This window comes from Rhinoraja longicauda, chromosome 12 (assembly GCF_053455715.1).
Source record: "Rhinoraja longicauda isolate Sanriku21f chromosome 12, sRhiLon1.1, whole genome shotgun sequence".
In the NCBI taxonomy this organism is placed as follows: Eukaryota; Metazoa; Chordata; class Chondrichthyes; order Rajiformes; family Arhynchobatidae; genus Rhinoraja; species Rhinoraja longicauda.
In genome coordinates, this window is record NC_135964.1 from 25,692,154 (window position 1) to 25,764,242 (window position 72,089).

Consider the following 72,089-nt stretch of genomic DNA (forward strand, 5'->3'; position numbering starts at 1 on the left):
CTAACAGGCCTTCTAACAGGCCTCCTCTTCAACCGCTAATGCTCCATAGAAAACAATCCGTTTGGCCAATCTCTCATAGCTAATACCCTCTGATCCAGGCATCTTTCTGTTAAACCTCTTCTGCACCCTCTCCAAAGCGTCCACATCCTTCCTGCAATGGGACGGCCAGAACTGTATGCAATACTCCAAATGCGGCCTCACCAAAGTCCTATAAAGCTGCAATGTAACTTCCTGACTCCCGTACCCAATGCCCCACCTGATGGAAAGGCAATTTTATTTTCAGTGCTTGGTGTTATTAGATCCATGCAGCTTAATATGGCAAGACTGGCATTAAATTAACCGTACAGCATATGTGATGCCAAACCACCCAATTTATTGAGTCAAGCTAACAAATCGCACTTCCTACTTATGATCAAAATTTGGAAGCTACTCAGTACATGTAACATCAGATATAAAGATCCCTTGCCAACAATGTTGCAACATATACAGCTGAGAAATAAAAATGATTAATTGGAACTGGCAGCTTCTCTATTCTCATTTCTTAGCTTTATTTATTGTGAGATCACAAGCAAAATTGAATTGTGCAATGGAACCAGAAATGGCTGAAAAGCTCTAAAAAAATTATTCTCAGAAATGTTTAACCATTTCCTACAATCTCTCCACAGTTATTTCAACATGCACATGCATCATAGTCATGAGGATGCACGGCATAGGCTGATATGGAACAAAACACTTGTGCGACTGGGATCTAGCCCGAGTCACACAAAGAGTCCTCTCATCATTGCACTGGGAAAGCTTAGGCAGACTGGCAATAGCTCTTCCTGTTACTGACATAATAACAAATTAGTCAGACTCAATTGCATAAGATTATTGCCTGAATTAACATTCAGAAACAAAGAGGGTGCAATCATACATAAGGGATATTGCTGCCCCATTCACGTGGCCTGTGGCTTCCTCAATGCATAACCACAAATATACGCCCAATCTAAAATGCCATATTGGATGGTTTATGTAAGTACTGATAAATGAAAGACGAATGATGCGATAAGAGAAACGTATGCTTGGCATTATAACTTTAGTCATCTGGATAGTCAATTTTAGAGCTATAGGGAGAGGTTGGGAAGGCTAGGACTTTATTCCTCTGAGTGCAGGAGGACCAGGGGTGATCTTATAGAGGTGTATGTTCATGAGGATAATAGATAGAGTAGATGCACCTAGAATAGATTAGTCTTTTACCCAGGATAGGAGAATCAAGAACCAGAGGACGTAGGTTTAAGGTTTAAGGTGAGGGGGGAAAGATTTAATAGGAACCCGAGGGGCACCTTTTTCACACAGAGGGTGGTGGGTAAATAGAATGACCTGCCAGAGAAGTAAGTTGAGGCAGGTTCTATAATAACATTTAAAAATCATTTGGACAGGTACATGGATAAGATTGTGGGCCAAACGCAGGTGGAACTAGTGTAGAAGAGGCATCTTGGTTGGCATGGGCAAGTTGGGCTGAAGGACCTGTTTCCATACTGTAAGACACTATGACTCTATTTCATGAGAGAATTTTAGTTTTTCTGTTTCATTACCTCACTTTTGTCGTCGTCTAACATGTTGACAGAATTGGTCACCCGATGCGTTACAGAGTGCATCGTGTCGCCGTTTCCGGGGATCACCACGAGGAGGCTTCTGCCTGAAGCCGACAAAGGTTGAACATCTGTACAAGCTGACTGGCATCGACGAACCATCTCGAAGACGTGATCGGGCAGCTGCAGCAGAATGTTTCAATGCGGACACAAACCCCCGTCACCCCCACAATCACCAACATGCCAAGAAATGCTTGAAGAGTCGGAACAGCTTCATGGAACTGAGCCAACCGTGCCAGGTACCAAAACCAAACAACAGATGGCACCAGGACACCACCTGCCTTATACTACCTGTAAAGCCCTAAACCGCCTCCGCACTGGAGCGGGACGTTGTGAACTCAACCTGAAGAAGTGGGGCTTCTCTGACAAATGCAACTGTGGAGAGGTACGGACAATGACACACCTACTGACTTGCAGCGGAGAGGCATGCACTGTGGATGATCTCCGCAGAGGCACAGATGTGGCACTGGCTGTGGCAGAGCGATGGCAGAACGTCGCCTGACACACGAGCGAAGCGAATTACCTCACTTGGCTTTGGTGATTAATTTATAGGACTGGGATGAAAGAGCAACGGAATAACAAAGCCAATGAACCCTTGGGAGAAATGGGAAAAATTACTCAACAGGAGAATATGAGCCATATTTACAAGCTACATTTATGTTTTCTTAGATTAATGCCAAAGACCTTGGAACAGCCATTCTTGCAACTTCTATACAAAATAATTGGAGCTGATCAGTTTTGTGCTCAAAAGCAGGGCAGAGGCTAGACAAAATTAACAGCATAATAAAAACATTGGCGTCACATTACATATGCACGATACAAATTCTTCCATTGATTTAATCCACACAAATGCAACTCATATTAGAAATAGGCATAAGGTGGAATTGAAGAGCCAGGTTGTAACCCTAAGCAGCATTTTCATCCTTATCAGTAATAGAGTCATGGAGTATAACAGCACAGAAAAAGACCCTTTGGCCCAACTCACCCATGCCGACCAAGATGCCCCATCTATGCTTGTCCCAATTGCCTGCTTTTAGCCCATATCCCTCCAAACCTTTCCTATCCATGTACCTGTCCAAGTAGCAGTCCTCTGGCAGTTCGTTCTACATACCCACCCACCCTTTGAGTGAAAAAGTTGTCCCTCTGGTTCTTATTCAATCTTTCCCCTCTCACCCTAAACCGTTGTTCTCTGGTTCTTGATACCCTTACTCTGGGTAGAAGACACTATGCATTCACCCCATGTATTCCCCCTCATGATTTTATCCACCTCTTTAAGATAACCCCTCAGCCTCCTGCTCTGAGGATATTGATTATTACCCTAATGTGAAATCTGAATGAATGCCTGCGCACAACCTATTTTAGTAATTCACTGAGGTAATCCCTGGTGGGGAGGTGGGTGTGGGAACATAGTACTGAGCATAGACAAAGATCCTTGAATTACTCATGGATGACAGACCTAGGGAACGAAGCTGAGGGTGTTTGGTTGTAGAGAGAACAAGTTGGCAAACAACAACTACTCTGTTCATTGAGTTTTCTGGCAACAAGGCAGGTATTTGTGAGGGCTCACTCAGATTCCAATGTCATATAATCATGTTCCATTCTGAATGCACAACTCCCTGGCTGTGACTGAAAGAAAGAGAGAGCACAGTGTAGTTTAGTTTAGAGAAATAGCATGGAAACAGGCCCTTTTATCCTTTACATCTAAGGCTGTTGCAACATCACAGTTGACCCACAATTTGAGTCATAGTTACACAGGTGGAAACAGGCCCTTCGGCCCAACTTGCCGATGCCGACCAACATGCCCCATCTACACTAGTCCCACATGCATACATTTGGCCCATATCCCTCTAAACCTATACTATCCATGTACCTATCTAAATGCTTCTTAAATGTTGTGATAGTACTTGCCTCAACTACCTCCACCAGCAGCTTGTTGCATACGCTCACCACTCTTTGTGTAAAAATAGTTACCCATCAGGTTCCCATTAAATCTTTACACCCTCACCTTATACCTATATCCAAATCGAAAAATCAATCGGGAATATCAAAAATCTAAAACTAAAATCTCTGACAACTTACCAGGTTACCAGTGTTATTTGTACAAAACTCTGTTTTTAACTAAAACAAAATTGTATAATCAAGTAATTTTAACTGTTTTGAAAATAAATGCTGTGATTGATTGATTGAAAGATACAGCATCGAACTAGGCCCTTCGGATCCACCAAGTCCACACCAACCTTTGTGCACTGAGTCTTTTACCCAGAGGTAGTTGAGACAGAAATTATAACATTTAAAATACATTTGAACAGGTACATGGTTAGGAAAGGTTTAGAGGGAAAGGGTGCCAAACACGGGCAGGTGATGCTAGTGTAGATGGGGCACCTTATTCAGTATGCGTAAGCTGGGCCAAAGGGCCTGTTTCCATGCTGTATGCCTCTAAGACTCTATTACCATCGAACACCTGTTCACACTAGGGCCAATTTATAGAGACCAATTAGCTTACAAACCCACCCATCTTTGGGATGTGGGAGGAAACCAGAGCACATGGAAGAAACCCATGCAGTCACAAGGTGAACGTGCAAACTCCACACACATTCATCACCCGAGGTCAGGATCGAACCCATGTCTGGTGATGTAAGACAGTAACTCTACCAGTGTGCCACTGAAGTGCATAGTGCAGTTCATCCCTGGAATGAAGGCCCTTATCCATTGTTGTCTGAAGATATTTGAGGAGGAGCAGTCGGTTGAATCCAGAATCGCAATGTCCCTCTACGAGCACGGACTGGTTTTGTAGAGAATCTATTTCCCACTCTGTGTGCTCTTTTCTAACACATTGAATTTTAGTTCATTCATCAAGATGTATCTCCTTTATGCATCAGTCAAGATTCTGTCTTTGCAACCTGCTGTGCTAATTGCTGTTTGGAGATTTCTGGAGATACTATTATGAACTTTGTGTAAAGAATGTTCTGGCCTTCAATTTGCAGCAAGAATTTCTTATAATTCCAATTCTTTGTCATGTTCGGGGCAACAGGTCCGTTAAATAAGAAAAATGGATCATGTGTAAATTTGTTTTTTCTATCTTTTCATTTCCACTGAATTGTGAACTGTTCCTAATTAAGTAATTTATTGAAAGGTCACGCCATTTATATTATTCTAAGAATCAATTTGTATTTTTATGGCATCTTTAATGACTTCAGGGAACTCCTTAGAGCGTTACAGGCAATAAAATACAATTAAATCTTGCAGATGTTTTTTTAATCAGGGAGATGTGACAGTCAATGTACAAACTGCAAGGTCTCAACATGGATAAATGTTCAGAGGATTCATATTTTCAGAATAATACCATGGAACTTTTCACATTGACTGAAAGGGTAGGCAGGGTTCTAGTTTAAAGTTTCAACTACTTCACGTAGAAAATGATGGGTATATAGAACAAGTTGTCAGGGGAGTTAGTTGAGGTGGGTGATATCACAACATTTAAAGAATACTTGGACAGGTACATGGATATTAAAGATCTGGAGGGATAGGGACCAAATGGGGGCAGGTGGGACTATTTATAGATAGGGCATCCTGGTTGGCATGCACAAGTTGAGCCGAAGGGCCTGTTTCCATGTTGTATTGCTCTATGACTACAATTGAAAATGCAGGACTCGGTAAACACCCAGCCTCAATTAAGCAATGAATCTTAAAATGATTGCCTTCAAACTCATGGGCAAGACCACTGTCATTGAGTGAAGACTAACAGAATTGAACCATCCCATGAACGAGGTCTTGGGCTATTATCTGCCTGATTGGAGACCCTTGGACAATCTTTCATCAGACTTTACTGGACTTTATCTTGCACTAAACGTTATTTTCTTTATCATGTATCTGTACACTGTGGATGGCTCAATTGTAATCATGTGTTGTCTTTGCACTGACTGGTTAGCACTCAACAAACGTTTTTCACTGTACCTCGGTATACGTGACAATAAACTAAACTAAACAATATGGGGTTGGTTAAATTCAAGGCAGGGGCACAGTATCGAAGATACTAGAGGAGCAAGATGAACCACTCCGTCGAAATCGCGTGAACTGAAGTATAGTACACAAAGGAGCGGAACGTCCGCCATTTTAGTAGGCAAAACCCACCGTTCGCTATGTCTCTCGCAGTGTAATCAATGTTGTGGGGAACAGTATGTGTGATGATACCATCAAAATGCAGAAAATATCTCGTCTATCAACACATTTTTTTGTTACCTTTATTTTTTAATGTTTTCCCCCTGCTTAATTTCTCTGATTTTATTATTTCTTACTGTTTCTGCCCATTTCCCTCCCATCCATCCTTCCTTCCCATCCCCCTCTTTTGTGCAGTTTCCCTTGTATTGCTCAAACACACACTCTGCACAAATTTAATTTATTACTAGACCAAGTGGACTCATTGGGCCCAAACCTCTCATGCATTGGTGCAGCACCCTCTCCCTCTCCCCCCCCCCCCCCCCCCCCCACATCCCTCGCCCCTCCCTCGCCCCTCCCTCCCTAGGAGATAGATTTAAACTTAAAAATGTGAATAACTTAAAAAATATTACACCGATTTCAAAGGGTCGACGGTGAGTAAGGTGGGACTAAAATTGTCGCGCTATTGTGTACCGTTTTGGCTGGAATTCAGGAACAAACAAACAAAAGTTTTAATGTGTATATATATATATACATATATGTGTGTGTGTATGTGTATGTATATACATACACACACAGACACACACATATATCTCTAGTTTCTTTCTTGTGATTTCCTCTAATTATTTGTTTCGCAACCTTTTTCTCTCTCTCTCTCTCTCTCTCTCTCTCTCTCTTTTTTTCTTTTTTTCTTTTTTTCTTTTTTTCTTTTTTTCTTTTTTTCTTTTTTTCTCTTTCTCTCATATATATATATATACTGATGTTGGGGGGGGGGGCAAAGGAAGGATATAGGTGGAGACAGGAAGATAGAGGGAGAACCCTTCCCAGTTCTCCCTCTATCTTCCTGTCTCCACCTATATCCTTCCTTTGTCCCACCCCCCCCCGACATCAGTCTGAAGAAGGGTCTCGACCCGAAACGTCACCCATTCCTTCTCTCCCGAGATGCTGCCTGACCTGCTGAGTTACTCCAGCATTTTGTGAATAAATACCTTCGATTTGTACCAGCATCTGCAGTTATTTTCTTACACGACAGACAGACAGACAGACAGACAGACAGACAGACAGACAGACAGACAGACAGACAGACAGACAGACAGACAGACAGACAGACAGACAGACAGACAGACAGACAGACAGACAGACAGACAGACAGACAGACAGACAGACAGACAGACAGACAGACAGACAGACAGACAGACAGACAGACAGACAGACAGACAGACAGACAGACAGACAGACAGACAGACAGACAGACAGACAGACAGACAGACAGACAGACAGACAGACAGACAGACAGACAGACAGACAGACAGACAGACAGACAGACAGACAGACAGACAGACAGACAGACAGACAGACAGACAGACAGACAGACAGACAGACAGACAGACAGACAGACAGACAGACAGACAGACAGACAGACAGACAGACAGACAGACAGACAGACAGACAGACAGACAGACAGACAGACAGACAGACAGACAGACAGACAGACAGACAGACAGACAGACAGACAGACAGACAGACAGACAGACAGACAGACAGACAGACAGACAGACAGACAGACAGACAGACAGACAGACAGACAGACAGACAGACAGACAGACAGACAGACAGACAGACAGACAGACAGACAGACAGACAGACAGACAGACAGACAGACAGACAGACAGACAGACAGACAGACAGACAGACAGACAGACAGACAGACAGACAGACAGACAGACAGACAGACAGACAGACAGACAGACAGACAGACAGACAGACAGACAGACAGACAGACAGACAGACAGACAGACAGACAGACAGACAGACAGACAGACAGACAGACAGACAGACAGACAGACAGACAGACAGACAGACAGACAGACAGACAGACAGACAGACAGACAGACAGACAGACAGACAGACAGACAGACAGACAGACAGACAGACAGACAGACAGACAGACAGACAGACAGACAGACAGACAGACAGACAGACAGACAGACAGACAGACAGACAGACAGACAGACAGACAGACAGACAGACAGACAGACAGACAGACAGACAGACAGACAGACAGACAGACAGACAGACAGACAGACAGACAGACAGACAGACAGACAGACAGACAGACAGACAGACAGACAGACAGACAGACAGACAGACAGACAGACAGACAGACAGACAGACAGACAGACAGACAGACAGACAGACAGACAGACAGACAGACAGACAGACAGACAGACAGACAGACAGACAGACAGACAGACAGACAGACAGACAGACAGACAGACAGACAGACAGACAGACAGACAGACAGACAGAAGCACATGGTTCTCCCTATCATGATCACTGTTCTCTCTCATACATTTCTTTAGGGCCTACCCAAGCTAACTATAAACACATGTCAAGATATTTTTTCATTCTATATTTGTGCAATAAAATGTAATGCGTACATACCTACACTGATACAGAGGTGCTAGCTTTAGACATGAATAATGTACATTACTACCATAGTTTAATTTTGAATTTAACATATAATTGAGGGGGTCGGTGCAATATAGTGATAACCCTCACTTTTGTGAAAAATTAGTTACATGCATTAACACGATCCTTACCCACTACCCAACAACCTGTAAAAAAATCATATTTACATTCAACTGATAAGTTGGTCAAATAACAGAGGCACCTTGTTTTTGTTGTGATTTATGGATTTTTCAAATGTGAATATCTCATAACGACACATTTGTGGGTTAGCAGTATATTGCACCAACCGCCATCAATTTTACATCATTCCAAAATGACCTTCATAAACAAGGATAACATTTTTTATTTCTGTCATTCATGGTAAGATTTACATCATTTTGTGTGCGAGATATCAGTTCCACAGTTCTCCATATTGTTTCTCTTTTGAGATCACACCTTCCCTCGTCAACAATAGACCCACAAGGTACCGGCTTGCCTGAGGTCATTTGTGGCTGGCCCTGATTGGTCCTGGTCTTTCCTTACCTCCAGCTCTTTACCTCACCCCAACCCCCCCCCTCCCACCCCCTACTTTCAGTCTGAAGAAGGATCCTGACCTGAAACGTCACCCATCCTTTTTCTCCAGAGATGCTGCCTGACCCGCGGAGTTACTCCAGCACTTTCTGTCTATCCAGGCAATGATTAACTTCACTCACTACTTCTCTCCTGTGCTCCTGTGGAATTTCTGCTCTGAGCTAAATCGTTTCTGGTGCAGGGATAGTTGGATCTGAGAAATTAAGTAAATGAGGAAGTGTTGAATGCTTGAGGAAATGAGGAAGCGTTAAATGAATACTTTTCTGTCCTTTTCTACCAAACAAGTGTCCATCTTAAGCATTATAATGGAAGCCTCTTTTCGCGAAACACTAACATTTTAAGACATTTTTCTGGGAATCAGAACAAGCATTAAAGAATTAGGTGGGGTGGGAAGGGAAGTGGGTGGAGTTGCCCTTTAGTTACACACGAGTTCAACGTGCAGATTTAGCAGAGTTGAGTTCATTTAAGTAGTGAGAATGTGTTGTGTTTGTTTCATCATACAACACTTTCCCACCTTTTAAAACTATCTCCCAAAATTTAAACTACAGCCTTACTTGATGTTTCAGTTCATTATTTGTCACCTTTTATGTTTAGGTTTATTATTGTCACGTGTACTGAGATACAGTAAAAAGCTTTGTTTTACATGCTATCCAAATTGAGCAGATAGTGGAGCAGTGGAGCAATGGAGCAGTGGTAGAGTTGCTGCCTCACAGCGCCAGAGACAATCCTGACTACGGGTGCTGTCTGTACAGAGATTGTACATTCTCCTTGTGATCGCGTGGCTTTCCTCCAGGTGCTCCGGTTTCCTCCCACATTCCAAAGACGTACAGCTTTGTAAGTTAATTGGCTTCTGTAAATTGTTCCTAATGCGTTGGTTAGAACTAGTGTACGGGTGATAGCTGGCTGGCGCAGACTCGGTGGGCCATAGGGCCTGGTTCCAAGCCAAATCTCTAAACTAAACTAAACTAACCTTCAGAATATTTAAAAAGCAAATTTCAGAATTCTCCATTCATGTTTTCTTTATTTTAGTTGCAGTTAATCTATTTTTGGGGTCCCTTAAATAGGTGGTAATATAAATACACTAGGAGTAGTTGACTTCGGCCAAACTTTACCCTTCAATTTCTGGTTAGTCTAGGCTTCTCATGTTTCCTTAAAATTATAGCTTTTTGATGTTTGGATATGTATTTCAGTCTCAAAATTGTATAATTCATGAAAACAGGATTTGTAATGAGAACAGAAATTGGAGATAGATCAACAGTGATTCACAAATTAATAGCTGGTTATAAATGGAATGAAACATTGCTGTGCAGAGTTGGATAAGAAGAAATTGTATATTTATCTATATAAATAATACAATTAAACTTAAGGACGTGGATGTAGAAGATACAGAAATAGTTTGAGACTAGATTTCCGGGGAGTATTATTTAATGCCTGGGGAGTGTTATTGAACAGCTAGACTTTTGGGTAGGCAGATTGGTGAGGAAGGCATATTAGAAGGCAGTGACAGGATTGGTCAAAGTCAGCATGGATTTCTGAAGGGGAAATCAAGCTTGACTAATCTTCTGGAATTTTGGGGGGGATGTAACAAGTAGAATGGATAAGGGAGAGCCAGTGATGTGGTATATCAGGACTTTTAAAAAGCCTTTGACAAGGTCACACACAAGAGATTAGTGTGCAAAATTAGAGCACATGATATTGGGGGTAGGGTATTGACATAGATAGAGAACTGGTTGGCAGAAGAGTAGGAATTAACGGGTCCTTTTCAGAATGGCAGGCAATGACCAGTGGGGTGCCGCAAGGCTCGGTGCTGGGACCCCAGTTATTTACAAGATATATTAACGATTTAGGTGAGGGAATTAAATGTGACATCTCCAAGTTTGCGGATGGCACAAAGCTGGGTGGCAGTGTGAGCTTCGATGAGGATGCTATGAGGCTGCAGGGTGACTGGATAGGTTGGGTGAGTGGGCAGATGCATGGCAGATGCAGTATAATGTGGATAAATGTGAGGGTATTCACTTTGGTGGCTAGAACAGGAAGGCAGATTATTATCTGAATGGTGTCAGATTAGGAAAAGGGGAGGTTCAACGAGACCTGGGTGTGCTTGTACATCAGTCACTGAAAGTAAGCATGCAGGTACAGCAGGCAGTGAAGAAAGCTAATGGCATGTTGGACTTCATTGCGAGAGGATTTGAGTTTAGAAGCAAGGAGGTCCTACTGCAGTTGTACAGGGCCCTGATGAGACCACACCTAGAGTACTGCGTACAGTTTTGGTCTCCTAATTTGAGGAAGAACACTCTTGCTATTGAGGGAGTGCAGTGTAGGTTCAACAAGCTAATTCCCGGGAGGGCAGGACTGACATATGATGAAAGAATGGATTGGCTGTGCTTATATTCACTGGAATTAAGAAGGATGAGAGGGGATCTTATAGAAACATATAAAATTCTTAAGGGATTGTACAGGCTAGATGCAGGAAAAATGTTCCCGACATTGGGGGAGTCCAGAACCAGGACAGTGGAGGCCAATTCATTGGATGTTTTCAAGAGTTAGATTTGCTCTTAGGGCTAAAGGTATCAAGGGATATGGGGGAAAAGCCAGAATGGGGTACTGGTTTTAGATGATCAGCCATGATCATATTGAATGGCGGTGCTGGCTCGAAGGGCCGAATGGACTACTCCTGCACCTATTTTTCCACGTTTCTATGATCTGATTGCATTTATCAGCCAAGGCATTGAGTACAAGACTAGGGCCGTCATGTTACAGTTGTAGAAATTGTTGATTAGGCTGTACATGGAGTACTGTTCAGAATTCTACTCATAGAACATAGAACATAAAACAGTACAGAACATGAACGGGCCCTTCAGCCCACTATGTGCCAAACTTGATGCCAGCTGAACTGACTTAATCTGCCTGCAAGTGATCCACATCCCTCCATTCCCTGCAAATCCATGTGCCTATCCAAAAACTTCTTAAATGCCATTGTCGTATTTGCCTCCACCACCACCAGCAGCACTTTCCAGGCACCCACCACCCTCTGTGTAAAAAAAACTTGCCCCACACATCTCCATTATCCCCCCTCTCAGCTTGTAGCCACGCCCTCGAGTCTTTTATGTTTGCACCCTGGGATAAAGGTTCTGACTGTCTACCCTATCAATGCCTCTCATCATTTTATGCACTTCTATCACATCTCCCCTGAACCTCCGATGTTCCAGATAAATCACCCTATGGGAAGGATGTGATTAAGCTAGAGAAGGTGCAGAAAATATGCACAGGAAGTTGCCTTGTGTGAAGGGCATTCACCAACAGGGAGTGGTTTGTGTATGGAAGAGGCTGCCAGAGGAAGTGGCAGAGACAAGTACAATTATGACATTTCGACAGAGACATGATTTGGAGGGATATGGGTCAGGCGCGGGCAGGTGGGACCTGCTCGGTTAAGTAAATTAGTTTATACCGACAAGTCCTCAATACAGTAGAATTGAACCAGACAGTACTCTGACTTATGGACAAAAGAAATATAAAAAAGTATTGATGGTAGGCACAAATTGCTGGAGTAACTCAGCGAGACAGGCAGCATTTCCGGAGAGAAGGAATGGGTGATGTTTCGGGAGACCCGAAACATCACCCATTCCTTCTAACCAGAGATGCTGCCTGTCCCGCTGAGTTACTCCAGCATTTTGAGTACCTTTGATTTAAACCAGCATCTGCAGTTCTTTCCTACACAAAGAATTCATGGTTATCTTTTACATATTTTGTTGCAAACAACTTCAGTATATTTAGTAGAAATCAAACTTTAGAACTACCAATAATTATTTCCAGGAATATACTGTGTCATTTCTTTGCATTGGTTTCAAAGAAATTATGAATATTAGATTCATCTTGCCAAAGTTTGCACTTCATTGGCACAATGAGTGCAACAATGCAATAAATATTTTGACAATTAATACGGCATTTTATGTTTTAACAATGGGGTATGGGGGGGGGGGGGGGGGTGTAATCTAGTTGGTGAATGGAATGACATTGTAAATAAACTTTTCAAATAAAAAACCCCAATTAAATTCATAGAGCTGTACACCACAAAAATAGGCCTTTCGGCCCAACTTGTCCACATTGGCATTACTGGACTAATCACATTTGTCTGCATCTGGCCCATAGTCCTGTAAACCCTTCCTATCCACATAACTGTCCAAATGTCTTTTAAAAGTCATAATTCAAATGCATAAATTACCTGAACTATATCAAGCAGTATGCCTGGCGAAAACAATAACATGTACATATTGAAAATCAAAGCAACTGAAGATGCTGGAAATCTGAATGAAAAACAGAAAATGCTGGAAAAACTCAACTGGTCAGGTAGCATCTATGGAAGGGGAAACAGAGTTAAGGTTTCAGGCCCAAGACTGTTCATCAGGTAATCTATATATTGTTTGTAACATCACTAAAAATAGTATAATATCTCATAATCTCTGTTTGTTTATCTGACTGGCAAACTAATTATGTTCCAGCAAACTAAACATCTTGAGTTGATAATCTTAAATCTGGGTTATTAGATAAGAAAAATGAAAAGTTAGTAACAACAAAAGATAAAATACTTTGGTTTATTTAATTTATAAAACTTCCTTCCAAAATGTACTGCCAAGTAAATAGCAAGTGCAGAAAGAGTCTATGAGTAATGGTTTATGTGTAAGTTAACTGGGAAGTTTGTGAATCGCCAGGGAAGGTAGTAAGGCATTGTGATCAGATGGTTGAGGTGCCAACCATCACCGTGACTGCCCTGGTAGGGCAGGGAAACTCCACTCACACCCATGAACAAGCTTTTCATACAGTCATGATTAAACAACAGCCCTGACGGTTGATGTGTAGGTAAATATGCGATGGCTGATGAGGTCAAAGGTTAGGACTAGGGGGCTCTGTCCCTGTTGCGACTGGGAGGAGGAGCAAGAGCGGGAACTATGGGTTAAAGAGGAGAAATGTGTGAGGGCCTCATCTGCGACAGAAGAGAGGAACCCCCGTTCCCTACAGAATGAGGACATTTCGGATGTCCTGGTATGGAGCACCTCATCCTGGAGCAGATGCAGTGGAGACGGAGAAATTGGGAGTAGGGGATAGTCTTTGCAGGAGGCAATGTGGGCAGGGTCTGAAGAAGGGTCCCGACTCAAAATGCCACCCATCCTTTCTCTTCAGAGATGCTGCCTGACCCGCTGATTTTCTCCAGCATTTTGTGTCTATCTTTTGTTGATACAATGAGCCCAATATATCCCTTCCCAATCTGAAGAAGGGCCCTGACCCGAAAAGGTCACCTATCCATGTTCCCCTGAGATGTTGCCTGACCCGTTGAGCTACTCCAGCACTTTGTGCCCATTTATATCCCTTCATAACATTGATAGTCAAAAGGAAAATCAAATAGACATGCCTTTACAAAAATTGTCAAACAAAAGTCTTTAATAATAAGACTTTCTGACAGATTTTCTGACACAAAAGCACACAAAGTGCTGGAGTAACTTAGCGGGTCAGGCAGCATCTCTGGAGAACATGGATAGGTGATGTTTCGGGTCAGGACCCTTCTTCAGGATGATTGATTGTGGTGGGGAGGAAAGCTGGTTGGTGTTTCTCCAGATTTTCTGACTGTGTCTCTCTGTACTGTTTCACAAGATTTTTCTCCAGAGAAAAGTTGGAGGTTATGGGTGGGGCAAGGGCAGCAGAGTCATAGAGCCATAGTCATACACAGAAACAGGCCCTTCGGCCCAGCCTGTCCATGCCGATCAAGATGCCCCATCTACGCTGGTCCCACCTGCCCGCGTTTGGTCCAAATTCCTTTAAACCTTTCCTATCCATTCACCTGTCCAAATGTCTTGGCCTCTACAGCCATCTATGGCAAAGAATTCCACAGATTCACCACTCTCTGGCTAAAGAAATTCCACTTCATCTCCATTTTGAAGATATGTCCTTTTATTTGAGGCTGTGCACTCTGGTTCTAGACTCTCCCACTACTGGAAACATCCTCTCCACATCCACTCAATCTATGTCGTTCATTATCCACTAGATTTCAATGAGATCCCTCCCTCAGCTGAAGGGCCTGTTTCTCTGCTGTACTGTGTGTGCCATGTTCTATCAGAACCTGCACATCGGGAGGAATGGGAATTTGTAACATAACATAACATAACATAACAACACTTTATTGTCATTCGGCACAACACCGAACGAAATTTCAGCAGTCACAAAACACAGCAAAAAGAAAAAAACACAGGACACCCGACCCCAACACAAACATCCATCACAGTGACTCCAAACACCCCCTGACTGTGATGGAGGCAACAAAACTTCCCCTCTCTTCCCCCCGCACCCACGGACAGGCAGCTTGACCCCTACCGAGGCAACCGACACGCACAGCCCCCGCAAGAGGATGGAAGGCCCCGCGGCCGAGCCGCCCTGGGCACCGAAACGTCCCGCGGCCGCACCGGGCGATGTTAAGTCCAGCGGCCGAGCCGCACCGGGCACCGAAACGTCCCGCGGCCCGAGCCGCACCAGGCACCGAAACGTCCCGCGGCCGAGCCGCACCGGGCGATGTTAAGTCCCGCAGCCGAGCCGCGCCGGGCACTGAAACGTCCCGCAGCCGAGCCGCACCGGGCACTGAAACGTCCCGCAGCCGAGCCGCACCGGGCACTGAAACGTCCCGCGGCCGAGCCGCACCGGGCGATGTTAAGTCCAGCGGCCGAGCCGCACCGGGCACTGAAACGTCCCGCGGCCGAGCCGCACCGGGCGATGTTAAGTCCAGCAGCCGAGCAGCACCGGGCACTGAAACGTCCCGCGGCCGAGCCACGCTGGCGATGTTAAGTCCAGCGGCCAAGCCGCGCCGGGCACTGAAACGTCCCGCGGCCGCACCGGGCGATGTTAAGTCCAGCGGCCAAGCCGCACCGGGCACTGAAACGTCCCGCGGCCGAGCCGCGCCGGTGATGTTAAGTCCCGCAGCCGAGCCGCGCCGGGCGATGGAAGGCCCCGCGGGCGAGCTGCGCCCCGGGGAAGAGACCTAATAAAAGAAAGGTTTCCCCCCGCCCCACCCCACCCCCCCACACCCCCACCACACATACACAGCCAAAAACAGAAACAAAAACCATCCCAACTCCGACACAAACAAAAAAAAAGAAAAAAAGACAACAGACTGCCAGAGAGCCGCAGCCGTTAGGCACAGCCAACTCCAATGCTGGAATTCCATGTTTGCAAGGAGTATGCTTTTATGTGGAGACAACTGCGTATTATTAATTGAGAGAATATTGCAGGCAATACATTCCACAGATTCACCACCCTCTGGCTAAAGAAATTCCTCTTCATCTCCATTTTGAGGGTGTGTCCTTTTATTCTGAGGCTGTGCTTTCAGGTTCTAGACTCTCCCATTATTGGAACCACCCTTTCCACGTCCACTCTCTCTAGGCCTTTCATTATCCAGTAGTTTCAATGAGATTCCCCCCCGGGCTGAAGGGCCTGTTTCTCTGCTGTACTGTCCCATGTTCTATGAGAACCTGCACATCAGGATGAATGGGGATTTGTAACTATGCTGGAATCCCATGTTTGCATCGGGTATGCTTTTATGTGGAGACGACTACGTATTATGAATTGAGAGAATATTGCAGGCTCTCAGGCAGCAGCTGCATAGTGATGGAAAACATGCTTCGTGCACCAGAGTGTAATGGAAAATGTGATGGTCAGAAACTCACACGTGCCAAGAATTGACAGAAGTTGCATATTCATGCTTATTAATCAAAGATGTTTTTCAGTCTCCCATAAAAAACCATGCACGACTTAGATGTAATCGTGTACAACTAATTTTGAGGCAATTTTATTTAGTTTACTTTAGAGATACAGCACGGAAATAGACCCTTTGGCCCACTGTGCTGACCAGCGATCACCCTGTACACTAGCACTATCCTACACACTATGGACAATTTACAATTTTTACCAAAGCTAATTAACCTACAAACCTACAAGCCTTTGGAGTGTGGGAGGAAACTGGAGCACCTAGAGAAAACCCATACGGTCACAGGGAGAACATAAAAACTCTGTACAGACAGCACCCATAGTCAGGATCGAACCCGGATCTCTGGTACCGTGCCACCACAATGATGTAATAAAAGTTTAATATTTCTTTACTTAAAAGAAGATAATTTTGGATCATCTCCAATGACTTTTAAACTTCAGATTCTCCAATAAATTAACAAGTAAATGCATTTACCTTGTAGGTCAACTCCATAGCTCATGAACGTCCCAGAAAGTATAAACTCTTTCAGTTGAAAAAAGACACAAAGTGCCAGAGTAACGCAGTAGGTCAGGCAGCATCTCTGGAGAACATGGATTGGTGATGTTTCAAGTTGTTGAGTTATCTGCTATCAACTATATTTGGTACAAATCAAATCCATTCCCCTGAGCTGGAAAGAGAAAAGAAAAAGCAATTCAATAGCGCTTCGTGAGATTTGAAAGATCTGAAGGGTGATGTCCGATGTCTGCTGACGTAGATGAAGGAAGACAACTTGGACAGGTTCCTACCGGGCTACAGTTTCTGTGGAGTCATGCTGTGGCAAGGCACGTCCAAGAACAGAAGAGCAGAGAATCATGAAGGGGAGAATGTGGAATATTACAGGCTGTCAACTGTCAACATTCTGACCGGCAGAGTGGTAGGCTGAAACACTTCAATCTTCCACACAGTGGGCTCCTAATTGGGGCTGGGATAATCTGTGGGACACCGAGCAAAGGCTAATGATTTTGACTGAGGGGAAAGCAAAATAATTATTCATGAGGGACATTTATTCCCTTCCTGTGTGACATGTGTTGGATGCAATTTACAGAAGCTGCCTACCAATTCCTGCTGCACTTTCCGCAATGGCAGCTGATATTGTTCTTTTAAATGCAATGTTAATCAATTATCTTTAGAGCTCATAAAACAACACTGTGGTGGAAAGGGTGCAGAAAAGATTTATGAGGATGATGCCAGGACTCAGGGGTCTGAGCTAAAGGAACAGGTTGAGCAGGGTAGGACATGATTCTTTGGAGCGCAAGAGGATGAGGGGTGATCTTATAGAGATCATGAGGGGAATAGATCGGGTAAAGCGCAGTCTTTCACCCGGAGTAGGGGAATTAAGAACCAACGGACATAAGTTTAAGGTGAGAGGGGAAAGATTTAATAGAGACTTGAGGCACAACTTATTTTACACAAATGGTGGTAGGTATGTGGAATGAGCGGCTAGAGGAGGTAGTTGAGGCATGTACTATCACAATGTTTAAGAAGCATTTAGACAGGTCCATGGATAGGATAGATTTAGAGAATATTCAACTCTGTTTCCACGCATGTTTCCACGCTGTATGATTCTATTTAGAGAACATTCAACAAGGTTCCGCATGGTATGCTGTTCTGGAAGGTTGGATCGCATGGGATCCAAGGAGAGATAGCTGAATGGATAGAAAATTGGCTTCATGGAAGGAAGCAGAGGGTGATGGTGGAAGGTTGTTTCTCAGACTGGAGGCCTGTGACTAGTGGTGTGCCTCAGGGTCCGGTGCTGGGCCAGTTACTGTTTGTCATCTACATCAAAGAGACAATAAGATTAGCTAGTTTGCAGATGATACAAGAGCGGGTGATTTTGCAGATAGTGAAGATGGTTGTGAAAAATTGCAGCAGGATCTTGATCAATTGGCCAAGTGCACTGAGGAATGGTTGATGGAATTTAATGCAGAAAAATATTTGCATGCAAAAGTGTTCTGTTCGTCAGACAGATTTAAATATGCATTCACGAGAAATACATTTCAGAGTGTGTTCCTAATGAGCTATTAATCATGAAACATAATTCATTGCATTATTATAAATAATTTGCACAAATTCTTAACAAGTTAACTGAGATTTTATTACAAAGTGGTGAAATAGGTGCACCTGCACAAAGGATAGTCCAGTGTTAGGAGGATTTTTAGAAAGAGAGAATAGATTTTGCTGCAATCTCACAGTCAATCTTGTTTAAAAATGGATTGATCACATAGAGTTATGACTTCACCTTTGTCTGTGCTTTCAGTTATCGGAAATGGGATGTCAGGGATTTGTACATTTCTATCTCATAAAGGACCTTGAAAAAGTACTGGAGAATTTTGTTAGGATATGGGATGTCGTGCAAAGTTATTATATTTGGTATGTTAAGCTTTATTTACTGAACATTCCGAGCAATTAGTATGATCAAAAATGTTAACTCTTCCCACAAATGTAGCTAGACCTGCTGAGTATTTACAACAGTTTCTGCTTATTTAGAGTCATGGACTCATAGGGTCATACAGAGTGGAAACTGGACCTTCGGCCCAACTTGCCTATGCCAACCAACACTAGTCCCACCTGCCCACATTTGGCCCATATCTCTCTAAGCCTTTCCTATCCATGTACCTGCCCAAATGTCTCTTTCAGTGATCAGTAATCCTTTTTCAGCAGACACAAGGAACTGCAAATGGTGGTTTACAGAAAACAATACACAAAATGCTGAATTAACTCAAGGGGTCAGGCAGCATCTTTGGAGCACGGTAGCGCAGCGGTAGAGTTGCTGCTTTACAGCGAATGCAGCGCCGGAGACTCGGTTCGATCCTGACTACGGGTGCTGTACTGTAAGGAGTTTGTACGTTCTCCCCGTGACCTGCGTGGGTTTTCTCCGAGATCTTCGGTTTCCTCCCACACTCCAAAGACGTACAGGTATGTAGGTTAATTGGCTGGGTAAATGTAAAAATTGTCCCTAGTGGGTGTAGGATAGTGTTAATGTGCGGGGATCGCTGGGCGGCACGGACTTTGTGGGCCGAAAAGGCCTGTTTCCGGCTGTATATGATATGATATGATATATGATATGAGATGGCGTTTCAGGTCGAGACCCTTCTTCTGGCCTGATCAGAGGAAGAGTCCAGACCTGAAACGTCACCTAGCCATGGTCTCCAGAGATGCTGCGTGCCTGTCCCGCTGAGTTACTCCAGCACTTTGTGTCCTCTTTCAGCAGTTGGCTGCTAACTCCCTTTCTCTTCTTTGTTGGCTCTCCTCTTCCTGTGGCAGATGCCTTGATCTTTTTCCCCTGAAGAAGGCCAGTTGGCATGGTTGTGGCATGCATTTGATAATGTATCCTCTACCTTACTTCTCTCCAATTATTACCCTTCTCTTCTTCATAACATCATAATAACAGGACTCCCAGTGAAAAATACACATTGGAATGAAAAACAGTACTTGGAGCAAAGCTTAGTAGCCACAAAAATCCTAGCCCAGACCCTGAGGTACTAAAAATGTTTTCATACAAGGAAATAAACGGCAGGTTTCAGCATAGTTTGTTTTCTGCTGTATCCACCTCAAACTATGGGGGATCCCTGCCTTATGGAAGATCTGACTTACGGAAATCAGACTATGCACAATTTCTTCCATAATTTATTAAGGAAGCCGAACAAATAGAATATAGAACAGTACAGCACAAAAACAGGCCCTTCAGCCCACAATGTTTGTGCTGAACATGATGCCCAGCTGAACAAATCTTATCTGCTTGCAAGTGATCCATATCTGTCCATTCACTGCATATCCATGTGCCTATCTGAAAGCATCATAAACACCACTATCATATGTGCCTCCACCACCCCAGAAATGTACAAATCCCTGGCATTATCCCATTTGTGGTAACTAACAAAGATGAAGTCATACTTTATTGTCACGTGTACCTAGGTACAATGGAATTCCTTTTTACATACAGTTCAGTAAAAATCTTACTATACGTAAGCACAATCTACTTAAGAGTGTAGGAATAGTAGATTACACTGAGACAGTACACAAGAGGTGCCACGTTTCCGGTGCCATTTTGTACGATGCAAGTCCTAAATTGTTAAAAATCTTATGTGATTTTTAAACAAGATTCACTGGAAGATTCCAGCAAAATCCAATCTCTCTTCAGAGTCTGAACCAATGTCTGTCCTGTAGTAAGTTTATTTTACAGAATCTAAAAAACAAGCAACCTCTTATTATCTCACTTGATTATAATTTGTACTTAGTAGAGTTGCGATAGTTTAATTATTACCGTATGTTGTGCTGACTGCACGTTGACAGTCAACAGACACTTATAATAATGTAAAAAAGACACAAAGTGCTGGAGTAACGCAGCGGGTCAGGCAGCATCTCTGGCCGACATAGATAGGCAACGTTTTAGGTCAGGACCCTTCTTCAGATTCAGAAAGACCCTTCTGAGTCTGAAGAAGGATCCAAACCCGAAAAGTCATCTATCCATGTTCTCCATGGATGCTGTCTGACCCGCTGAGTTACTCCAGCATTTTTAATTTATTTTTCTAAACCAACATCTGCATTTGGTTTTGTAAACCAGCACCTGGTGTCTCTAATTGATGATATGTAGGACAACGAGAATCAGAATGTCTGTTTTTTATCAGGCAGTGTGGAGGAAAGTGGGTGTGATGAGTGATAGAAATCCAGGAAGTCACTATGGTGAGGATGAATTTGGATTCATTTAACTAAATTGGCAAAGTGCTGAGCACTTAAGAAACAGTTCCCCTTTTGCAGCATAATTGTCATGAAACCCCCTTCTACAGAGAGCTTGTTTTCCATATTTTCACATCCCACCACAAACAGGATGAGCTATGAAATGAGCTGTCCCAGATGTTCAGCATCCTCCTCGGTTCCACAGGAGGAGTTGAGGAGAAAGGGAAATTATGGTTGGACGGGGAATCTTGAAATACCCTGCTGGCATTCGGAGTAGGGGTAACTGATCAGTTCAGGGCTAAAAGCACCAACCCCAGGAGACAGCATCAGTGCTGCGAGAGCTTCAATGACCTCACAAAGAAAGCACAGGTCAGTATAGAACACATAAAAGGTGGCACAACACCACAGTGTTAGAGATGCTGCCTTACAGCACCAGAGACCAGGGTTCGATCCTGACTACGAATGCTCTCTGTAGTTTGCACGTTCTCCCCATGATCACATGGGATTACTCCAGGAGCTCCGGTTTCCTCCCACATTTCAAAGATGTACAGTTTATAGGTTAATTGGCTTCTGTAAATTGTCCCCAGTGTGTAAGGTAGAACTGGTCTATGGGTGATCGTTGGTTGGCGTTGACTTGGAGGGCCGAAGAGCCTATTTCCACACTGTATCTCTAAACTAAACTAAACAAAGTGCTGGAGTAACTCATGGATAGACAACGTTTCAGGCCCTCCATTGTAAAAGGTTGAGAGTTTGACGAGAGATTGTCCTGACCCAAATGATGCTGCCTGACCTGCTGAGTTACTCCAGCACTGTGTTCTATGCATGATTCCATCATCTGCAGTTCCTTGTGTCTCTAAAGGTCAGTATAGAATGTCTTTAGTTCTCTCATCAAGAACCCACAATATACTTTGAATCCCTTTACCGTTTTGTTCAGCACACTCTGCCCACATGGGCTGTTGCTGTTCCCTACTTTGCAACAGAGACAAGCCTTCAGAATATGATTCATTTTCTGTACAGTGCTTGGTGACCTCCAAGATATACAGCGTTCATGCTTTGTGTCTTCCCCCTTACTGCCACTACGCTCTAAATTACCCTAAACTGTTAAAAATCTGATATGATGAATCAATTTTTAAACAAGATTAACTGGGAGATTCCAACAAAATCCAGTCTCTCTTCAGAGTCTGAAGCAATGTCTGTCCTCAAGTTAGCTTATTTTACAGAATTGAAAAAACAAGCAACTTCTTATTATCTCACTTGATTATTATTTGTACTTTGTAGAGTTGGGATAGTTTAATTATTGCCGTATGTTGTGCTGACTGCACAATGACAGTCAGCAGACCCTAACTGATAATGTAAAAAAGACACAGAGTTTTACTCTGCAAATGGAAAGGCAGAAGGGAAAATCGGAAGTGTCGGTATTACAGTATAGCAAAGGGGATTACAGAGGCATGAGGCAGGAGCTGGCCAAAATTGACTGGAAGGAGGCCCTAGCAGGGAAGACGGTAGAACAGCAATGGCAGGTATTCCTGGGAATAATGCAGAGGTTGCAGGATCAATTTATTCCAAAGAGGTGGAAAGACTCTAAGGGGAGTAAGAGACACCTGTGGCTGACAAGGGAAGTCAGGGACAGCATAAAAATTAAGGAGAGGAAGTATAACATAGCAAAGAAGAGTGGGAAGACAGAGGATTGGGACTATTTTAAAGAGCAACAAAAGTTAACTAAAAAGGCAATACGGGGAGAAAAGATGAGGTACGAGGGTAAACTAGCCAATAATATAAAGGAGGATAGCAAAAGTTTTTTTAGGTACGTGAAGAGGAAAAAAATAGTCAAGGCAAATGTGGGTCCCTTGAAGACAGAAGCAGGGGAATTTATTATGGGGAACAAAGAAATGGCAGACGCGTTAAACCGTTACTTTGGATCTGTCTTCACTGAGGAAGATACACACAATCTCCCAAATGTTCTAGGGGCCGGAGAACCTAGGGTGATGGAGGAACTGAAGGAAATCCACATTAGGCAGGAAATGGTTTTGGGTAGACTGATGGGACTGAAGGCTGATAAATCCCCAGGGCCTGATGGTCTGCATCCCAGAGTACTTAAGGAGGTGGCTCTAGAAATAGTGGAAGCATTGGAGATCATTTTTCAATGTTCTATAGATTCAGGATCAGTTCCTGTGGATTGGAGGATAGCAAATGTTATCCCACTTTTTAAGAAAGGAGGGAGAGAGAAAACGGGTAATTATAGACCAGTTAGTCTGACATCAGTGGTGGGGAAGATGCTGGAGTCAATTATAAAAGACGAAATTGCTGAGCATTTGGATAGCAGTAACGGGATCATTCCGAGTCAGCATGGATTTACGAAGGGGAAATCATGCTTGACAAATCTACTGGAATTTTTTGAGGATGTAACAAGGAAAATTGACAAGGGAGAGTCAGTGGATGTGGTGTACCTCGACTTTCAGAAAGCCTTCGACAAGGTCCCACATAGGAGATTAGTGGGCAAAATTAGGGCACATGGTATTGGGGGTAGGGTACTGACATGGATAGAAAATTGGTTGACAGACAGAAAGCAAAGAGTGGGGATAAATGGGTCCCTTTCGGAATGGCAGGCAGTGACCAGTGGGGTACCGCAAGGTTCGGTGCTGGGACCCCAGCTATTTACGATATACATTAATGACTTAGACGAAGGGATTAAAAGTACCATTAGCAAATTTGCAGATGATACTAAGTTGGGGGGTAGTGTGAATTGTGAGGAAGATGCAATAAGGCTGCAGGGTGACTTGGACAGGTTGTGTGAGTGGGCGGATACATGGCAGATGCAGTTTAATGTAGATAAGTGTGAGGTTATTCACTTTGGAAGTAAGAATAGAAAGGCAGATTATTATCTGAATGGTGTCAAGTTAGGAGGAGGGGGAGTTCAACGAGATCTGGGTGTCCTAGTGCATCAGTCAATGAAAGGAAGCATGCAGGTACAGCAGGCAGTGAAGAAAGCCAATGGAATGTTGGCCTTCGTAACAAGAGGAGTTGAGTATAGGAGCAAAGAGGTCCTTCTACAGTTGTACCGGGCCCTGGTGAGACCGCACCTGGAGTACTGTGTGCAGTTTTGGTCTCCAAATTTGAGGAAGGATATTCTTGCTATGGAGGGCGTGCAGCGTAGGTTCACGAGGTTAATTCCCGGAATGGCGGGACTGTCGTATGTTGAAAGGCTGGAGCGATTGGGCTTGTATACACTGGAATTTAGAAGGATGAGGGGGGATCTTATTGAAACATATAAGATAATTAGGGGATTGGACACATTAGAGGCAGATAACATGTTCCCAATGTTGGGGGAGTCCAGAACAAGGGGCCACAGTTTAAGAATAAGGGGTAGGCCATTTAGAACGGAGATGAGGAAGAACTTTTTCAGTCAGAGGGTGGTGAAGGTGTGGAATTCTCTGCCTCAGAAGGCAGTGGAGGCCAGTTCGTTGGATGCTTTCAAGAGAGAGCTGGATAGAGCTCTTAAGGATAGCGGAGTGAGGGGGTATGGGGAGAAGGCAGGAACAGGGTACTGATTGAGAGTGATCAGCCATGATCGCATTGAATGGCGGTGCTGGCTCGAAGGGCTGAATGGCCTACTCCTGCACCTATTGTCTATTGTCTATTGACTGTAGACAGAGAGCTAGTACTGGAGTGCAGCGGTTCAGGCAGCATCTCCGGAGGACATAGATAGGCAGCATTTCAGGTCGGGACCATTTTCGGATTCAGAAAGACCCTTCTGAGTCTGAAGAAGGATCCCGACCTGAAAAGTTACTTATACATATTCCCTCATTGTTATGGCAAACAAAAGCCATCTTAAGCACCAGTTCTCAACTCAATCACAAGAGGATTTCTAATTCTTTACCTAATTCTTCAGAACCCCTTATTGCCATGAGTAGTACCTCAAAGCTCTGACATTCAGGTTTTGTGTCATTCTCTGGCTCAGATAATGAGGTCTTGAACAATAATCCATTTCCACCTGCTCCACTGTTGAACCTCCTATTGACACTTACTGTCAGTGCTCATTAACAAAGGGCTGAAAGAGCCAAAGCACCCACTTGCAGCTTTGCATCTGTGCCCAAGATGAGGTGTTCCATACTAGAACATCCAAGATGTCCTCATTCTTTAGGGAACGGGGGTTCCCTTCTCCCATCATAGATGAGGCCCTCACTCTTGTCTCCTCGGTACCCTGCAGCTCCACCCTGGCTCCCCCTCCCCCTTGTCGCAACAGAGACAGAGTCCCCCTAGTCCTTGCCTTCCACCCCATCAGCCGTCGCATACAACACATAATCCTCCGAAATCTCCGCCACCTCCAACGGGATCCCACCACAAGCCACATTTTCCCATCTCCACCCCTTTCCGCCTTCCTCAGAGACCGTTCTCTCCACAACTCCCTGGTTAACTCATCCCTTCCCGCCAAAACCACCCTCTCCCCAGGTACCTTCCCCTGCAACCGCAGAAGATGCAACACCTGTCGCTATACCTCCTCCCTCGACTCTGTCCAGGGACCCCGACAGTCCTTTCAGGTTAGGCAGAGGTTCACTTGCACCTCCTCCAACCTCATCCACTGTATCCGTTGTTCAAGATGTGGACTCTTATACATCGGCGAGACCAAAAGCAGACTGGGCGATCATTTCGCGGAATGCTCAGCCCGCCTGAACCAACCTGATCTCCCGGTTGCTGGACACTTTAATTCTCCTTCCCTTTCCTACACAGACTATTCTGTCCTCGGTGTCCTCCATTGTCAGAGTGAGGCTAAACGCAAATTGGAGGAACAGCATCTCATATTTCGCTTGGGCAGCTTACAGCCCTATGGTATGAGTATTGATTTCTCTCACTTCAGGGTTGCTCCGGCATTCCCTCTCTCTCTATTCCTCCCTCACCCAAGTCGCACTAGCTTCTCATTTTCACCCTACAAACAGCTTACAACGGCCCGTTTCCTTTATCATTGCTACTTTTTTGCATATCTTTTATTCATTGTTCTTTATCCCTCCACATCACCGACTATATCTCTCGTTTCCCTTATCTCTATCCAGTCGAAAGAAGGGTCTCGACCCAAAACATCACCCATTCCTTCTCTCCAGAGATGCGGCCAGCTTTTTGTGTCTATCTGCAGCTTTAGTTTAGTTTAGTTTAGTTCAGAGATACAGCATGGAAACAGACCCTTCAGTCCACTGAGTCCATGCTGACCTTTGATCAGAACTGAGATTACAGTCAATAAAGATGCCAATCAAAGCAAATACTTTTGAATAATATACCACAAGATGAGAGCCCAAAATATTTTTCATTCAGTTCTCCCTAATATTTTATTAACTCAAACAATGAACTGATTCCAGATTTTCTGTCTGATTTTTTTTTTCCTTGGGAGATCTATTGATTGTTTGAATTGATTAATAATTACAGCATGGAAACAGCCCCTTCAGCTCACCGAGTACACGCCAACCATTGATCACCCGTACACACTAGTTCTATGTTATCCCACTTTCTCATCCATACACTACACACTCAGGGCAATTTACAGAGGCCACTTAATCTACAAACCTCTCTTTGGGATATGGGAGGAAACTGGAACACCTGGAGGAAGCCCACATTGTCACAGGAGAATGTGCAAACTCCACACAAAGACAACACCTGAGGTCAGGATCGAACCTGGGTCTCTGGTGTTGTGAGGCAGTGGCTCTACCAGCCACTGTGCTGCCCAATTAACCCCTTTAATTAATACCTTCTGACGAGGAACAAAGATAAAGGGTCAGACACAAAACGTCACCTATCCATTTTCTCCAGTGATGCTGCCTGATCCACTGTTACACCAGCATTTTGTGTCTATCTTTATGATAAAGGGTGGTTTTGCCTTGTTTTGCATTATGATTTAACTGCACATCTTTGAGATTGTATGTCTCCCTATTTTATCAGCTCAAATTCATGTGGAAGGCACCAATGGGATTTATGTGACAATTTTTTTAAATGTTAAGCTTTTTTAAAGGCAGCATTGCAAGAAATTTAAAGCATTATCCAACAGGGGACAGCTGTATTGTTACACTGACATTTTTATTTGGTTACTAATCATTATTATTTCCAGAATCTGAGCCTAGACAGCTGAAAACACGGGCACCAATCATGGTAGGAAAGGCTGATGTGCAAAAGTATGGGAAGGATGTACAGCAGGCAGGGATCTGAAAGGCTTCAGGAGGTCCAGGAAATTACAGGGGCACCAAAGGATGGATAATGGGATGCAATTTCTGTGGGGATGTTCCTGATCTGAACTTTTGACAGAGGTTTGGCAGGAATTGAGGATAAATGGTGCAAATGGTTCAAATTGTTTTTCTGGGCTTTTGAGTAATCTTCTGCGGTTTAGAGTTCTATTTAGAGTTTTAGAGATACAACATGGAAACAAGCCCTTTGGCCCACCGAGTCCAAGCTGTCCATCGATCACCCGTTCACAGTAGTTCTATGTTTTCCCACTTTCTCATCCACTCCCTACGCACTAGAGGCAATTTACAGAGGGCCAATTCACCTACAAACCCACACATCTTTGGGATGTGGGAGGAAACACAGAGATCGTGCAAACTCCACACACAGATAGCACCCGAGGTCAGGATCGAACCTGGGTCTCTGGTGCTGTGAGGCAGCAGCTCCACCCGCTGCCCCACTGTGCCACTCCTCTGCCAATGTCAAAATGGAAAAAATACGTCAAAAATTATTGTTCACTCCTGTGTCCTTTTCAAAGAAATTGATGTGCTTCTACTTTCTAAAATGTTGGGCAGGTGTTTAAGGAAATGCAACATAGAAGAAAATGATGACCTTTGCAATCGCTGGAACACAATAGGATTTTCCTCCTCTATCTCCAGAGGTGCTGGAGACCATTTTGAATAAGTAATGAAGATTCACTGTGTTTGTTCCTGATTGTTTATCACTGCTAGGCGATGTAAACAGTTCTAGTGGATGAGAGAGAAAAAATACCTTGCGTCTTTTTGGGAATATGGATGCGAGGAAAAGGTGTGATCAATGGGATTTTCCAATAATTTGGGGATGATTGTGCAGAGATAGCCAAAGGAACATTATTAGAGTCATTAGATAGTCATTCGATAGAAGTCATAGAGTCATTAGATGGAAACATTAGATACAGCACAGAAACAGGCCACATAACCTGACTTGTCCATGCTAACCAAGATGACCCATCTACGCTAGTCCCACCTGCCCACATTAGGCCCATGTCCTTCTAAACCTTTCCTTTCCATGTACCTCTTCATTAATGTACATACATTGCGCACACTGGGTCAAGAATGAAGGGATTTGAGTGAGAACGAAAACCTGGAAGAAAATCATGGAGAAGAGAGTGCGAAAGAACCAAGGTGAAATTGTAAGGCCTGTCAAAAACTGTGGAAGAATTAGGGAGGACAATAAGGAATAATTCACCAAAGTTGTCATCACAAGAGATGCCATTAATGACTTTGACTAGATTAGTCCCAGTGCTGTAGTCAGTAAAACCAAAATAAGGCAATTTGAAAAGGGGATTTTGGGAATGAGCTATTCTGCACCTAAGAGTATTATGATGATTTTGAATAATACTGGATTGATCAGCAAATTAATGCACATAAATTTACTGCAGATTTTTAAAATTTTATCATGTCGCCTCTTGAGAATAGACATCCCACATTGATACGGAGGTAATCAAAACTGCAGTTCAAGCATTACTTCTATATATATTTAATATTTACTCTCGTGGTCATAGGCTTATGCTGAAAAGATAATCAGTTGCTGTTTGAATGCAATTTAAATGGCTTTGTATTCAAACACCTTGGTCGAACATGGACCCTAGATGAGAGGAGGATGGGAGTCAAATGTGCTATTCTTCCACAAATTGCTGGATGTTCACATACAAGATGTTTCTAGTCAAGAGTCAAGAATGTTTAATTATCATATCATATCATATCATATATATACAGCCGGAAACAGGCCTTTTCGGCCCTCCAAGTCCGTGCCGCCCAGTGATCCCCGTACATTAACACTATCCTACACCCACTAGGGACAATTTTTACATTTTACATTTACCCAGCCAATTAACCTACATACCTGTACGTCTTTGGAGTGTGGGAGGAAACCGAAGATCTCGGAGAAAACCCACGCAGGTCACGGGGAGAACGTATTTGTTCATTGTGTTACCTATAAGTCCGTCTGTAGATGGACTTATAGGTAACACAATGAACAAAATAAATAAGATTTTAAAAGGATATTAGTGCAAAATAAAAGCTTGAAGCCCCTAGTGCAACCAAGACAATTCATAGTTTGTAGTTTAGTTGTTGTTGGTAGTGTTCAAGAGCATGATGGTTATTGGGAAGAAGTTGTTTCTGAGCCTGGAGGTCATGGTTTTCAGACTCCTGTACCTTCTTCCTGATGGTGGGAGTGAAATGAAAGCGTGGCCAGGGTGGTGTGGGTCGAATGATATTGGCTGCCTTTTTGAGGCAGCACCTCCAATAGATCCCTTCGATGGTGGGGATGTCCATACCCGTGATGGACCGGGCAGTGTTCACCACAGTACACCAAGTTAAATGAAGTTTAGAAAGATTTTTTTAGATTTTTAGAGATACAGCGCAGAAACAGGCCCTTCGGCCCACCGGGTCCGCTCCGCCCAGCGATCCCCGCACATTAACACTATCCTACACCCACTATGGACAATTTTTACATTTGCCCAGCCAATTAACCTACAAAGCTGTACGTCTTTGGAGTGTGGGAGGAAACCGAAGATCTCGGAGAAAACCCACGCAGGTCACGGGGAGAACGTACAAACTCCGTACAGTACAGCACTCGTAGTCAGGATCGAACCTGAGTCTCCGGCGCTGCATTCGCTTTAAGGCAGCAACTCTACCGCTGCGCCACCGTGATTATCCAAAGTGTTAAAGAGGAAGTGGGCAAAAGAAGAAAAATCAAGAATATAAACAGGAGTCCACTTTGGTCAGGAAACATACTCGTAGTAAGGCAGACAAACCCATATGTGTCTGTTTTTACTGTTAACCCCCAGAGAATGAGGTCAAACAGGCTTTAGGGCCAAACCTTACTTGAATTTATTTTGTGACCTTGAGATCTATAATCATATATGTTGATATATATTCACCCTCACAGTGTGGACCACAGTTCGAAATTTGCTGGACCCTTTTTCATCTACTTGTACCTTCAATTGTCTATTTTTGGGAAAAATTGCAAGTGGAAGAAAATATTTGCTGTCAGCTTATTCACATGAACTTGCATTCTGAGCGGACAAGGTCATACAGTAACTGCAAGATCCACACAAACATTTCATGGTATGCAAACTTGATGAGAACTGGAAAAACAAGATCAAATGCGAGTAATGTATTTCAAAAAACAACCTGGCTGGTTTTCATAAAGACCAGTCACGTTTGAAAAATTTGATGAGATTTTTAGGGGAAGCAACCTATTTTATTTGTAAAGGATATGCCATAAATGTGTGGTTAGATTTTCAGAATGCATTAAAAAAGAGTCATAGAGTCATACAGCTTGGAAACAGGCCCTTCAGCTAAACTTGCCCACACTGACCATCATACACTTGTCCCACCTACCTGTATGTGGCCCATATCCCTCTAAACCTATCCTTTCGATGTACCTGTCCAAATGTTTTTTAAATGTTATGATAGTACCTGCCTCAACTACCTCCTCCGGCAGCTCAATCCATACACCACCACCCTTTGTGTAAATGACATTGTCCCTCAGGCTCCTATTGACTCTTACTGCCCTCATCTTAAACTGAATCCTATGTTTCTTCATTCCCCTACTCTGGGTAAAAGACTGTGCATTTACCCTTTCGTTTTAGTTAGTTAGAGATACAGTGTGGAAACAGGCCCTTCAGCCCACCGAGACCGTGCCGACCAACGATCAGTACAGTAGTTCTATCCTACACTAGGGACAATTTACAGAATCCATTTAACCTACAAACCTGCATATGTTTGGAGTGTGGGAGGAAACCAGAGCACCTGGAGGAAACCCACGCAGGTCACGGGGAGAATATACAAACTCTGTACAGACAGAACCTGGGTCTCTGGCGCTGTCAGGCAGCAACTCTGCCGCTGCGCCACTGTGTCGCCACTATCCATTCCTCTCAAGAGTCCGATGAGGCACATTACACAACTTTGGGTGTGCAGGCTTAGAAATTGTTCTCTGGATAAACCAAAAATGACCATTCAGCAGAGAGGGTGGGACTTTGTGTGTGAATCCCCTGTTGTAATATGCTATCAAGTTTGAGTCTCAAAATGCAGTATACAATTGGATGGCCAATTAAAATGCATCATGAGAAGGTTAGCAGAGCAGCTGGGGTTGGGTTGTGGGTTGCAGATTGTGGTCAGAGGTCAGAGATCGTCCTAGAGTGAGTGACTGAGTCACAGGGAAGGACAGCTTCTTTGGACCAGAGGAGGAGCGGTGGTATTTAGAAGCTCGAACATCAAGTCTGCACTGGGCAGCACGGTGGTGCAGCTGTAGAGTTGCTGCCTTAGCAGAGACCCAGGTTTGATCCTGACTACGGGTGCTGTCTGTGTCATTTGCACATTCTCCCTGTGACTGCGTGGTTTTCTCTCGGTGCTCCGGCTTCTTCCCACACTCCAAAGACACACAGGTTTGTAAGTTTATTGAATTTGGTAAAATTGTAAATTGTCCCTAGTGTGTAGGATAGTGTTAGTGTATGGGTGGACGTTGGTTGGCACAGACTCAGTGGACAGAAGGGCCTGTTTTCACACTGTATCTCTGAAGTCCAAAGTCTAAAGCTATGTGTTAGTGTACGGGGTGATCACTGGTCACTGTGGACTCAGTGGGCCGAATGGCCTGTTTCCATGCTGCAGCTCTCCATGCTGTAAGTATAAAGTCACAATTTCAGCAGAAACAGAACTAGCATATCAAAAACACATCATTAGTGTTCTAGATCATTTATGAGCCAAGCATTTTGAGCTCGGGACACCCATAAATGTGTATTGTGCAAGTTTGGATTTACCACTAATCTTAGTTGCAAAAAAAACCTTCCGTCTGCTAATCCTTCCAGTTTGATTTTGGCCCTGCCGCTCACAATCTGCAATCCGACCTACCCAAGTTCCTCTGTTTGTACAACGCCTTCAGTTTGTATTTTAATTGTGTAAGGCCGACCCTATGGTTCACAACAGCTTGAGCTTCATGCATGATGAAATACTACAGCAGGGGATCAAGCAGTGGAAGGATTCTTTGTGATGGAGCCCCGTGAATCAAAGTGCTCTTCTGTGTAATAAGGGCCATTACATACGTAGGCCAAGCACTGCATGTGAAATAAAGTAAGTCAACTCCAACCACAGTCTTAACAAACCTGTCAAACACACAAATCTTTTAAGTACACTGTTTCTCAGTGTTTCTGAGAAACTCAACAACTTAAAAAACTTTTAAAGAGAAAAAAAAGTTTAGTAAGTTGAGAGTTTGTGAGCGGCACACTGGTGCAACATTTAAAGCCGCTGCCACTTGGTGCTAGAGACCTTGGTTTGATCCTGAACTGGGGGGGGGGGGGGGGTGTGTGTGTGCGTGCGTGTGTGCGTGCGTGCGTGCATGTGTGGTTTTTTTCACATTTTTCTTATGACAGCGTGGGTTTCCTCCAGGTGCTCTGGTTTCCTCCCACATCCCAAAGACATGCGAGTTTGTACCCCACAATTGGCCTCTGTAAATTGTCCTTGTTGTGTCAGGAGTGGATGAGAAAATGGGATAACATAGAACTAGCGTGAACGGGTGATTGATGGTTGGTGTGGACTCGGTGGGCCAAAGGGCCTGCTTCCATGTTGTATCTCTAAACTAAACTAAACTGTCGGTTCATTTCATTTCTCTCCATAACAATGATGTAACTTAATGTTAACTTCCGGGATAGTTGCCTTAACTTACAAACCTGCACGTCTTCTGGATGTTGGAGAAAACCGCTGCACCTGGAGGAAACCCACACAGTCATAAGGAGAATGTGCAAACTCCACACTCACACAGCACCCGAGGTCAGGATCGAACCTGGGACTCTGGCGCTGTGAGGCAGCGACTCTACCAGCTGCACTAATCTGCTGTCCTTAGAAGTTGCTGAGTAAATTGGAGAAGAATCCAGTATTAACTTCTGTGTTCGATGTTACCATCTCAGCATAGCTCTGTTCCCTTAGGAAGCATGAGAGGATTACTTCCTTCTTCAGTCACATCTCCTTTAAACTTTGCCCCTCGCACCTTTTTTAATTGTATATACTTCCGGCGTTCCAGAGAAAACAATGCAAGTCTGTCCAACCTCTCTCTGTAGCTAATACCCTTGCTGAACTGCAAGTACAGTCAGGGCCGTTTTTACAGCATTATGGGCCCCCGGGCAAAGCAGTGTACTGGGGCCCCTACCGTTACTCTCCCCCACCCCCCTTTTCCTACCAGCCCCCCCCCCCCCCTATCATGCCGGCGAAAAGCACTTACCGAAAAGCACTTAGCGATGGACAGGGTGCTACATTGTTGCGAAAAGCACTTACAGATCGCTGTGAGAAGCACTTAGTGACCGAAAATGTTGCGAAAAAAGCACTTATTGAACCTACATTTTTAAAGTAGTATTTATTTATTGCAAGTCACTTAACATACACAGATCAGCATGGGGCCCCTATGCTCGTGGGTCCCCGGGCAAGAGCCCATCAGGCCCATGCGTTAAGACGGCCCTGAGTACAGTATGAGCCGCTACAAAAGAGCACCAGTGACATACTCCTTTGAAATAATAATAAGCCACCAACATTAGCAGCTAATAGGCATACACCCACATGCTTCATTCCGTACACTTCCATAATCCTCTTATCCTAATGTGAACTGTGTGCGGATCAGATAATAATCCACTTTTTTATAACATTCATTGGCTAATTCACAGAACTACCGAAAGCTTGCAAGAGAAAAGAGGCCATTTGGCCCATAAAGTCCATGTCAGCTCAATGGCAGCTCATTCCATATACCCACCATTCTTTATACAATAATAGCCTATGCCTGTTTATGCCTGTTTAATGCAAAGGAAAAATGCAAAACCAAAATATTGCAGATGCTGGAAAACAGAAATAAAACCAGAAAATGCTGAAAATAGTTAACAAGCCAGGAATATCTGCAGAGAGAAAGAGAAAAATAAAATGTAATGATTCAGTTGACGATGTTTTAACAGATTGAAATGGAAACGGATTCCTTTTTAACGTCTGAGTGTCTAGAATAAAGGAGCACAGAATGAGCCGTGCAAGGGTGGAACAGTGGCGCAGCTGGTAGAGTCTCAGGCTTTCAGCACCAGGAGACCCTGGTTCGATCCTGATCTCGGGTGCTGTCTTGAGTGTGGAATTTGCACATTCTCCTTCAGACCGCATGGGTTTCTGGGTGCTCCGTTTTCCTCTCATATCCCAAAGACGTGCAGGTTTGTAGGTAAATTGACCTCTAAATTATTTCTTGTGTGTAGGGAGTGGATGGGAAAGTGGGATAACATGGAACTAGTGTGAACGGGTGAGCGTGGGCGGCGTTGACTCAGTTTTAAAACTATAAACTGACACATTATAATTTTCTTCAAAATAGAAAATTAAATGCATGGTCCACCTTAAAAAGAATGACCAATTTCACAATTTGGATATTAGATTTAAAGCATGTGCTTATTTTCATGTCAGATCATAAAAGTTTTTGGATTCAGGCTCGGAAACATCTGTTTTCCAAATGTTACACCCGATATAAAATAGTGGATACAGCCTGTCTCAGACAGTGGGTCCAGGCATCAGAAATGCATCTCAAGTGTGCCTGCTTGCTCACGGGCCTAATCGTTGCGGTTTATGGTCAAAATTATCCCCCGCCTGGTGTAAATTGGATCAATCGATATCGACAAGGTTTCAACTTCCAGTGTCCCAATGGCGAAGCTTTGGTAGTAATACAGAGTTACTATGATAAAAACGAAGGTTCTGATAGAGTCTGGAGTTTTGAATGTATGCCCACGCCCCAGGAATTAGGGCAGGTGACAGAATGCTGGTGGGATGACATAATGCATCCGGCTATGGAATGGTAAGTTACCAATCATATCATTGTTATTTTGCTTCTGCTGTGCCACTTCTACATGCTTTCTTCCAGGTCCATTTATTAATTCTTTAGTTGAAGAATCCGGTTGTTTTCAGATTGTTGCATATGTTTAGTTTTAGTTTAGAGTATGGAAACATGTGCTTTGGCCCATTGAGTCCATGCCAACCAACGATCACCCATACACTAGTTCTATCCTACACATTAAGGACAATTTATAGACGCCAATTAACCCACAAACCTGCACGTCTTTGGAATGTGGGAGGAAACTGCAGCACCCGGGAAAAACCCACGCAGGGAGAATGCACTAACTCCAAAATATTTAACACAGACAACACCCATAGCCAGGATTGAACCCGGGTCTCTGGCACTGTAAGGCAGCAACTCTACCACTGTACCATTGTGCCATTCCCTCATGATTAGGAACGTGGTCAGTTCTAATACTGACTGAAAGTGGTGTGTTTCAAACTGTAAGCAGTTGTCGGCACCTATTTTCTGGGTTTAAGTGCACGAACGTCCAACCGTGGGAGAAAAGGAGGAAAGAAGATAAGACTTTATTGCCTTCCAACAAAGTGGGGAATGTTGAGGAGCCGCTGTTCATGTCAAATTTTTATGTAGTTGTTTGGCTTGTTGCTTTTTTGGTATGACTGTATCGCAAACCAAATTCCTCGTATGTTGCAAAACATACTTGGCTAATAAATTACGATTATGATTATGATTATGATTGAAAACATCAAACAGCCATATGAATCAAATGTTTGTGCGAGAGTCTTGTGTTCTGGTCACACAAGTGCTGTTAGATTTCCTCCTCTCTGTGATGCAAGGTTAAGGAAGTGAAATGTGTATGGCATGGAACTGAGCCAACAGTGGAAAGTTTGAAGTATACTTGTCCTTTCTGACCTAAAGCTTTAAGGAATGTTAACTTTGGTTTAATAAGAAATTACAGCTTCAATGGACACTCTTAATTGTTTAAAGATTAACTCCAATCAAATGCAAAGTACACGAAGAGCATGTATACACTTTTCCTTCATTTCCTCAGTTTTTCTGCTTCAGCTGTTTGTACTCACAAACTGTGTCATATTCTGCAGTGTAGTTCTGCTGGAGCTCTGTAGTTTTAATACTCAAGTGGCTCACGAATAAAGCTCGAGAACATTTGTGTAAATATTTTCAACGATAATCACTTTCTTTTGGTGAAGGTAAATTGTAAGTAGTGCGATGGTTTTGAGAGTCAGTGAACAGATCATTTTTGGACTGGTCAGTGAACTGGTCTATGGACCTTTAATCTTATTGTATGATTTCTCCCCCCCCCCCCCCCCCCCCCCCCCCCCCCCCCCCCCCCCCCCCCCCACCACCCTCCCCGACTGTGTCAGTGGAAAGCAATTTAGAGAATATAGAAAAGAACGAATAAGGGATGATAATCATGGAAATGAGAAAGACCACAAGAAAGGAGCGTTTAGATGCAGCAGATGTAGAAAGGGAGAAAGAGAGGAGGATTTTAGAGAATGAGAAATTGATTGCAGAAAGTGCCCGTTTCGAGATCCAGAGAAAGGAATAGTCTGTGGAAGGGTCCCATCCAGAAACATCACCTCTCCATGTTCTCCAGAAATGCTGCCTGACCCACTGAATTACAAGCATTTTGTGTCTATTTTTGTAAACCAGCATCTGGTTCAACATTCCTTGTTTCAACATTCTTGTGCTGCTGTAGTAAGTGCACAAGTTTCTCCTATCCCTGAATCATCCATTGTATTAATAACATACAAATATGTAAAGAAATCTTTTAAGTAAAAAGATGTACAGATATGAGGATGTTTCATATCTGAAATGGTTGTATCTCTCAACAGTGGAGAGCTGAGGAGACTGTATTGTTGAATATACATACACAAGGCTAAGTTAGGTTTTAGGGCTTTAGGGGAATCGGGATTTTATTATTTCAGTAGTAAAATGAAGTTAAGACCAATGATTAAATCTGCCAAGGTGAAACAGGCTGGAGGGGTTGAACGATCTACCCTTGCTCCTATTTCTTATTATCAAGTAGGACTATTCTTCTCCACAAAAGCTCACTGCTTCTGGATTAGAACATAAAAAATAGAACAATACAGCACAGCAACAGGCCTTTCAGCCCACAATGTTTGTGCTGAACATGATAGCAAGTTAAACTAATCTCCTCTGCCTGCACGTGAACCATGCCCTTCCATTCCCTGCATATCCATGCGTTTATCTAAAAGCCTTGTAAATGCCACCATCATATCTGCCTCCACCACCACCCCTGGTAGCATGTTCCAGGCACCCACCACTCTTGCATAAAAAACCTTGCCCTGCACATCTATATACTAAAACTCTCATTTGTTTGTTTGTTTGTTTGTTCCTGAACTACAGCCAAAATGGCATGACAATTTTAGGCCCACCTTATTCACCGTTGTACCTTTGGTGCTAATGAAAGAAGTTTAATTGAAATTGGTGTTATATTTTTTGTTATTCACATTTTAAAGTTTAAATCTATCTCCCAGGGAGGGAGGGAAGGGGGGGGAGGGAGGGAGATGGGAGGATAAGGGGGGTTGAGGGGGATGGAGTGGGGGGGACGGGAAGGGGGAGGGTAAGGGGAGGGGGAGGGAGGGGAGGGGGGTGGAGGGAGGGGGTAGAGGAAGGGGGGTGGGAGGCGTGGATGGGAGGGGTGTGGGGGAAGGGAGGGGGAGGAGGGAGGGTGAGAGGAGGGGAGGGAGGGAGTAGGAGGAGGGAAGGGGAGGGGGAGGATAGAGGGAGTGGTAGGAGAGGGGGAGGAGGGGAAGGGGATGGGGGAAGGGGTGGGGGGAAGGGGGAGGGGGAAGGGGGTGGGGGGAAGGGGGAGGGGGGAAGGGGGTGGGGGGAAGGGGGAGGGGGAAGGGGTGGGGGGAGGGGGGAAGGGGGGAGAGGGGAGGAGGGGTGCTGCATCAATGCAGGAGAGGTTTGGGCCCAACGGGTCGACTTGGTCTACTTTAAATTTTGCCCATCTCACCTTAAAGCCATGTTCGCTAGGAAGAATTCATTGCCACAGATGGCTGAGGAGGCTAAATGATTTGATATTATTAAAGCGGAGATTGATAGGTTCTTGATTAGTAAGAGTGTCAAAGGTTACGGGAAGAAGGTCGGAGAATGGAGTTGAGGGGGAAAAATAGGTCAGCCATGATCAAATGGTGGAGCAGATTCGATGATTGAAATTCCCAATGCTTGCATTATTTTTCTTCAGAATTCACTTTTGATAATTATTCTATTCCTCCCATCTACACCTCCTGTAAATTCGATTTTTTGCTCCTTTTCCTGTTGCAAAACCACATTTTAGCAACCTGTAACATCAATCCATTTTGTCATTTAATCTGAAGGAACTCAGCGGGTCAGGCAGCCTGAAGGGTCTGAGGGGTCCCGACCCGAAATGTAACCTGTCCATTTCTTCCACATATGCTACCTGAACCGCTGAGTTCCTCCAGCCTTTTGTTTTTTGCTCAAGATTCCAGTGTCTGCAGTTCCTTGTGTTGTCATTTAATCTTTTCTGCTCTCTATTCTATCACGGATCTTCACTCCACTGTTTTCCTCCCCTCTCCCCTTTCCCTGCATCTTAAATCTGCATTATTTCCAGCTTTTCATAGCATCAATAGAAGCTCCATGATTTGAAACGTTTAACTTTTGGCCGGGAAACTCGACATTGTTTACTTTCCCAGTGCCACATGCATGAAAATCTGATTTTTATCAGAGCGGAACTTGATTACAAAGACTGCCAGAGTGAATCACTTCAACCTGTTATTTTAACTGGCCTATTCCAGTCACCAGTCCCGCTTGCATGATTTCTGTGTCAGGTGTGCATCTGGTGTCATCAGTCACTCTGCAACAACTCAGACCATTGCTGAGAATTAATTCTGCTACACAGTCAGAACAATGTCTTAACAATGCTGCTTCCTCTACTCCAGTCTCAAAGAAATAGGCTCTCTCTTTCAGCTTGGTGCTCAGAACTCAGACCTTTCATATCATATCATCATATCATATATATACAGCCGGAAACAGGCCTTTTTGGCCCTCCAAGTCCGTGCCGCCCAGCGATCCCCGTACATTAACACTATCCTACACCCACTAGGGACAATTTTTACATTTACCCAGCCAATTAACCTTTACATTTACCCAGCCCATTAGTTAATGGCTCAAAAGGCTCAATGGTTCTTTATTATCACATGTACATATTCTCTTTTGGACATTACAGGTCCACCACTGATTTTCTGGCAACTGGTGGTCCGGCACCTCCTTTAATCCAGATAAAATTATGCAAATGCACTTGAAATACCCCCCTGGAAGTCCCCCCGAAAATGTGGCGCCTAGGCCGCCTGAGGTGGCCTAACCTGGCCTCATTGGGACCTCTGCGCATGTCAGTGGGCACATAGTGGATTTTGTTGAAGAACAGTGTGAAAACAGGCTCTTTGGCCTACCGAGTCCACGCCTGAAATGTCCCCATCCAAAAAGTCACCTTATTCATGTTCTCCAGTGATGCAGGCTGACCCACCAAATTACTCCAGCATTTTATATATTTCCTCAGTCCACACCAACCCATCAATCACCCATTCAAACTAGTTCTATGTATGGGAAGAGATTGGGTTGGCTGGAGTGAAGGAGGGTGAAGGGTGACCTGTTAGAGGTATGTAAAATTATAAGAGGCAGAGATAGGGCCGAGAGCCAGAATCTTTTTTCTTTAGTACAGGTATTAAAAATACGAGACTCTACAGTATGTTGAAATTAAGAGGTTGGAGCTTTAAAATGGTTTTAAGGGTAAGCATTTTACACAAAGAATGTTTGAATCTGGAACTTGCTGCCAATTAGATGATATCATCACTGTTTAAGAGACATTTAGAGACACTTGAATAGGCAAAGCAGAGAAGGATGCAGACCTAAAGGGGGGAAGTGGGATTGGTGCAGGTGGGTAAAAAGACCATCAAGAACATAGTCATAGATTCACAGTGTGGAAACAGCCCCTTCGGCTAAACTTGCCCATGCCAACCGACATGCTCCAATTACACTAGTCCTGCCTACCTGCATTTGGCCCATATCCCTCTAAACTTATCCTATCCATGTACCTGTCTAAATGTTTCTTAAACATTGTGATAGTACCTGCCTCAACTACCTCCTCCGGCAGCTCATTCCAAGCACCTACCAAACTTTGTATAAAAAAAGTTGCCCCTCAGGTCCCTATTAAATCTTCCCCCCTCACCTTGAACCTATGTCCTCTGGTTCTCGATTCCCTTATTCTGGGTAAAAGACTGCATTTAACCTATCTATTCCACTCATGATCTTGTACATCCCTACAAGATTACCACCCCTCATTCGCCTGGAATAAGTTTATTCCAAGGAATAAAGTCCTAGCCTGCTCAACCTGTAGCTCAGGCCCTCGAGTCTTGGCAACATCCTCATAAATCTTCTCTGCATCCTTTCCAGCTTAATAACATCTTTCCTATAATAGGGTGGCTGGCCAAAGCAGAACGCAATACTTCAAATGTGGCTCACCAATGTCTTGTACAATTGTACCATGACCTCACAACCTCTATACTCAATACCCTGACTGATGAAGGCCAATGTCCCAAAAGCCTTCTTGACCACCCTATCCACCTTCAAGGACCACTTTCAAGGACAGGGTGGGCCGATGACCCATTTTGCAGCTGTATGACTCTATGACTTTACCCCTACCCCAACCATAGCCCAATCCACTGATATACCCGTTAGCCACTGGGCCTCACTATTAGATTTACTGCTATTCTTCCTTGTGCACATCTCAAAGGATCATCCAATAGAGTATGAAGCCTTAATCTCAGGCATGATTGAATTTTCAGTGGCAGATCCAACCAAAATTGTTGGCAAGCACCATTTATCTTTAGATTAATGTATCCCTGTGGCCACTAAAGAATTTCTTGGCTTCTATTTCTTTCTCCACTGAATTTTAGAGTTCAGTTTGAAATCATTGTTGGGAAGGATAATTAGTTTAAACAAACTTTGACTTAAAATATAAGAATAATAATTTGAATTAAAAAATAAGGTTATGCATGCTGTCCTCATTTCATTTTAATAGTTGCCCCTCTGTGTTAGGAAAAATGAAAATGAATTAATTTCCAATGAGATAGAAATAAACCAACATTCCAATCATTGAAGACACAAGGAACTGCTGATGCTGGTTTAAAAACAGACACAAAGTGCCAGAATAATTCAACGGGTCAGGCAGCCTCTCTGAAGAACATGGATAGGCGAACCTTCTTCCAATCATTGAAACTTAAATGAAATATGGAATTTACATTTGAATGTGATTTTAACGTTTATAGGCTCGTGTTCATTGCAATTTTCTGGGGAGCTTCAAACTTGATGTCCCGAGGAATAAAGTCACACAGCATCATCACAAGACGTTTGGATGAATGACCTCTAATACTGAAACACACCCCCTGCCAGTGGAAACACCTCTGCAATATAAACACACATTTATTGAACCTTTGGGATGCACTTGCAACAGGATATCTCACATGCTGTGCCCCTCACTGTTTTTGCAACAAGAAAGCTCACATGCTGTCTTTCCAGGAGAGGGAACAGCTGGCGGCTGGCCGGTGTAGTGGTGTAAATTTGGCAGCTGTCAGTGGAAAATGCTAACTTGCAACTCCACCAACATTAAACCATGTGCAATTTCCAGGAACCATGCAGCAGGAGATGCCAGTTGGAACATGTGTTCATTTTGGAATAGTATGTGACTGCACAATGTTTGGACAGATAGGAATTTGTATTTAAGGTATGTTATATAGCACTAACAACCCATCTCCAATTCTATTTGTAACTCTCATGCACAATTCAGTGGAAGTTAACTATATTAGGTATATACTCTTTTTGGACAGGCTAGTTTAGTTTAGTTTGAACATTAGACTTTAGAGATACAGTGTGCAAGCAGGCCCTTCGACCCACTGAGTCCACGCTGACCAGTGATCACCCCACACACTAGCACTATCCTACACACCAGGGACAATTTCCAATTTACAGAAGCCAATTAACCTGCAAATTTGCTTGTCTTTGGAGTGTGAGAGGAAACCAGAGCTCTCGGAGAAAACCCATGCGGTTGGTCACAGGGAGATCGTACTAACTCCATACAGACACCACCTGTAATCAGGAACAAACCTAGGTCTCTTGTGCTGTGATACTGCAACTCTACCGCTGCGCCAGTGTGCCGTCCTAGTTTAGTTTAGTTTAGTTTATTATGATGATACTAAGTTGGGGGGTAGTGTGAATTGTGAGGAAGATGCAATAAGGCTGCAGGGTGACCTGGACAGGTTGTGTGAGTGGGCGGATACATGGCAGATGCAGTTTAATGTAGATAAGTGTGAGGTTATTCACTTTGGAAGTAAGAATAGAAAGGCAGATTATTATCTGAATGGTGTCAAGTTAGGAGGAGGGGGAGTTCAACGAGATCTGGGTGTCCTAGTGCATCAGTCAATGAAAGGAAGCATGCAGGTTCAGCAGGCAGTGAAGAAAGCCAATGGAATGTTGGCCTTCGTAACAAGAGGAGTTGAGTATAGGAGCAAAGAGGTCCTTCTACAGTTGTACCGGGCCCTGGTGAGACCGCACCTGGAGTACTGTGTGCAGTTTTGGTCTCCAAATTTGAGGAAGGATATTCTTGCTATGGAGGGCGTGCAGCGTAGGTTCACTAGATTAATTCCCGGAATGGCGGGACTGTCGTATGTTGAAAGGCTGGAGCGATTGGGCTTGTATACACTGGAATTTAGAAGGATGAGGGGGGATCTTATTGAAACATATAAGATAATTAGGGGATTGGACACATTAGAGGCAGATAACATGTTCCCAATGTTGGGGGAGTCCAGAACAAGGGGCCACAGTTTGAGAATAAGGGGTAGGCCATTTAGAACGGAGATGAGGAAGAACTTTTTCAGTCAGAGGGTGGTGAAGGTGTGGAATTCTCTGCCTCAGAAGGCAGTGGAGGCCAGTTCGTTGGATGCTTTCAAGAGAGAGCTGGATAGAGCTCTTAAGGATAGCGGAGTGAGGGGGTATGGGGAGAAGGCAGGAACGGGGTACTGATTGATAGTGATCAGCCATGATCGCATTGAATGGCGGTGCTGGCTCGAAGGGCTGAATGGCCTACTCCTGCACCTATTGTCTATTGTCTATTGTCTATTGTCTATTATTGTCACGAGTGAAAAGCTTTTGTTTGCATGCTATCCAGTCAAATAAAATACTGTATATGAATACAATCAAGCCATCCACAGTGCACAGATAAAGGGTACAATATTCAGTGCAAGGTATAATATTGAAGTGCAAGATATAACGTTGGCTAGGCTTGCATCTGAAGGCTTGTGGCTGAAGAAGGACCCTACCCATAATATCACTTATCCGTGTCTCCCAGAGGTGCTGCCTGACCCACTCAATTACTCCAGCACTTTGTACATTTTTTGTAAACCAGCATCTGCAGTTCATTGTGTTTAGCTTGTATCTGACAAAATTTGAAAGAGTAGAAGTGACTTGATTTAAATATTTAAGATCCCAAGTGATCTCAAAAGGTTGGATATGGAGAGGATGTTTCCTTCTACAAGGGGCAATCTAGAATTAGAGGTCACTGTATAAAAAACAGGCGTCGCCCATTAAAGACAAATGACGTGATAGAGTCGTAGAGTCTTACAGAGTGGAAACAAGCCCTTTGGCCCAACTTGCCCACACCGGCCAACATGTCCCGTCTCCACTCGTCCCACCTGCCACTGGCCCATCTCCCTCTAAACCTATCCAATCCATGTACCTGTCTAAATGTTGCGATAGTATGTGCCTCAATTACCTCCTCCAGCAGCTTATTCCATTTACCCACCACCTTTGTGTGAAAAAGTTACCCCCCAGGTTTCTAATAAATTTCCCCCCCTCACCTTAAACCTATGTCCTCTGGTTCTCAATTCAAGAGATTCTGTGCATCTAGCCGATCTATTCCTCTCATGATTTTGTACACCTCTATACCCCTGTACACCCCTCATCCTCCTGCACCCCAAGGAATAGAGTTCTAGCCTGCTCTACCTCTCCCTATAGCTCAGGCCCTTGAGTCCTGGTAACATCCTCGTAAATCTCCTCTGCACCCTTTCCAGCTTGAATATTCCAGGTGATGTTTTGAGACAGTGGTGAAAGCAAAATCTTTGAATCTTTTAAAGTCAGAAATAGGTAGATACTTAATATTCAGGAGAAAAGGGTTAGTGCATAGAAAAGGAATGTGGAATTGAGATTCCAATTAGATCAGCCATGATCACGTGAAATGGTGGAGTAGACTTGAAAGGTAGCTCCTAATTTGTAAATTTGCAGGTGGCAGCTTCTTAGGTGTTTCTAGAAATCCATATATACTTATAAAATGTAATTTAAATTAGCAAGCTTGGTCTGACTTTTAAAAATCCAGACTGTTCACTAATTGCATTCTATGATTTATTCTGTAGGTTGACCTTTTCAAAACCTAATTTAGACATTACTTGACTTGCCATTTGTCATTTTAACATCTTCTGGTTCCTCCTTCCAAATGTGATGCACCTAGATTTAACCATTTTTAAGATAAGTAAATCGTCAGTAATAAACGTTTACTGATTTATTGCTTGTAAATATAAGCTGTACGTTTGCACCTCTGGTCACCCCATTACAGGAAGGACGTGGAGGGTTTGGAGAGGGTGCAGGTTTACCAGAATGCTTCAGGGATTAGGGGCTATTAGCTACAAGGAGAGGGTGGACAGATTTTAATTGTTTTTTCTAGAATGTCGGAGGCTGAGTGGAAACCCGATAGAAGTCTATAAAATGATGAGAAGCATTGATGGACAGTCAGAATCTTTTACCTCAGAGTGGAAATGTCAAAGTCTAGAGGGCATAGCTTCAAGCTGAGGAGGGCAAAGTTTAATGGGGAGATGCGTAGGGAAATTATTTTTTTACACAGAGGATGGTGTGTACCTGGAACATGCTACCAGAGCAGTAGTAGTGACAGATGTGATACTGGTATTAAAGAGGCGTTTAGATAGGCACATATTCAGTGAATGGAGGGATATGGATCATGTGCAGGCAGTTGAGATTAGTTTATCTTGGCATCATTTTCGGCATGGACATTGTGGGCTGAAGGGCCTGTCTTGTGCTATACTGTTCCGTGTTCTATGTTAGCTCTTCCAAGGCAGCAACAGTATGGTAGCATGAAGATTGCCAGAGAAGTGAGGGATAGGGAGCTTCTGTCTTGTTGTGGTCTCTCCCCCAACAAGATGATCTGATCTAATTGACCCCTTTGTCATATGTGGCTCCAAACCAATCCTTTGTATGTGCACATCGAAGGTGCAGTTTTGGCAACACTTTGAAGAGGCTCATATCGAGCTGCTGTGATTTAGACTTTAGCGATACAGTATGGAAACATGCCCTTCAGCCCACCGACCAGTAATCACCCTGTACACTAGCACTATCCTACAAACTAGGGACAATTTAACAATTTTTACCAAAGCCAATTAACCTAGGAAACCTGTAGGAAAGAACTGCAGATGCTGGTTTAAATCCAGTACCGGATTAACATAGTAGCAAAAGTAGCATTTGGGGAGCGGGGCCGAGTGTGCTCGGGGAGCAGGGCCGAGTGTGCTCGGGGAGCGGGGCCGAGTGTGCTCGGGGAGCGGGGCCTGGTGTGTTCGGGGAGCAGGGCCGAGTGTGTTCGGGGAGCAGGGCCGAGTGTGTTTGGGGAGCGGGGCCGAGTGTGCTCGGGGAGCAGGGCCGAGTGTGCTCGGGGAGCGGGGCCGAGTGTGCTCGGGGAGCGGGGCCTGGTGTGTTCGGGGAGCAGAGCCGAGTGTGTTCGGGGAGCGGGGCCGAGTGTGTTTGGGGAGCGGGGCCGAGTGTGCTCGGGGAGTGGGGCCGAGTGTGTTTGGGGAGCGGGGCCGAGTGTGCTCGGGGAGCAGGGCCGAGTGTGCTCAGGGAGCGGGGCCGAGTGTGCTCGGGGAGCGGGGCCTGGTGTGTTCGGGGAGCAGGGCCGAGTGTGTTCGGGGAGCGGGGCCGAGTGTGTTTGGGGAGCGGGGCCGAGTGTGTTCGGGGAGCGGGGTCTGGTGTGTTCGGGGAGCAGGGCCGAGTGTGTTCGGGGAGCGGGGCCGAGTGTGTTCGGGGAGCGGGGCCGAGTGTGTTCGGGGAGCGGAGGTTGCAACCCTCCTCCAGGCCCGGGCGGCCGTCATTGGTGGAGCGGGAGAGATCACTAGGTGAGATCACGTGGCTGGGTGAGATCACGTGGGGCGCGGGCGGTGACGTTACCTTGTCCCATATTTAAGGCCCCTTTATAACATATGCTATGGGCCCCGCACCAGCTTAATCCGGCCCTGTTTAAATCGAAGTTAGACACAAAATGCTGGAGCAACTCAGTGGGACAGGCAGCATCTCTAGAGATGCTGCCTGTCCCACTGAGTTACTCCAACCTACAAACCTGCCAGTCTTTGGAATGTGGGAGGAAACCGGAGCATCCGGAGAAAACCCATGTGATCACAAGGAGAACATACAAACTCCGTACAGTCACCATCCGACATCAGGATCAAACTCTGGTGCTGTAAGGCAGCAACTCTACCGCTGCATCATTGTGCCACCTGAGTATTATTGTTAGCATTTCTGTTGGACATATAATGAGCCTGATAGAAGTTGTGGATATGATGTTGATTCCTATCACTTTGTAATGTATGCTGGGCGTTTCCTTATAGTGTTGCTGTGTGATTTGTGTGAGTTGCAGTTACTCCATTTAACAGCTAGTTTCTATCCATAAATTTGTAAGTACTTGCTGTGCGTCAGATGACATCATTAGACCTTCTTACAACACTTAGTACTTCTAATCATCATTCACCTTAATGTGTTTGACATCAGACACACCAAAGTAAATTGGATTCAGAAGCGCTGGGGTGAAATTCCCAATGGCTGCCAATTAATATGGAAACAATCGTTAGCATAACTTAGCATGTGTGAAATGGCTTTCTATCTGCAAATTGCACATTAAATATGTATTCAAATGGGTCCAATTTCAATGCAATAAATGTTCTTTCGCTGACAGTACATGATCATTTATGTATCTGACGAAAGACCCGTTGAGATTCTGTGCTATAAACTGTGCTTGTTTACTTATAATTAAAATCTCCCAAATGTTCTCCAAAATGCAAAGTGCTGAGGGAACTCAGCGGGTCAGGCAGCATCTGGGGAGGGAATGCACAGGCAACATTTTGGGTCACCTTGGATGCTACCTGTGTGGAGATTGCACAATCTCTCTGTTTCCTCCGAGTGCTTCAGTTTCCTCCCACATCCCAAAGATATGCAGGCTTGTCAGTTAATTGGTCTATGTAAATTGTCCCTAGTGTGTAGGGAGAGGATCAGGGCCGTTTTTACAGCATTATGGGCCCCCGGGCAAAGCAGTGTACTGGTGCCCCTACCGTTACTCTCCCCCACCCCCCTTTCCCTACCAGCCCCCCCCTGTCGTGCCGGCGAAAAGCACTTAGCGAAAAGCACTTAGCGATGGACTTATGGTGCTACATTGTTGCGAAAAGCACTTACAGATCGCTGTCAGAAGCACTTAGTGACCGAAAATGTTGCGAAAAAAGCACTTATTGAACCTACATTTTTAAAGTAGTATTTATTTATTGCAAGTCACTTAACATACACAGATCAGCATGGGGCCCCTATGCTCGTGGGCCCCCGGGCAAGTGCCCATCAGGCCCATGCGTTAAGACCCCCTGGAGAGGATGAGAAAGTGGGATGACATAGAACTAGTGAGAATGGGTGATCAATGGTTGGCGTGGACTCAGTGGACTGAAGGGTGTGTTTTCATGCTATATCTTTAAACTAAACTAAAATAAAATAAAATAAATTGTCTTCTTTAAAATCACCCCCCACCCCTCCCCGCCCATCACCCATTTTCCCCAAGGCTGAATTATCGAACAATGGAGGATCTGTGTGTGATGGCAACAACTGTACTCTTAATTTGATGTTCAGATAACCTGCATTTATTCACCTATTTCTGGTCTGCTTTGCAAATGATAACATTTGATCACTGCTTATTTTAAGGTACCACACCTGTACAAACAATGGTATTGTAGCTGGAATACAAAGCCGATACTATGAGAGCGTTCTGGATCGGGATTGGCAGTTCCTCTGCTGCAAATACAGCAGAAGATGCCCGTATCAATGCCGGTAAGTTGACCACCTTTATTCAATATTTTTCCTATTTATTCTGGTCCCTCACATACGTGAATGTTGCTTTCCCTACAGATGTGTAAGGGAGGTGAGTAGGTAAGTTATAGAGTCATGCAGCACGGAAGCAGACCCTGCAGTCCAACTTGCCCATGCCGACCAAGATGCTCCATCTAAGCTAGTCCCATTTGCCCACATTTGGCCCATTTTGCTCTGCCATGTACCTGTCCAAATGTCCTTTAAATTTGTTATTTACAACATTTGTGTCATTTAAAATGTCGAACAGCACAGCACAGGAACAGGCCTTAATGCCCACAATGTCTGAGCCGAACATCGTGCCAAATTAAACTAATCACTTCTGCCTGCACATGATCCATACACTTCCATTTCCTGTATAATCACGTGCCTTTTTAAAAGCCACTTAAATGCCGAATCATAGCTACATTTACCACCAATCCTGGTAGCGCATTTCAGACACCGACCACCTTTTATGTAAAAAAAAATTCCCATCTCTCCTTAAAGTTAATATTTGACATTTCCATCCTGGGAAAAAGGTTCTGACTGTCTACCCTATCATCGCCACTCATCATTTTATAAACTTTTATTTGGTCTCCCCTCAACCACTGATGTTCCAGAGAAAACAATCCAAGTTTGCCCAACCTCTGTTTATAGCTAATACCCTCTAATCTAACTCACAGTCGATCCTCTATCTTCCGGTTGCCAAACATTTTACCTCCACCACCCATACCCATCATGACCTTTCTGGCCTGGGCATCCTCTACTGTCAGAGTGAGGCCACACACAAATTGGTGGAACAGCACCTCACATTTCGCTGGGCACCTTGCAACTCAGCAGTATGAACGTTGATTTCTCTAATTTCAATTAACCCCTGCATTCCCTCTCACCCCCCCCCCCCCCCCCCCCTCCCCCCTCTGGTCAGCTTACTAGTGCCACTGTTCGCATCCTTGTATCCCTTCGTTATCACCTCTTCCACAACGAACAATGTGCCATTATGAGCTCCATCCTTCCTTGGTCATCTGTTGCCAGCCCTCATTTGTTCTGGCCTTTTCCCATCTCCAGTTCCCCCCCCTTATTTTCAGTCTGAAGAAGGGTTCCGACCAAAACGTCACTCGTTTTTCTCCAGAGATGCTGCCTGGACTCCAGCACTTTGTGTCTACCCGCTAATCTAGACTTCATGATTATGTTTGAGCCTTAAAAGCTAAAGGAGTTTGTTATCATTCGAACAATGTGCATTATTAACTTGTTTTTTTGGCCTCAGAATCTATACACTAGTGCAATAAATAGCATTTATCAGTTAGCTGTAAAGTCTATGCTCTATTTGGAAGGTCAGACAAGCTGAGCTTTGTTTTAATATAGTTCCTTTAGAATGGTCTGTTGGAACAATAGTCAGTCCCTCAACTTTAGAGAACAAACTGAGGGGCAATTTGGGGAAAAGGGTGAAAACAGACAAAGGGTCTGTGCTCCTTAGGTATAACTGTTTAAAAGTCAGGTTTCAGGTCCCAATTTTGGAAGTAAAGGGCATAGACTTGAGGGCAAAGCTATAAAGTGAGAAGGGGAAAGTTTAAGAGAAATAGTTCATAAAGAGAGTGAGTGGTAAGTGCCTGGAATGCGCTGCCAGGGTTGGTGGTGGACGCAGGTACCACAGTGGCATTTAGGAGGCTATATACCTATATAGGTATACACCGATCAGCCAAAACATTATTACCCGATGAGCCAAAACATTATGACCACCTGCGTAATATGCCATTGGTCCTCCGTGTGCAGCCCCATACACAGCAGGGTGCGATGCACTGTGTATTGTGACACATTCCTCCCGTGACCACCATTAAAATTTTCTGTGACTTGTGCCACAGTAGACTTTCTGTCGGTTTGGACCAGACGGGATAGCCTTCGTTGCCCTCGCGCATCGATGAGCCTTGGGTGCCCAACACCCTGTCGCCGGTTTGTGGTTTGTCCCTCCGCGGACCACTGTCGATAGGTACTCACCACTGCTGACAGGGAGCACCTCACAAGCCTTGCCGTTTCAGAGATGCTCTGACCCAGTCGTCTGGCCATAACAATTTGGCCCTTGTCAAAGTCACTCAGGTCTTTACTCCTGCCCATTTCTCCTGCATCTAACACATCAACTTCAAGAACTGACTGTTCACTTGCTGCCTAATATATCTCACCACTTGATTGGTGCCATTGTAACAAGATAATCAATATTATTCACTTTACCTGTCAGTGGTCATAATGTTTTGGTTGATCGGTGTATGTAAATGCAGGAAATGGAGGGATATGGATCACATGCAGGCAGAGGAGCTTAGTTTAACTTGACATCATGTTTGGCACAGTTATAGTGAGCCGAAGGGTCTGTCCCTGTGCTGTACTGCACTATGTTCTATATAATTACTGGTTGCTGTGATTTTAATATAGTAAATGAGCAGAGGGCCCACAGAACAGGGCTCTATGGCACGAGAAAGTTGGAACTGCAGGCTCGATTGTACAGCGGAATCTGAGGTAATTTGCCACATTGGACAGGTATATAGATTGAAGAGGCTTCAAGGGATATGGACCAAGCGCAGGCAACTGGGACTAGCTTAGTTGGGAGATCTTATCGGCATGGTTGAACTGTGCTGAGAGCCCTGTTTCTATGATGTATGGCTCTGTGACTCTATGTCACAAAACACGGCTCATTTGTTTGGTACCGTATTGGGGAGATTTGTGTTTACTTACTGGTAATGAGATTAAAACCAGGATCCTCACTGAAACAGGTTAGATGTTAAGCCATAGAAGAGACCGAAGGCCATCTTCAATGACAACAGGTTTGCCTTGATGATCTTGCCAGTGTAAGTTAGGTCTTGTCATAAACTGAGGCCTTTTCTTTTAACGTATAATTCTCCAGGACAACATTCACTTGGCTGTAATTTTTTATAATGGATTAAATTAACCCTTTGTGTGATTGCAAGTTTAACAACTGACGTCCCTGAGCATTATGAAGAAGAAGGACATTTTGTGATGCCACAGTACGGCTATTTCATCAGGGGAGCTGGAACCACTTTTTGTGGTGTCCAAAGGTTGGTATTATTATGAAAATCTATCAATATACTTTGCTTGTAATTATTTGTTTCAAATAATGAGGCTAATTATACACTTTGCTTGAAGGTAATCATGTATTAAATGTGGGACTAACAGTATTGGGAGAAAAGACTGGAGCTACAGGGAGAGGTTGACTGAGCTACATGGAGTGGTTGAGCAGACTAGGACTTTATTCCTTGGAGCACAGGATGAGGGGTTGTAGAGGTTTATAAGATCACGAGAGGAATAGATAGAGTAAATGCACAGTCTTTTACCCAGAGTAGGGGAATCAAGAACCAGAGGACAGAGGTTTAAGGTGAGATGGGAAAGGTTTAATAGGAACCCGAGCAGGCAACTTCTTCAGACAGAGGGTGGGTGGGTATATGGAACGGACTGCCAGAGGAGGTAGTTGAGGCAGGTACTATCATAACATTTAAAAAAACACCTGGACATGTACATGAGTAGGATAGGTTTAGAGGGATACTAGACCGTTGGGCCCAAACCTCTCCTGCATTGGTGCAACACCCTCTCCTCCCCCCCTCCTCCACCCCTCTCCCTTCCCCCCTCCTCCTCCCCTCCCACCCACTCCCTCCCTCTTCCCCCCTCCCCCCTCCCTCCCCCTCCCTCCTCCCCTCCCTCCACCCCATCCACTCCACCACCTCCCCCTCCCCCTCCCTCCTCCCCTCCCAACCCCCTCCCCCTCCCCTCCCCTTCCCCTCCCCCCACTCCATCCCCCTGAACCCCTCTTATCCTCCTCCCCGTCCCTCCCCCTCCCTCCAGAGGAGATAGATTTAAACTAAAATGTGAATAACTTTGAAAATATAACACCGATTTCAATGAAACCTCTTCCATTAGCACCAAAGGGACGGCGGTGAGTAAGGTGGGCCTAAAATTCACACTATTGTGTACCGTTTTGGCTGTAGTTCAGGACCAAACAAACAAGAGTTTTAGTATATAGATGAGCCAAATGCAGGCAGGTGAGACGTGCAGATGGGGCATGTTGATCAGCGTGGGCAAGTTGGGCTGAAGTTCCATACTTTCCATTGTATATGATTCTATGATTCAAAGTAAATACTAAACTGCATAGACAGTGAAAGTATTATTTTCTAACTAATTGCCTAGTACTTGCTCACTTATTTTAGTTTAGTTTTGAGATACAGCGTGGAAACAGGCCCTTCAGCCAACCTAGTCCACGCCGACCATCGATGGCGCGTTCACACTAGTTCTATGTTATCGCGCTGTATACTAGGGGCAATTTACAGAAGCCAATTAACCTACAAACCTGCACGTTTTTGGAATGTTGATGAAAACCAGCACCTGGAGAAAACACATGATGTCACAGTGCAAAGGTGCAAACTCCGCACAGACAGTGCCCGTAATCAGGATCAAACCTGTGTCTCTGGCACTGTGAGGCAGCAGCTCTATTGCTGTGCCACTGTGCTATTATTCTATTTGATATCGTGCATAAATGTTATTTCCATTTTTATAGAGCAGTATCCAAACTGCATTTAACAATTATTTGCTTATTTACAGGGATCGTCAATGGAAATACGTAATCTGTCAGATGACCACCTTTGACTGTGAATTTGACAACCTGTAGAAGTTGCAAGCTGAGTCCTGCCATTGTCCATGGAACAAGATGTGTTTAACTGAGTTGCCTCTATTAAAAAATATCTCTTCTCTCTCAACAATTTCTTTAAAAGAACGCAATACACACAATGTTGTAAACAATAGTAGCTTCTAGTTATCGCGATTATCCTTTAATCAGAGAAAGCAGGAAACGTTTCCTGGAACATTTCATTGCCTGGACATAATGAATTATTGGAGAACCATCTGCATCAGAATAGACACGTGTAAAGGATCCTCTCAATCTTCCTCTATTACGTTAAATAGAAGAAAATTGGGCCTGTTGCAATTTCCGTAGAACACCAATGCACTCCAACTCACCAAATTTTCTGATATTCATTGTACTCAGGCAATTGAATGAATCTGGGTTTCCACTCTCCTCACACACAGACACCTGCTGATTTTAAGAGCCTTTGTTTGTAGGGCATGGTTTAATGGATGTTCAGTTCAAAATATGAAGTTCTTTTAGTTAGTGTTGATGAGCTAACAGTCCACTGTGATCTTTTCATTGGTGTTATCAATCCTGATTGCAACCAATGTTACATGCAAATCAAAGTTTTTATATTTCCTGAGAAAATAATTTGGACGCTTTCTCTCCCCCTCTCTTAAAGATAAATCCAGCCAGACTCAAACACGCAGCTAAAATATTTATACTTAACTAGATGGCTCGCTGGAGTTGTCCGAAGGGCGCATAGCGTACGTTGTACAGAAGTACCCTCAGTGAATACTTAGGACTGACTGTGACTGCTTTCTTAAGACAAAGTGTCCACATGTTGGTGTCGGGAGCCAGACTTGTACTGGTTGTAGACTTGTACTAAGTTACTTGTACTGTAACTTATGTATACAATAATGCAGCACCCACGCTGCCAAAGAAGCTAAAAATTCAATCTGGATGTTAGCAAAAAATACATAAATACGTTTGCGAGTAATTCTTTTCAAAAGGTGGAATTCTGCCCTCATTATTGTCACTTATGGTTAGATGGATGCTCCAGCTAGTATTCTCAGGTAACACACAAATACATTTTCAATTGAAGGATTTAGGTGATTAATTCAAAACTTGCAACGTTAAAGCTCGATGGCCTGAAATTCCAATTGATTTCAAGGTAGGATCGCAAAAGATCTGTGCTTTCAGATGGCTTCCCCCCAATTTTTCAAAGAGAACCTTCCTGCAGCAGATGGAGCCAGGGATAGATCTACCTGAAATCAATGGACTGTGCCCACGAGAATTCTCACTGGTAGGGCCTGTGCTCTGGCTTGAGTTTTGTTGAAGCAATCTAAAAGAAATAATATCTTTACCAAGCAAAGATAATCAGTTCCAGTGAGAATCAATGATCTTTTGGAAAGCCTTTTGATCTCAGTCCTATATGTTAGTCTCAGGCATTAGAGGATTTCAGTCACTCTGGTGCCTGCTGATTGATTTGGTTGGATGCTATTGATATATCGCTTACCGGCTTTAGTGGTGAACAGTCACTACTTAGATGACCTATCCTTGCATTTTGGAGTGGGATCTAGGGCATTGGGCATAGGCATCCAGACACTGGGCATGGTCCCACTTCCGGCTGATCATGTGGACTTCAGCTGGTGGAGCAGGTCAATAGGAATGGCACCCTCAAAAGATCTCATATTCTACAATGCATTTTCTGCACTATATGCCCACTGCTGGTAATGACATCAAATATACATGGTACTTATTCATGTTGTATTCTCCTTTAAGTAAATGTCTAAGTGACCAAGAAGATTCCAAATGTTCAAGCCTATATTTCTAGCTGCAGTTTATATACATCCTATGTAGTTCTTTGCCATTTGCTTGTTTCTGCTTAATTAAATAAAATTAACTGCTATTTGTTTCTCAGTGTATGTTTATTCATATCTCAGAAAAGGAATACTAATGATAATAGACCATGCAGTCTAATCACAATAATCTATTCATTCTCACAATCATTTTCCACTCATGCTTTCATTACATGGGTGGCTCCAAAATTAAAATTTTGCCATGCAATTCCATTCAACATTAAATAATTTGTTTGTCACTGAAATAATTATTTAATTTAAATATTAGATTTTCTGTCACCTTTTGTTAATATGATTCAATCTGTTTCCACTAAGTAAGGGTCTCGACCTGAAACGTCACCTATCCATGTTCGGCTTTCTCAAATGACCTGCCACCTTAAAAGATTTGTAAATGTATATCCTCAGGTCTACTATTTCTCCTAACTTTTCCTAAAGTGAATCACTTCACACTTTCCTGCAATTGGCTCCTTCTGCCACGTGGGTTGATTTTGGCAGTCCAGCAATTCCTCTTAAAGACTTGTATCCATCCTTAGGTTTAATGCATTTCTGGATTTCCAGTGTTCTGCAATTTGCAATTTTGCCCCCTCTACCCACTTTGTACCCTCTCTATCCAGTTTATGGACCAAAAAGTCCAGAAGCCCTAACGCTGAACTCCAAGGAATATCACTCTGAAGTTCACCTCGCCCGCTGCTCTCTTTAGACAAATGCAAGCACTGCCTCTTCAAACACCTTTTGTGAGTCTCAGTACATAAAACAATCTGCACAATCTTCATTGGCTTCCTCCACTACCTCGTCAAAGATCTCAATCATTCGTCCAACACCATAGGGGTTAAACTTGATAAAGCCCTGATAACTCGTCTGGTATTTGAGGTCAATAATTAACCAATGCACATTCACCACATTATGTGCATATTCATGCTTCTGCTTGGATTCCTGTGTTCAGTTAATGATATCTTTGTAGATTATGGGCTAAATACTTTAGCTAACACTAGTAAAAGGTAATAGAACGCAGAGTGCTGGAGAAACTCAGTAGGTCATGCAACATTTTAGGAGAACATGGACAGGTGTCGTTTTGAGTCAGCACCCTTCTTCCGAAGGGGAGAGGGGGGGGGGTAAGCTGGAAAAGGAGATGGGGCAGGCCACAGACTGGCAAGTGGTAGGCGAAGGGGATTTTGGTTGGCAGATGGGTGGACAAAGACGAGAGATGAAAAGGAGATAAAAGGGTAACAAAAGGAATTAAGGATGTCAGATATGGAGTGAAGAGTAATGAAATGCAAAGCCAGAGAGAGGGATAAGGTGGAAGTGGACGATGGGGAGGGGGCAGGGGGTGAGGTTAGAGATGAAGGGAGGTGCATTGTGGCTGTTTGAAGTTGTTTCAGAACATAAGCTTATGTCAGAGAATGTAGCCACTGTCGCTCAACTAGTGGATTAGTGAACACATTTTCAGGTAGTACATGAGAGAACTCAGCACTATAAATTTAATTTAGTTTAATTTAGTTTATTGTCACATGTACCGAGGTACAATAAAAAGCTTTTTTGTGGTGTGCTATCCAGTCAGTGGAAAAGCCATACATGATTACAATCAAGCCATCCACGGTGTACAGATACAGGATAAAGGGAATACCATTTAGTGCAAGATAAAATCCAGTAAAGTCAGATTGAAGATAGTCTGAGGGTCTCCAATGAGGGAGATGGTACGTCAGGGCTGCTCTCTAGTTGGTGATGGGATGGTTCAGTTGCCTGGGAAGAAACTGTTCCTGAATAAATGAGAGTCATCCTGTTTAGAATGGTTTAGCCCTCAGAATGAAGTTTAACTATCTACCATTTTTGACCAGAATTGAGTGGAAGTGCATTAAATAACAAAGGATGATATACCCAAGTACAGGGATTGGGGAGATTGGCTTTATGCTGCACTCTCTGGGCTTGCTAGTTGATGCAAAAGCAAATGCATTAATGAAATGTCAAGAGTAAGTGATCAAATGCTGTCAGCCTGAGAGAGGTCAAAGGTTTTGTGAACCACCATTCACTTGATGGAACAACATATTGCTGAATTGAAGTAACATACTCCACGCTCCGTTCCACACTAATGTCCAAAGTTTAACGATGGTACAAAGGACATGAAAGAGCGCTAGATAAAACTACAGGGCATAGATTTAGAGTAAAGGGTAAGAGATTTAGTTTAGTTACGTTTACTTTAGTTTAGTTTACAGATACAGTACGGAAATAGGCCCTTCAGCCCACTGTTCATATCGACCATCATCAACCGTTCACCCAAGACTGAGGAAGGGTCTCGACCTGAAAAGTCACCCATTCCTTCTCTCCAGAGATGCTGTCTGTCCCACTGATTTGCTCCAGCATTTTGTGTCTGCACACAAGTACTATGTTATCCCACTTTCTCGTCCACTCCCTACATACCAGGGACAACCTACAGAGGATAACCCGCAATCCTACAAACCCGCACACCTTTGAGATGTGGGAGGAAACTCTTGCTGTTACAAGGAGAATGTGCAAACTCCACTCAGACAGCACCCGAGGTCAGGATTGAACCCAGGTCTCTGGCGCCGCGAGGCTGCAGCTGTACCAGCTGTGCCACTGTGTCGTCCTTTATAAATATAATCCTTTAGATGTTTTGAGGGAATCCGGTGGGGGGGAGGGGGACCTTTTTCACCCAGACAGTGGTGAGTGTGAGGAAAGCGCAGCATTTAAAGAGTGTCCAGATGAGCATTGAATCGCCTTGCCAGAGAAGGTTGTGGACCAAAAGCAGGAAGATGGGACTGATGTGGATGGGTGCCCACTAGTCAGTGTGCATGTGGAGGGTTGGATGACCTATCTCCATGCTGTGTAACTCTATGTGTTCAGTAATATGGGCACTGCTGGCATGAAGAACATTTAACCCCATCCCTAACTCTCCTTGAATTGAGAAAGGGCATCCCACATCAGCCACATTGTCACTGGTCTGGAAGAATCTCCCATTCAGACTGGTGAAGATAGTGTGAGTATTCTATGTACGCATGTACTCTAAGTGTAATTATTTTATTTATTAATTAAAATTGTTGAAAACATTAGTGACGCAGTGGTGCTGGTTTCCACGGGCACAGTGACGGACGCACCACACATCTCTGTCCTCCATACAGCTGGCAAGCTCCTCTTTTGTCTCTACATATGTGTCTCCCCTCAACATCTTCAGCATCATCTTGTTTGGTCATCCTGAGTTCCGTCTTCCATGGGTGGGTTCCCACAGTACAACCTTGTTTGCTGGTATTTCTGGATGGCGGTGGCAATGACCAGGGAGCACCATCCTTCTCGACCTGATCTTCTCAGTCAGAGGTGGAATCTCCCCATAGAGATGGGCGTTGGTGGTGTGGTCCCTCCAACTGACATTATGAACTTTTCTGAGCATTCGGGTGCAGATACCATCGAGAGACTTGGACAGTGCTCGAGTGAGAGTCCATGCCTCACACCCGTACAATAATATTGTCTCCACAGTTGCCTGGAAGAATCTCAGTTTGAGACCCGTAGACGTCTGAGATGTCCAGATTTTCCCCATGTTATTGTGGGCTTTCCATGCGAGCGCTTTCCGGATCTTGATGTCATTCTCCGAGTTCTGCATCCTTGCTCCCAGGTACTTGAAGTCCTCCACTTTCTTGAGAGATGCACCGCCACTGGTCTTAAGAGGCTCATGGTCACCACCGTTGAACGCCATGTACTCTGTCTTGGCATTGAGGTGGATGCCCACTTTCTCGCACTCCGTCTCGATCCTGCCGAGCAGCTCTTGTACCTCCCCAATCTGGTCTGACAGTAGGACGATGTCATCAGCGAAGTCGAGGCCTGACAAGTTGACTGACCCGATTCTTCTCGAACACCTTGGACTGATTGTGAAGCCGAGGTCCTCGTGTTCCTTAAGAGCCTGCCTCATTGCATAATCAAGGACAATGACAAAGAGAAAGGGTGCCAGCGTGTCTCCCTGTAAGACCCCTGCGAAGATTTCGAACACTTTGCTCTTGCCACCTGGGATGACAACCTTGGCCGTGGTGCCCAAGTGCATATCCTCAATGGCTCTCAGGAGACGAGGATACCATAAGCCTTCAAAATCCTCATCATTTTGCATCGATGAATCGAGTCAAACGCCTTCTTGAAATCAATGAAGGTTAGGACGGCTGGCAGGTTGCTCTGTGTAGGTCTATTGTAAGGGGCCTGTCCCACTTAGGCATTTTTTTAGGTGACTGCCAGCGACTGCAATAGTCATAGCAGTTCACCAAAAAAACGGCAGCTGGACCCCCCCTACGACAATGTCTACGACAAGCTACAACAACCTACCACCTAGTCAACGTCAAGCTATGGCAAGCTACCGACAACCGGCGACCCAATCGTCACGACTTAGGACATCCACCTATGACTGCACCTACAACAACCTACGACAACTGAAGTCAACCTACGTCCACCCGCGACAAGCTACAACAAACTACGACCTTGTCGGCGACAACCGAAGACAATTCACGTCATTTTGGCCTCCGGTTTTGACGCCGGTACCTGTCGCCGGTTGACGTAGGTAGTCGCCAATGGAATTCAACAAAGTCAGCACCGGCGACAATCTACATCACCTGGCGACAACCTGGCAACAACCTATGACAGTGCCTACGTCAGGAGACGTCAAGCTACGATCATTGGCGTCAAACCAACAGTCGCCGAAATTTTTTAAAGATTTCAAAATCCAGCAGTGACCAGAAAAACGCTTCGACTCTTTGGAGACTACTCACGACCATACAGGCGACCCCCCGGCAACCGTGTGGCGACAGCCTAGTCGCCTAAAAAATCAGCTAAGTGGGACAGGGGTTTAACCCCATTGGACAGTAGAGTTATATGGTGTGCTTGCTTTCTAAGAATGACACGAGCAGTCTGTGGCAGGAGCTTGAAAGGCTCCACATATATATGGTGTTCTGCCTTGCTCGTAAATCTCTGCTTCCTCTCATAATTTCACTGTACCTTGGTACATGTGACAATAAAGTATCATTCAATCATTGAATATTGCAACTTAATGTATTTGTGAAGATATTACAGGGAGCAAATTTTCTTCCTAATGGGCACTTCATTATTTTTTTACTATATTTTGGTAGTTCCATGGTCATCATTAGAGGAGGCAGGTTTTTAATTTTAAATATATTTATTAAAATCACCCATCACTACAGTGGAGTTTATGCCTTTGGATCTTTAGTCCACCCCAATCATTATGCTATAGTACTCTGTGTTAATGTCTAAAGGATGCAAGTTTCATTGACTTAGGGGTTTAATCCGAAGGAGAAAGTAGATTCCGAGCTGAATGTTCACCTTCCTGATCTGCTGCATGCCGAGCATCGTTAATGTACAGTTGGCATTTGGTTGAATTAAACATTAACTTGTGGCAATCATTCTGGTGTGTGTCAGGTGATAAAAGCAATGTCTCATGTTGGGCGTGATATCATGAGCACAAGCAACTTTTCTGGCATTCCATTTTAATTATTTTTATTCATTTATGGGATTAGGCACAGTCTGCAGGACTGACATTTATTGCCTCGTTAACCTAAAGGACATTACTGACAAGCTAAACACAAACTGTTGGAGGAACTCAGTGGGTCAGGCAGCATCTGTCTCAATGTTTTTAAAAACTTGATACTTGCAAGGTACAAGTTGGCACCGGAAACATGGCGACTCTTGTGTACTGCCTCAAAAGAAATCTAGCATTTTACACTACGATCGTTGCACTCTCCTGGTGTCCCGGTGTAACGACAACAACCTTTCTCTCAATGTCAGCAAGACAAAGGAGATAGTGATCGACTTCAGGAAGCAAAGTGGTACACATACCCCAGTTTGCATTGATGGTGCCGAAGTAGAGATGGTTGAAAACTTCAAATTCCTAGAAGTAAATATTACCAACAACGTTTCCTGGAGTACCCATATTGAAGCAACGGTGAAGAAAGCCTTTACTTCCTTAGAAGGCTTAGGAAGTTTGGCATGTCCTCAACAACTCTCACCAGCTTCTACAGATGCGCTGTAGAAAGCATTTTTTTGGGATGCATCACAGCATGGTTTGGGAACAGCTCCATCCAGGACCGCAAGAAATTGTAGAGAATTGTGGGCGCAGCCCAAACCATCACGCAAACCAACCTCACATTCATTGACTCCACTAATACCTCACGCTGCCTTGGTAAGGCCAGCAGCATAATCAAGGACGAGTTGCACCCTGCCACACCCTCTTCTCCCCTCTCCCATCAGGCAAAAGGAATAGAAGTCTGAAAACGCTCACCTCCAGATTCAGGGACAGAGACATTTATCCGGCAACTGAAACATCCTACCAACTAGAGCAGGCCCAAACTACTATCTGCGTCATTGGAGACCCCCATTGGAGACTATCTTTGATCGGACATTACTGGCTTCATCTTGCACTAAACGTTATTCCCATTGTTGCCTTTATCATGTATCTGTACAATGTGAATGATTCAACTGCAATCATGTATTGTATTTGCCCAGTGGTATGAGCATTGACTTCTCCAACTTTAGATAGTTCCTCTGTCCCTCTCTTCCCCTCCCCCTTCCCACTATCTTCCTGTCTCCACCTATATCCTTCCTTTGTCCCACCCCCCTGACATCAGTCTGAAGAAGGGTCTCGACCCGAAACATCACCCATTCCTTCTCTCCTGAGATGCTGCCTGACCTGCTCAGTTACTCCAGCACTTTGTGAATAAATACCTTCGATTTGTACCAGCATCTGCAGTTATTTTCTTACACTCACTGTACCTCAGTACATGTGACAATAAACTAAACTAAACTCTTGTACGTATAATTGTGCCTATGTAAAATATGATTTTACTTGTATGCAAAACAAATAATTTCATTGTATCCAGGTACATGTGACAATAAAGTACTTTTGAACTAATTTGTTGGAGGAGTAAACATGGGATTAGTGTAGGATCACTGTAGGATTCCTGCAAATGGCTGCTGATGGTTGGCATGGACTTATTGGGCTGAAGAGCCTGCCTGTGCTATGACTCATTGCCACAGTTTGACTTGGCAAAGCAAGAGAAAGAATCACCTTATGGCAGGCACAGCGTTGCTCAGTTGTCAGCATTCCAGACTGTCAGGGTTTACTTTAGTCTGAAAGGAAATGTGAAAGCAAGAACTGAATGGCTATAAATTGTGGAAAGCCTGAAGAGGCATATTAAAGCACGAAAAGTCAGCCCATCATGACTTTATGTGAGGATACTGACAGCAAATCCCTGCTGTAAGCACGACCCAGCACGATATCCGTGATGGAACAGGCCATGTATAGTTTGCTGACAAGACTAATATGCCGACATGCACTATTGGGAGATCTTGAAAGAACTCAAGAGGGCACGCAGAGCAAGAGCACAGCAACGAACCATGGATTAGAGTAAGACGCAGATGGGGAATGTATAAGGCACTGGTGAGTCCACATCTGGAATATTGTGAGCTAAATTGGGCCCATATCTGAGGAAGGATGTGCTGGCATTGAAGAGGATCCAGAGGAGATTTATGAGAATGATCCTGGGGATGACTGTGTTAACGTAGGAAGAGCCGGGTTTGAGGGATCTGGGCCTGTATTCTCTGGAGTTTAGAAGGATGAGAAGGATTAGAAGGTTTAGAAGGATCTCATTGAAATCTATCGAATAATGAATGACCTATATCTAGGTTGATGTGGATAGGATGTTTCCAGTAGTGGGAGAGTCCAGGGTCAGAGGGCACAGCCTCAGAATAAAAGGACATACCTTTAGAATAGAAATGAGGAGGAATTTTTTAGCCAGAGGGTGGTGAATCTGTGGAACTTATTGCCAACAATGGCTGTCATTGGATACTTTTAATGGGGTGATTGATAGGTTCTTGATTAATAAGGGCGGCAAAGGTTATAACGAGAAGGCAGGAGAATGGAGTTGAGAAGGAAAATAGATTAGCCAAGATTGAATGGCAGAGCAAACTCGATGGACAAAATGGCCTAATTCTGGTCCTGTGTCTTATGATCTTATGAATGTAGAGACAGGATCAGGAGAGGATGGCATTAAGGTAAAGGGGAATTGGCCAGAGAGGATATCGGGCAGTGTGGGGTTGGTCTGTGCCTCTCTGTCTGTCAGAGATGTGATTAGGTCAGCACATGGGGGGGATTTAAGTTAGTTGGAAAGACAAATAGATGGAGTGAAGCCACAGTCAGTTGGAGAGGTGTCGAGAGGTGGTACAGTGTGTGATTGAGGATAATGTCAGTCAGGTGAAGAAAGTAATGGGAGAGAACAATGAAAAACTATGAAATGGAAAACTACATGGAAACCTTGGTCATTCTTGATGTGGGCGGGCTGCCTATGTCAAAGCAGCCCTCAGCACTCCAGTTTACGCCTATTGTGGATGGAAGTCCACAAATACAGGACATCATGGCCACCGTCATGCCCAATAGTCATGCACAGATGTGACTTCTAAATTAATCGCCTTTAAATGACCCCAGTGGGCTCAGTGTCCAACGCCACATGGCTGGCCTTGAATATAGTTTAAAAAAAATCCCAGGTCATGTCAAATGTGCATGGAATGCTGTCTGACATCTTAATGTCTGGCAGCCTCCATTTGTGAATGTGTGTAATAAACATGGAAGACCTGGAGAACACCATCTGGAACTGTACTATTGACATGTGTGATCTTAAGGTCAATGAACCTTATCTTCAGCCATGTTAACCAAACATAACTATCTGTTAGGCATCTATCCAATATGAAAAAGCACTCAAGTAAAATGGACATTTATGTATGTATCAGGCTCTTGTCAATTGCCAACAAAGTGATGCAGTGTGCCATCTATTGTGCATTTCATTTTCTTTTTCTGCATGTGTCACTGGGCCAAAAAGGTGCACATTACAATTGTGCTTTTTAGTTTAGTTTACTTTAGTTTAGAGATAGAGCGTGGAAACGGACCCATCGGCCCATCGCGTCCGCAATGACCAGCGATCCCCCGCACATTAACACCATCCTACACACACTAGGGGCAATTTACACTTACACCAAGCCAATTAACCTACATACCTGTACGTCTTTAGAGTGTGGGAAGAAACTGAGGATCTCGGATAAAACCCATACGGTCATGGGGAGAATGTACAAACTCTGTACAGACAGCACCCGTAGTCAGGATCGAACCCGGGTCTCCGGCACTGCAAGTGCTGTAAGGCAGCAAGTCAACTGCTGCGCCACCATGCCGCCCATTGTACCGCTGCGCCACCGTGCCACCCACTGTGCATTGAGAATTAAATGATAGCTGATGAATTTCACCCTGCAGAATGGATGGCTTTAGTTCCTCTAAGTCAGACAGGTGCTGGAATGTAGACCATTGAGTTTATATCATTGCATGCAAGGTTTGCTGAATTAAATACGTAGGTCTCATTTGGTCCATTAGTGCATCTTTTTTGAGGCATTCAAATGTAATTCAGAGTGGGCCAATATTAAGAGCTAAGAGCCCGATATCAGATGTAAAATAACAAAGTAGGAGAACCTTGGCGTCAGCACATCTTCCCCAGCCAACAATGGGCCATTGTGGAGTCAACTCCTCCTGAGGTCATCTGTTGTGCGATTTGTTCTGGCCTTTTCTCGCCTCCAGATTTTGCCCTCCTCCCCACCTCTAACTTTCAGTCTGAAGAAGGTTTCCGCCTAGAAACATCACCTATTCCTTTTCTCCAGTGATGCTCCCTGACCCACTGAGTTACTCCAGCATTTTGTGTCTATCTTCGGTTAATAAAATAAAATACTGGAGGAGGCACAAGAAACTGCAGATGCTGGAATCTTGAGCAACACACAAAGTGCTGGAGGAATTCAGCGGGTCAGGCACCATCTGTGGAGGGAATGGATAGACAATGTTTTGGGTGGGCCCCTTCTTCAGATCTTCAGTTAAACTTTTGATGGACATTAACGCTGCAGCCCTGATTTAGTGAATCTGGATATTCCTCTGAGAATCCAGATCTGAATATTTGGAGTACATGTTACCTGAATGGCTTTTTTAACTTAATCTTCATTGGTGGGTGGGCACTACTTTCATATGGCAATAATTCATCAGTGCCAGCAAAAGGCGATTGACATAAAACGTTTCTCTGTCCACAAACGCTGACAGACCTGCTGAATATTTTCAGCACTTAATGTTTTTGTTTCAGATTTCATTAGTTCATAAGTTATAGGAGCAGAATTAGGCCATTTGGCCATCAAATCTACTCCGCCATTCAATCATGGCTGAACTATCTTTCCCTCTCAACCCATTCTCCCGCCTTCTCCTCATAACCCCTGACACTGATTTCTGGCATTTTGTTCTTGTTTCCATAATAACCTGTTCAGTGAAGATTAGGTCATCCCTGTTGATATTACAAACAACATGCTGGAGGAACTCAGTGGGTCGAGCAGCATCTGCGGATGGAAAGGAGTGATTGGCGTTTCAGGTCAATGCCGTGCATTAGGACTGAGAGTGGAGAGGGAGGATAGCTCGCGTAAAGAGGACGGGAGAAGGGGTGAGATAGAAGCGAGGTGAATGGTGAACCGAAGGATGATGGGCAAAAAAATGACCATCTTTCCTCCCCACTCTCAGACTTCATGCAAGGTTTTGACCAAAAGTATCGAATGATGCTTTTTCTCCACAGATGTTGCTTGACCCCGTGGAGTTCCACCAGCAGGTTGATTGTTGCTCCAGATTCCAGCATCTACACTCTCTTGTGTCTCTCTAGTGATATACCCCATTCATGAAAAAGAGGGTAAAAGAGAATGCTCTCATGTGACACAAGATGATCATGATATTGAGAGACCAATTGTTGTAATTAGAGGATATGAAGAAACAAGCGGCATCGTTTTGGTGATGATATATAAGATTCTTTAGACTTTAGACTTTGAAGATACAACATGGAAACAGGCCATCCAACCCACCGAGGCCGCGCCGACCAGCGATCACCCCATACACTAGCACTATCCTATACACTAGGGACAATTTACAATTTACAGAAGACAATTAACCTGCAAACCTGCACATCTTTGGAGTGTGGGAGGAAAGAGGAGCAACCGGAGAAACCCACATGGTCACAGCAGCACTTACAAATTCCGCACAGACAAAATCTGTGGTCGGGGTTGAACCCGGGTCTCTGGCACTGTAAAGCAGCAACACTAAGCTGCGTCACTGTGCCGCCCCTAGTGTGTAGTAGGTTCATTCAGAACTCCTTCAATAATGCAACAAACTATATCGACCTTCCGCAGTAGTTTTAGTTTATTTTTGGGATATAGCTTGAAAACGGGCCCTTCACCCCATCTAATCCACGCTGACCATCGATCACCCTTTCATTAGTTCTATGTTATCCCAATTTCTCATCCACCCTCTACACACCAAGGGTAATTTACAGAGGCCAATTAACCTACAAACCCACACATCGTTTGAATGTGAGAGGACACCGGAACACCCAAAGGAAACTCACTCAGGGAGAACGGTCATAGGGAGAAAGTGCAAACTCCCCACAGAGAACATCCGTAGTCAGGATCAAACCTGGGTCTCTGGCACTCTACCACCAACAACTCTACCAGAAGTGCCATTAAACCGTCCACTATATGAAAAAGCATGGTAGATGGCTGGAATTTTCCCTCATCTCATATGATTATGAAGATTAATGCAGGGGGTTTAAGAATCTATGTGGACAGAATGCTACCTTTTATTTTTCATGTTGTGCAAAGTAATTTTTGATTTCTGAATGTCAAAATTGCTGAGAAGAGGCACAAATATTGTTCACGGACTGGCTTGATTTTGATATTGCTGCTTTAAAAGTCAAGCTCAGGTGATGATGATATGGTTAGCTGCAGTACTGTTATTTTGTGTTCAGAATCACTGAGAATGACCTTGCAATGTCGCTGAGGACAGCAGAAACATTATTTAGACAAATCTTTTTCAGATATTGTGCTGCGGAGCAGGACCCAGAAGGCCTGTTTGCCTTATAATGCTGACTACAACACAAAAATACAACATACAGATATGAAAGGTGAGGCAAACAAAAAAAGACTAACAAACAAGTGGTCCCAATGAAATGTGCCCTAAGTCTTCATTTTGACTCTTATTTAAGCAAGAGGTAGGGAAGGGAAAATGAATGCAATCAGTTTTACACGAAGGTCATAAACTCAGACTGTAATATTGATGTATCTTGATAGTAATTTCTACTCAACATTACAGATAAAGCCCTTGTTTTAGCTGCAAACCTTCATCGTATTTAGTTGCTATATCAACAATAATCTGTCACAGGAAGTTTGGAAATACCAAGTTGAGACATCCTTGCTTAATTGAGTTAGAATTCCTATAAGCAATAACATCAATTATCAAAGATCAGTGAGATGGTCAAATGTCTGCCTACCAGTTTCATAATTGAGCCCAATTAATGTAACTAAGCACAGCCTCTGTGTTCAAGGCAAGTGAATATTCCTGCAAGCTCCCAAGAACAGTGGCGGAACAGTGGCCCTACAGCGCCAGAAACCCGGGTTTGATTCTGACTATCTGTATGGAGTTTGTACGTTCTCCCTGTGCCGCGTGGGTTTTCTCCGGGTGCTCCGGTTTTCTCCCAAACTCAAAAGACGTACAGGTTTGTAGGTCAATTGACTTTGGTAAAATTGTCCCTAGTGTGTAGGATAGTGTTAATGTACGGGGTAATCACTGGATGGCGTGGACTCAGTGGGCCAAAGGGCCTGTTTCCACGCAGTATCTATAAACTAAACTAAACTAAACTCCCATCGGAAACAGGTAAAATATTTCAGATAAAAATCATACAAAAGTACTATATGCTCCACATCAGGCTTAAGACTGATAATGTGATTTTCAGTGCTTGCTGTATTAATTTAGATGACTTAACTGTTCCTGTCATTGTGAAATAAGATGTTTTAGACCTGTCCTGCAACATAAAACAAGGCAGAAGTGATATGGTAGATAAGGTCGGATTTTCAGGTGCATATAGTCAAATTTGTTGGATATTGATAACAATAGTTAAAAGAAAATACAACCCCAGCCATTGACTGTCTTTGGTCTTCCAGCTTCAGTTTTTAATGGGGCTACTGAGTCCAGCAAACACTCCTGGGCAAAGGTGAGAGGGCCAACATTTAAAATGAGATGGGCAAAATTTAAAGGAGATGTGCAGGACTAGTTTTTTGCAGAGTGTCGTGGGTGCCTGCAACTTGCTATCTGGGGTGGTGATGGAGACAGATACGATAATACCATTTAAGACACTGCTAGACAGGCAAAAATGTAGTGAGCTCTGCCCAGTCCATCACGTGTACTGACCTCTCCACCACCAAAGAGATACTGTCTCAATAAAGCAGTATCAGTTTTAGGGCTTTCATCATCCACACTACCTAGGCGCTGCTTTATTTCACTCCTGTCATCGGGAAGAAGGTACAGGAATCTGTAAACTGATCAGGAACAGCTTCTTCTAAACAACCATAAACTATTGAACACTACATGTATCAACAAAACTTGATTGCACTAGGGACTTCGGGCTTTTGTATGATTTTGCGCTAATATTGTTTTTTTTTAACATTTATTGAATCTTTGTTTGTTTTCTTATGTTATCTATTGAGTATTGTGTTTACAGGCCTATCATACTGCTGCAAAGAAGACTTCCATTGTACAATTTTGATACATTAAGCACTCTTGACTCTTGACATGGAGGGATATAAATCACATCCAAGCAGAGATTACTTTAACCCGACATCATGTTCGGCAAGGAGATTGTGGACCGAAAGGCCTGTTCCCATGCTGTACTGTTCCATATTCTATGGTCAAAGCATGCAGAAGACCTGTTGAATGAATTTTTCATTTTGGAAAGCGATTTTCACGTGTTCATTTACTGTAGACAATAGACGATAGACAATAGACAATAGGTGCAGGAGTAGGCCATTCGGCCCTTCGAGCCAGCACCACCATTCAATGTGATCATGGCTGATCATTCTCAATCAGTACCCCGTTCCTGCCTTCTCCCCATACCCCCTGACTCCACTATCCTTAAGAGCTCTATCTAACTCTGTTTTGAATACATTCAGAGAATTGGCCTCCACTGCCTTCTGAGGCAGAGAATTCCACAGATTTACAACTCTCTGACTGAAAAGGTTTCTCCTTACCTCCTTTCTAAATAGCCTACCCCTTACACTTAAACTGTGACCCCTGGTTCTGGACTCCCCCAACATTGGGAACCTGTTTCCTGCCTCTAACATATCCAACCCCTTAATAATCTTATATGTTTCGATAAGATCCCCTCTCATCCTTCTAAATTCCAGTATATACAAGCCTAGTCGCTCCAGTCTTTCAACATATGACCGTCCCACCATTCCGGGAATTAACCTAGTAAACCTACGCTGCCCTCAATAGCAAGAATATCCTTCCTCAAATTTGGAGACCAAAACTGCACAAGTACTCCAGGTGCGGTCTCACTAGGGCCCTGTACAACTGCAGAAAGACCTCTTTGCTCCTATACCCAACACCATTTCCTGCCTAATGTGGATTTCCTTCAGTTCCTCCGGCACACTAGGATCTCTGGCCACTAGAACATCTGGGAGATTGTTTGTACCTTCCTTAGTGAAGACAGATCCAAAGTACCGGTTCAACTCGCCTGCCATTTCCTTGTACCCCATAATAAATTCCCCTGCTTCTGTCTTCAAGGGACCCACATTTGCCTTGAGTATTTTTTTCCTCTTCACATACCTAAAAAAGCTTTTACTATCCTCCTTTATATTATTGGCTAGCTTACCCTCGTACCTCATCTTTTCTCCCCGTATTGCCTTTTTGATTGACACAAAGTTGTGGAGTAACTCAGCGGGTCAGGCAGCATCCCTGGAGAAAAAGGATGGATGGCGTTTCAGGTCGGAACCCTTTTTCAGAATTTACTGTATTGGAGATGTGCGGGGCAAGTTGATTTACACAGAGAGTAGTGGGGGCCTGGAACATATTGGCAGGGGTGGTAGTAAAGGCAGGTATGATAGTGGCATTTAAGAGGCTGTTACTGTAGATAGGCACATGGAAGTTCAGGGAATAGAGGGATATGGATCATGTGAAGGCAGATGAGATTAGTTTAACTTGGCATTATATTTGGCACAAACTTCATGGGCCAAAGGGCCATTCCTGTGCTGTACTGTTCTATGTTCTATGTAGCAGTGAATCTTGAGTGGCATTACTGCCTTTAAGCTCTAAGATTTGCCCCTTTGAATTGCCAGCTCCAGGATGATAAGGCAAATAGCTTCCTAATGCCCTAGGATTTTGAGGGAAGAAATTCATCTTTGGTTGCTGGCTCTGAATGTCTGGGAGATGATTGCTGCTGGTTTTACTGTCGTGTGCAATAGAATGATTATGCAGCAGGGGAGTACATCTGCCAGATGATACGCTTGCACATGTTTAGCACCGGCAATCAAAATAAGTTTCTACAGATTCTTTATGATTGTAAGTAACTCAAGGCTTTCTTTAACTATTAGAAAAACAGCTTAATATGCATTATTTAAAACTGAGTCAACTTTCATATGATGCTTCCTTCCTCTTTTCTTAGGACTCCACACCCAACTCATCCATAGATAGGGAAGAGAGTCAAAACCTTTTTCCCAGGATGGAAAAATCAAATACTAGAGAGCATAGCTTTCTGGTGAGAGATGCAAAGTATAAAAGGAGATGAGCGGGACAAGTTTTTTTACACAGCGGGTGGTGAGTGCCAGGAACGCGCTGCTAGGAGTGGAGGTTGAAGCAGATCCATTAGTGGCATTTAAAACACTTTTGGATAGGGGTATGGATTTGCAGGGAATGGAGAGATATGGGTTATGTGCAGGTAGATAAGTGATGGTCTTGGCATCATATTCACCACTGACATTGTGGGCCGAAGGGCCTGCCTGTTCTTGTGCTGTAATGTTCTCTGTTCACCCCTTCTGCACCCCAACACAACATTACTATTTTCTCCTTTTCAGCTGTTACCCATTTTGCCATTGTTCTGGGCATGAATTTCTTGATATCTTCATATCTACCCTTTCTCAGAATTCTCCAAATGCCCATACCCATAACGTATTCAAGACAGTCAAGAATGTTTAATTGCCAAGGGTATTTAATTGTCATTTGTGCTGACAATAGAACATTGCAATACTTACTTATAGCAGCATAACATGCCCGTAAACACAATACTGACAGATAACATATAATAGACAAAAAAAGCAATAAATCAATAACCCAATTACTAGCGCCAAAAAGCCCAATGTTCTTAGTGCAACCAACGACAGTCCATAGTTCATGGTTAATTGGTGTTTTGTAATGTTCAAGAGCCAGACGATTGTTGGTAAGAAGCTGTTCTTGAACCTGGTGATAACCATTTTCAAACTCATGTACCTTCTTTCTGATGGCAGGAGTGAAATGAGAATGTGGACAGGGTGGTGTGGCTGTTTGATAATGCTGCTTCCTTTTTGAGACAGGGTCTTCTATCAATGGTGGGGAGGTCAGTGCCCGAGGTGGACTAGGCTGTGTCCACTACTTTTTGCAATCTCCTTTGTTCTATTCATTGGTTCCTTGTATTACTCCAGCTTCTATCCTTGTAATATTAGATGACATTCCCTCACAAAGCCAAATGCGATTTCTCATCATTTAACAACTCAAACTGTGTATAATAGTTAAGTGCAATGGAAAATAGCTTTAGATTTTACTTTACTTTAGAGATACATCGTGGAAACCGGTCCTTCGGCCCATGCTGAGTCCATGCCAACCAGCAGTCACCCCGTACACTTGCGCTATCCTACACAAAAGGGCCAATTTACAATTTACAGAATCCAATTAAACTACAAACCTGTACGTCTTGGAGCGTGGGAGGAATCCAGAGCACCAAGAGAAAACCCAGGTGGTCACGGGGGGAACATACAAAATCCGCGCAGACAGCACCCATAGTCATGACCGAACTTGGGTCTCTGGCGCTGGAAAGCAGCAACTCTACCGCTGTGCCACTGCGCTGGCCCAATTGTTTTCCGCCCACCCGCCTCCTAGCTTATTTTTTCACATTCCCTCCATCTGTATGGCTAATGACTGTGAC

The 72,089-nt window shown here is 44.0% G+C and overlaps 1 protein-coding gene across 1 annotated transcript; it reads left to right on the forward strand.

Annotated features, from left to right (window-relative positions):
• Positions 1-34,975: 34,975 nt before the first annotated feature.
• dpt (dermatopontin) lies at positions 34,976-55,050 on the forward strand. Its single transcript, XM_078409251.1, has 4 exons — positions 34,976-35,337; positions 48,409-48,534; positions 51,504-51,611; positions 53,146-55,050. Exons 1-4 carry the CDS (start codon positions 35,063-35,065, stop codon positions 53,210-53,212), a joined length of 576 nt encoding a protein of 191 aa, XP_078265377.1. The 5' UTR covers positions 34,976-35,062; the 3' UTR covers positions 53,213-55,050.
• The last annotated feature ends 17,039 nt before the right edge of the window (positions 55,051-72,089 follow it).

Excerpts from the sequence above, each read along its gene's own strand:
- dpt (XM_078409251.1), top strand. The coding sequence starts at position 35,063 with ATGCATCTCAAGTGTGCCTGCTTGCTCACGGGCCTAATCGTTGCGGTT. Across the intron at positions 35,338-48,408 it reads ATGCATCCGGCTATGGAATG|GTACCACACCTGTACAAACA; the intron begins GTAAGTTACCAA and ends GCTTATTTTAAG. Across the intron at positions 51,612-53,145 it reads ACTTTTTGTGGTGTCCAAAG|GGATCGTCAATGGAAATACG; the intron begins GTTGGTATTATT and ends GCTTATTTACAG.